The sequence below is a fragment of the Chenopodium album genome, chromosome 15 (assembly GCF_948465745.1).
Source record: "Chenopodium album chromosome 15, dcCheAlbu1.1, whole genome shotgun sequence".
Taxonomy (NCBI): Eukaryota; Viridiplantae; Streptophyta; class Magnoliopsida; order Caryophyllales; family Amaranthaceae; genus Chenopodium; species Chenopodium album.
Window position 1 is genome coordinate 50,490,246 of NC_137848.1, and position 72,089 is coordinate 50,562,334.

General features: G+C 33.4%; 4 protein-coding genes and 1 pseudogene across 7 annotated transcripts; 3 read left to right on the forward strand and 2 right to left on the reverse strand.

Moving 5' to 3' along the window:
- Positions 1-5,792: 5,792 nt before the first annotated feature.
- On the forward strand, positions 5,793-10,950 carry LOC145582496 (uncharacterized). 3 transcript variants are annotated; one of them, XM_081639485.1, is made up of 5 exons: positions 5,795-6,144; positions 9,692-9,921; positions 10,136-10,354; positions 10,448-10,493; positions 10,666-10,950. In XM_081639485.1, the coding sequence occupies exons 3-5, from the start codon at positions 10,184-10,186 to the stop codon at positions 10,713-10,715; spliced, it is 267 nt and encodes an 88-aa protein (XP_081495611.1). In that variant the 5' UTR covers positions 5,795-6,144; positions 9,692-9,921; positions 10,136-10,183; the 3' UTR covers positions 10,716-10,950. The 3 variants fall into 3 exon arrangements, with proteins under 3 accessions (XP_081495612.1, XP_081495611.1, XP_081495610.1); XM_081639486.1 differs by lacking the exon at positions 9,692-9,921 and having other exon boundaries at positions 5,793-6,144; positions 10,183-10,354; XM_081639484.1 differs by lacking the exon at positions 9,692-9,921 and having other exon boundaries at positions 5,871-6,144.
- Positions 10,951-15,138: 4,188 nt separating this feature from the next.
- On the forward strand, positions 15,139-20,006 carry LOC145582497 (putative SWI/SNF-related matrix-associated actin-dependent regulator of chromatin subfamily A member 3-like 1). Its single transcript, XM_081639487.1, has 4 exons — positions 15,139-16,743; positions 17,013-17,304; positions 18,798-19,316; positions 19,403-20,006. The coding sequence occupies exons 1-4, from the start codon at positions 15,256-15,258 to the stop codon at positions 19,675-19,677; spliced, it is 2,574 nt and encodes an 857-aa protein (XP_081495613.1). The 5' UTR covers positions 15,139-15,255; the 3' UTR covers positions 19,678-20,006.
- Positions 20,007-25,559: 5,553 nt separating this feature from the next.
- LOC145582498 (putative SWI/SNF-related matrix-associated actin-dependent regulator of chromatin subfamily A member 3-like 1) lies at positions 25,560-30,446 on the forward strand. The gene is made up of 4 exons (XM_081639488.1): positions 25,560-27,254; positions 27,728-28,019; positions 29,271-29,792; positions 29,876-30,446. Exons 1-4 carry the CDS (start codon positions 25,764-25,766, stop codon positions 30,148-30,150), a joined length of 2,580 nt encoding a protein of 859 aa, XP_081495614.1. The 5' UTR covers positions 25,560-25,763; the 3' UTR covers positions 30,151-30,446.
- Positions 30,447-30,765: 319 nt separating this feature from the next.
- LOC145581371 (uncharacterized) lies at positions 30,766-34,153 on the reverse strand. Its single transcript, XM_081638389.1, has 2 exons — positions 31,495-34,153; positions 30,766-31,160 (listed from the first exon to the last, which is right to left on the reverse strand). Exons 1-2 carry the CDS (start codon positions 34,151-34,153, stop codon positions 30,766-30,768), a joined length of 3,054 nt encoding a protein of 1,017 aa, XP_081494515.1.
- A 4,694-nt stretch (positions 34,154-38,847) lies between these two features.
- On the reverse strand, positions 38,848-49,849 carry LOC145583292 (nuclear poly(A) polymerase 1-like; annotated as a pseudogene). The gene is made up of 12 exons (XR_014100101.1): positions 49,036-49,849; positions 48,858-48,935; positions 48,631-48,738; positions 47,640-47,702; positions 47,386-47,547; positions 46,594-46,707; positions 46,356-46,418; positions 44,713-45,035; positions 42,359-42,523; positions 41,381-42,265; positions 39,564-39,631; positions 38,848-39,477 (listed from the first exon to the last, which is right to left on the reverse strand). The product of XR_014100101.1 is annotated as a nuclear poly(A) polymerase 1-like (transcript).
- Between the last annotated feature and the right edge of the window lie 22,240 nt (positions 49,850-72,089).

Genomic DNA, 72,089 nt, shown 5'->3' on the forward strand with positions numbered 1-72,089 from the left:
TTTTATGAGGTCTAAGGGACAGTGACTTTGGCTATCATTACTCAAGGAGTGGTATGATACTGCATATTCTCAATGTTATTGCTATGGATTTATACTGCTGGAATAAGCAAAACCAATGCTGAAGGGAACATCTTTTGTAATGGGTCTGTCTCAACTGAAACCATGTTTGACCATAAGACAGATACTTCGTGATTCTATCTTGATTCTCGACTTCCATGCTTGCGGGTTTGCTGTGTCTATTTTGTAACACCCCCAAATCTCCCTCTACAGAAATACTAGTATAATACGTATAATTATACCGTAGAGATAGACTTAGGCGTATTACCGCCGCGTGATTACGCAAGGCTACTCAACTTACTAACAAAACAATACTTTGCAGCGGAAACTTTAAAACTCTTCTTTATTAATAATAACTATGAATAGAAACCAATGTTATGAGTACTCAAAAATAGATACAAAGACCACGATTCCTAACTTAGTGAAACCAAATCCCGAGACTCCAATGCATCAATTTATTCACTCCACCTGAAATAACACTGCTTACCATTACGGTAAACAGGGCGAACCAAAACAAATAAGAAGTACGGGTTAACAAATATGCTAAGTACAGTAAGTGCAAGATAATTAAATTCAATTTATTTGCAAACATGCTTTTGAAATCAATTCCAATAATTAATCCAGTAATTCCAAACTCATGATTCAAAACCAATTCTCAATATTCAAATCCCAATAATCAATAAAACCAATTCCAATTATTTTAAAACCAATTTAACCAATTCCTCTCCCAAGTGTGCACACCCCTCAAGCTAGTCTCCTTATGTTACAAGGCTATTCTTGAGGAAAGACCCGGTCATACAAAGTCCAAGGCCTTATCAATAAACCAAATCCGCATAGTGGGATTACTAACATGCTTATAAAGCATAAATAATAAATTTAATTCAGTGATTAAATAAATCCTCTTTAAATCCAATAATTCCAACCTTTAATAATAATAATTCAAACTCCCTTTTTTTATAAATCCAACAAGCTTTCAAAACCAATCCTTTTTAAACATGAATAATAAATTAATTAATCAAAACATGTTATAAAAATCAATACTCCAATTTAATTATTAAAACCAATCTTTTAAACATACTTTTATTTCATAAACCATAATTCAAGTCAATTTAATTCAATCACCATAAAATCATTCAAACATGCTCATTCAAATCGATCACTTTCAAGGTATCTAGCCACCTAACGTACCTTGATCCTTGCTTAGCCAAAAACACTTCAAAAGAACTCTCAAGTAGCTTGATCAAAAACACCCTACAAATAAATATAACCTTAATTAATATAAGGTTAACAAATAATCACAACAATGAAATTAAAAACCCCCAACTATATGTACATGAACCTTTTAAATTAATTTTCATAAACATCATTAAAAATCTAATTTATATAATTAAAACTACTCATAATAATTTTTATAAATCCCCCATAATAATAATAATAATAATTGAATAAGAGAAGAGAAAGAGAAAAGATAAGAAACCAAGGAAAAGAGAAGAATTGGATTTTCGTTGGAAAGAATAGACAGAACTTGCAGAGGCTTTAACTCCTTCGATATAACTCCGAATTGGGTGATTCTTGAGCCTAACCTCAAGGATTTTTTGAGAGGAACAATCTTCTGTAAAACAGCAATACCCCAAAAACTGATCAGAAGTGCCCGAAAATTGGCTTCAAAGATAAACGGGATGATTTGTGTAAAAAGAGGAGAAGAAAAGAAGAGAATTGGTGTGAAGAATGTGAGAGGTATGGAGGGGTATTTATAGGCTAGCTCATGCAAGAATTATGGTAAGAGAATTCGGGAAGAATTATGGTAAGTAGGTTTAAGGGATTACTTGGAGAAGTGAGTAAAGATTTAAGGAAACTTTTGATATTAAAGAGATTGTGTATAATTGAATATGGAAGGTATGATTGTCATGAAAAATATTAAGGAAATTAGAATTACTTGGGGAATAATTAAGAAAAATAGATGGCAAGAAAATAAAATGATTGGATACTAAAAAGATGGAGAATTAGATTTAAGGAAAATAGGAGATTTTAAGGAGATAATTAAAAATACGAATTACCAAAATATTTTTTCCCAAAATCTACATGGGATGGACGAAATTTTTTGAGCTTTCCTAAGCTCATATTTTCGGCCCTCCTATTTAGTACTTTAGGAAATTATTTTGCTAGTTTTAAGGAATTAAAATAATTGTGTAAATAATATTTATTGTAATAAATAATTAAATAATAAAATACCAAATATTCACCAAATAATTTAACTAATAAAATTAGATTTTCTCTTAGGAAAATCCGAAATTTATTAGCCAAATAAATGGGATTTTCGGACTTATTAAAATAATAATAAAATATAGCTTTTGCCTTAATTAAAATATCCAAAATATATAATTAATCCGGTTTTTAAAATAGGATAAATAGATAATAAATCTTATCCAAAATAATAATTTGTTTTTAAAATACTTTTGGCGCCAAAATTGAAATATCTTTTTGGCTGCAAGATTTAAATAGTAAGTTAAATTACTAAAATACCCTTTTTAGAAAATAATAATTAATTAATTAATTTGGAAAATACGTATAGAAATACGGGGTATTACATGTTTTGGGTAATCTGCTTCATATAGTTGCTTATTAATCACTTGAGGGATAAGATGTAGAGTTAAGAAATCACGAATCAGATGCAATGGTAGCGCTAGGAAAAATATGGAACGTTTTACACCCATTGATGTTTCAGAGTTTACCATAGGTATATTCCTATTTATTCGATTAAGATATCTTATTGGCTTGGATTCTATATTTACTGTATGCAGCTCATAAACATAAAGAAGCCTCATGGAGTATTAATATATAATTTATGATACTATGACAGAGGTAAATCTATATTTAAATGCATGATAAAGACTATACCTTATCCACTTTATGGATTAAGAATCTACTGATAAAATGCTTCTGCATTTAGAAAGCTGGTTACTCAATCCTACTGACAGAGTTGTCCATCTTGGTATATAAGACTCATAATATTTGAGTCACAAAATTCGAGGCAGAGAATTTTTAGGGGTTTTTTTTGAGGGGGGGTCAGAAAGAAAATTGTTCAATGTTTACATATTTTACTCCAGTAAAGGTAAAAGTCTGCCTAGTAGTAATTAAAAATAAGAAATACATACTCTATATTATTATTACTTGAAAGACTGTGTAATTATTTCGTTACAACTCATTACTTAAGATTTACTTAATTAAACTCAAGTCTAATATATATAAGTCGAGCCTCGAGAGTAAATCATAAAAAAATAAAAAAAAAATTAACAACATTCCTATCTAATTCAAGGATATTGATAAAAATTGTACAATAATTGATTAATTACTTATTTTATTATACAGGGTATTTTAATACAAAAATTATTTATAATTAACATTAATCTAATTATAGTTCTTCTTCTTCTCGTTCAAGGTCATCGGCTAATTGAATTGACAAGGAACTGTTAGAACTTGAACAATCAGAAGTAGACGTTCCATCATCGTTGTCGTTTTGTGTATGAGTACGATTTTGCAAGCGATATTCGGCATCCAACCAATCCTTGAAACATACACACATTTCAAGTGTTTTAGGTTTTAGACTTGTTCTTCTATCATCTAATATTCTTCCTGACACACTAAAAGCTTGTTCGGAGGCAACGGAGGAGACTTGGATAGCGAAAATATCACGTGCCATTGTCGTCAAAATTGGATGTTTCATGCTTTGTGCTTTCCACCAATCAAGGAGGTCGAGGCCATACTTCTCTTCTTCGTCCATGCCTCTCATGAAGTCGTAACTTAAGTACATTTGCAACTCTGAAACATCGCTTTGTGTTCTCCAAGATGATGATGATTCACTACCTGAATACTTAGACATCATGTTAGTAGCTTGTGCAAATAAATCTTTGGCCCTTTTATTTACATTTTTGGTTGATTGAAAAGGAGCAAATCGAGAAACGGTTCCGTATTTAGATTCATAAATTTTATATAATGCAAAAAATTGATCGGTCACATTAGCTTTATAAGACTCAACATCATTATCAAATTGCATGTATTGAAAATAGATATCAATTAATAGAAATGTGCCATCATACTTTTGCCTTGGATCTAATATAGAAGCAAAAATATAAATCATAGGAAGATTGGTGTAATATTTACTCCATTTTTCCTCCATTGATGGAAGATATTCATTATAATTGTGTTGGGATCGATGTTCAGCGAAAAATTGGGCAAGTAAACATGCATTGCTAAGAAAAGATTGAGAGCAAGGATTATAAACAGAAGAAGCACAATGTGTCATACTATATAATAATTGTAAAAATTGCATGTATTTTTCACAATTAGACCAATCTTCTTCTAGTAAAGCAAATTGTGGAAACTTTTGATTAAAAAAAACTGTTAGTGGAACCTTGTACTCAATTGCCTTACTCAACATTTCATAGGTGGAGTTCCACCTGGTTAGACAATCAGTTTTGATTTTGATACCCTTTATCTTTTGCTGCCTAAGAAAAGCTTTCCATTCCTGAAATCTCATGTTAGAACTGTTAATAGAAATAATAGCATTTCTAATTTTGTGATAAAATGGACCAATTGCATTAGTTCCATCTTTCACACACAAATTAAAAACATGACAAATGCATCTAATATGAAGTGCGTCTCCATCTAATATGACATCGGATAATTGTTGTTTAACTAAATTTGCACTAAATATCATGGATGTTGCATTATCAAATGTCATAGACATGATTTTGGGCCTAAGATTATATGCATCGATAGCTTGCATTAAATGATGAGAAATATTAAGACCGGTGTGGGGGTATTCTAGCATTTTAAAATGGATAATGCGTTTTTGTAATAATCAATCATTATCCACCCAATGACAAGTCACACACAAATAATGGTATCCATAATTACTATCCCACGCATCTGCGGTCAAAGAAACTCTACAAGTAAGATTACTTAATTCTTCAACTAACCTCATTTTGTACTCTAAGAAAGTTTTCATGGCAGCTGAACGAACAGATTTTCTAGAGATTTTTTTGTGTTGGGGTTGTAGTGCTCTATTAATGTAATTGTTAAACGAATCATTTTCGGCGAAAAGAAAAGATTGTTTAGCATGTACTAACATTCTCCCAAGTTCATCCCTATCCTTCTCATAATTGTAAGTGAAGCCATGTTGATGGTATTGAGAAATTTTGGATTGAGTTGGGTCACTAGATGGTTCACCACATTTATTAACATGTCTACTTAAGTGCCCCGTCTCAGACTTGGTTTTGACTGAGAGAAATTTGGTATTACTAGAGGAGGAGGAAGGGTTTGAGTTTGATGTCATGATTAAAAATAGCACAATTAATTAAAACAAGAAATTAATAACAATAATAATAATACAAGTAATAATAACAATAATATGAAAAATAATAATAACAATAATAACAAATAATAACAATAACTGTAAGAATAAGAATAATAAATTTATATAAAGATGAGTTAGATCTTACAGTCAAGCTTCGATTGGTTTTCACAAAATAATTTCACGAACTTTTAATATCTTTTAAGAATTTCGATAATTGAGATTTGAGTGAATTAGAAAATAAAAGATTATAAGAGATTAGAGAACAAGACATTAAAATAATTGAGAATTGAGTTGATGAATTGTGAAAAAAAATGGACGATGAGTTGATGTATTTATAGAGAATTAGAGAAACACCGTTAAAATCAAAAGCTATCCGGTAGAAAGCAAAAGCTAGCCGTTAAATTAGAGCTGTTGACCTGTTGTAAAATATGGCTGTTACTCGTGCCGCCGTGCTGGGCTGTGGGTCGTGCTGGCGGGCCGATATTGCGTGCCGCCCGCGGGCTTATGCCGTTTTTTGGTTTACAGTACAGCCTACCCCCTCGTTCTTAGTGCCGGGCCGCCTGCGGCCCGGCCCGGCCCATACCCAGCTCTCTTATTCTCAACATATTACCCTGCAATGTTGCTCAGAAAATCCTTTAAAGAACAAAAACCTCCATTGAAGCGGGCAAGCGGCTACTCTGAATTCTCCGTTGAAGCGGATTGCGAGCTTTCTCTACTCCATTGAAGCGTAGGTAAGATGTTCTTCTTAATCACCTAATATCTGTTTCACAATCTAGTGTTAATTGTTCATTTTATTCAATTTATTAAGGTGGATTGATTATTGAACTATGTATTGGTATTTGGTAATGATTTAATTTTACTCGAAGAACTTTATTTTGATAATTGAGTCAAATTTGGCTGTTATTTTATTGCAAAACCCTTGAATGTTAGGACGAAACTATGTAAATTAAACTTTACTATGTTGAATTACTGCTTAATTTTAGTTTACTTTGTCGTATTTTTGTTGGTCTTAATTTTGCAATGTTGATTATTAATATTGGATAAACTGTTTTGAATTATTGTTGGTATAATTTGTATTGGAAAGTTAAAATTTGCGCTAAATTTGATGTATTGGGATGATGAAATAAGGAAATGGTGTATTTGTATACGGCCAATATCTTTAGTTGTTTAATTGTATTGGAAGTATGATTTCATCATTAATGAAGAACCAAAGATGCAGATTCAAGTGTATAATTTGGCCATTTAAATTAGGTTAACAACTCTATCTTTCAGCTATCAAGTCAGACTTTTGGCAATCCTATTGGATTAACCTAGGTTTCCATCTCTAAGTTCGGGTTAGGAAGGTTAGAGCAAGCATACTATGGTCATTTCCTTCCGAAATTTAATTGACCTCACAAGATAACCCCGAGGAAGGAAAAGTTTTATATTTAGACTGATATCATTAGGTTGGCAATGAGAATTAAACCCCTAATCTCGTGGTTGTAAGGTGGGAACTCTACCATTGAGGTCCTACTTGCTGATGAAGGCTTATTGGAGTTGGATGATATCTTCTTTAAGGTCTTTTGCATCACAATGAGCGAGTGGATGGTTTTTATTGACTAGGAATTGTGCTCCTTGTAGACTAGTATTGGTGGAATTGAGTAAAGGTTATGGTCAAAAGTAATGCAGTGACTTGTTTTTTTAGGATGGTCTAAATACCTTGAGTCCTTGATTCATTTAGATGTCTTCTCTGGCAATTCCCAAATAGAAACTATGTTGCTGATTGGCATCCCAAAAAAGATACAAGTATTATATTGCATGTTCTTTGAGCCGATGTAAGAGATTTATCGGCACATACTTTCTGACAATCCCAATCTAATTTCATTTTGGCATTGGGATCTATGCTTGGCAACACACTTGATAAGCTACAGATAGAAGAAATTGTTCCTATTTTGCTCAAATCATGTTTCGTTATAGTGTGAGATGAATCTGTTAAGCTGTCTTAGCTACTGCAGTTCATATGGTTTGGGATGTTAGAAATGATAATATTTTTAACAGTGGAAATGTTTTGTTGTCAAATTTCTGGATTTTTGAAGATTTTTAGTTTGTTGTCAACATTGGGTTTTTGAAAGTCCCCCCCCCCCCCCCCCCCCCCCCCGAATTTAAAAGGGTGTTTCTTTTGATTTAGAGTGATTTAAAACTGAGTTGGAGTTTTGAAGGATTTATGATTGTCCAACTTTTGGTTGGGAGAAATCGAGGTGATTATGAAAATAATATGGGTAGCAGAAAAGTGAAGTTTGAGCAAAAATGTTGCAAGCTTGACATCAGGGATACCTAGCTTTATTCCTACCATCCCAACCTCTAATTCTGTGTAAGGTTTCTCCTTTTTCATCTATCAGTTTTGTCACTTTTCCAGCCTTTTCTAAATTCTCTATAGCAATAGTTGTAGAACTTGTAGTTGTAGGTAACAGACCTTGTACTGTTTGTTGTTGAAAAGTTATAATTATGTACTATTGTAATGTATTCAACATGTTAGACTCTATGTTACTCGGCTTTTAAAGTTTTGAAGTGTCCATACACATGTTGGAGTGTATCATGGGTACTTAAATAAGATAGAGTCCAAGTTACATCGCTCAGGTTATATTTTTATGTGTTGAGTTTGTGTTGAAAGATCGTTGAAGAATATTCTTAGCAATTATCATAGAGGGTAGTGGGTAATCTGCTGCTTTTGAAGAATGGGGTACTTTGTGGGTTTGGGTTAAGCATAATTGTAAATTGGTTATGACTTGACGCTCAGCTGAGTGTTTTTTTCTAAAAAAAATCTGAAGATAGCTGAGTACTGATTAAGAAATATGTGGCTGTTTATTGAGTAGAGACCTAGAGATTCTTTCCGACCCAGATTTTTACTGTATTTCGTAGCCCTGGGAACTTTATATGAGTAAGGGCCAAGAAACATTCTCTGCCACTACTTAAATTTCTGTTTTACTGAGCTCTCAATGAACAAGAACATGGCTACTAGTTCTTGGGGGAAATAACTTGGCCTATCACTATCTAAAAAGTATCATGTTATTAGATTTATGAGTGGATATTGTGCAATACAGAAGTGAATAGTTTCCTAGAGGTTGTGGAATCATGAACTTAAATTCCTTTTTAAGTCATATTGGCCACAAGAAAAAAGAGTTCACTAATTACAGTCATGTATAAGACTATGAATAATCATTGTTCAAATTATTTGAGAATAGCCACATTTTGATTTATCAATTTCGGGACCATAGCTGGGTATACATCCTATATTTTCCTTTGACTTCTTTCTAAGCGTAATGAGTAATGATGATGCTGTTCTAGTACTTCTTTGTTTAGGGCAGCACACATTTTGTTGGCCTATAGTAACACGATTACAACTTAGTAAGTTTCTGAAACTTTATGAGATGTTTTTTTGGGTGTTACATGGATGGAGGGGAGTACTCAAGTCTCTAGGTTACCATGAGTATCCGTAAGATACTTGACACTCTGACATAAGTATGAACACTTGACACTTTTAAGAAATATCAGAGGCATACCCTGTTTCAACTTTTTATAGCTAAGCTCAGTTGAATCGGTTTTATGAGAGGAAAATGCCCAAAATGCCGGGGGCGTGTTATACATTGTCAGAGACTGTTATGTAAATGATAGACAACATCTCAAAATTATTGCTTGAAATGTGAGAGTTTCTGGTACTTGGGATGTATACAAGCATACAACAGAAATTATAGCTTATACTAACTCCTAAATAAAGTATAGCCCGGGTTTGGAAAAGAGTTATTTGCTGCTAGCCGGATATGAATGTGAGAGCTGCCTTGAACATCTGGTTTTATTGGCTTGTTTGACTTGCTGATTCCTTTTTAGGTGTTTTTCTTTAGATTTTTTTTACAGATAATAATTCCTCCAAAAACTCAGGGCTCTGTAAATTCTATAAGGTTTTTTTTTTTTTTTTTTTTTTTTTTTTTTTGGTGTGTGTGTGTTGTTTGTTGGGGTGGGGGGGGGGGTATCAGGTCAATTACTGTGTCTTGCAGTTCTCGAGTATGACTATTGGTGCTAACCCCAGGAAAAAAAAAAAGATGTCATCCCTCTCTAAGCTCAGGCCTCGGTATTTCAAAGTGCGGCAATAGTGCAACACTATGGTCTTTTAATTGATTGGTTTAGTGGTAGAATGATAGATAAAGCCACTAAAGTATTCCTAGTTAATTGATTGAATCAGTTATCTTTGCAATGTATAACTACTGGAAGTAGATGTTGATTCTTGTTTTAGTCCTCTTTCAGCACATTGAGCAAGTGATCATTTTTGTGGACTAGGATGTGTGCTCCCCGCAGTCAAGTACTGTGAAATGGGCTATAATGTGCCAGGTTAAGGAATATGGTGGCTTTGGTCTATTTAGCTTCAGTATTTGAAGTGAAGCTGCTTTTAGAAAAAACTTTTATTGGCTATCTTGCAAGAGAAAGACTGCGAATCAATTAAATCCATAGTTATTACATCAAGCATAATGAATTTAGTAATGCATCCTCCCGCATAAATTATAATGCATCTTGTTTCCAATATGTCTACCCGTCATAAAGTGTTCTATTGCAGTATTGCCTTTTTTTTTGTCTCATTTTTATTGCCAAATCTTCTATCATGTGTAGCGCTCTATGTCATCACTTTGAAAATTTTACGTACCGCTCTTCTGCTGAAATGAAATTGGTTCTCTTTTTTTCTTTACACTTCAGAAAATTGTCATTTGGTAACTGTTTCTGAGTGAAAGATATCCATTCAGGATGAAGCCAAGTACAAAAGCAAACTTACACGACGAAAGCATCAAATCTGATCAATCATCATCCTTGCCATCTCAACAGCCACCACCACCAGTTCATCAAAATGATGCAGATGAGGAGGATGAGAGTGTGAAGCAACTTGGAGATTGCTCATCTTTGTACTTGTCATTACAGGTACACAAGCATGGTACTAAATTATTACTATGTATAAGAAGATACAATTTTGTTTCTAATAATTTATTATGTATAATCTGTACATACGTGTAGGATTGTCTGATAAAAACCGATAGAAACTGGAAATCGTGCCAAAAGGGTATGCTTTCTTTTCAACACTGTGTTTCTATTCTTGGTTTATGTTACCATTTCTATCCTTTAAATTGATTAGATTAAAGTTTCTTTCAAAATCTTGTTGTCTAAAAGTAGAAATTTCAAACTTTGCTCAAGTTCTTGTTAATTTTGTTCTTGCACGTTTTGCACTTGTGTAGAGGTTCAAGCTCTTAAGGCATGCAGCGAAAGGAAGAAGCAAGAGAAGTGACAAATGTTGTTGCACTAGAGGAGATCATATATTGAAGTAGCAATGCTCATTTGTTGCTCTTTAAGAACCTCAAGTTTGTCAAGCAACTGATTACAAGCAAGATTTTAGAGCACGAAGGTTCAAACGTAGTTTGCCTTTCCCATTGTTTCGATGCTAATGGATGAATGATTTTTCTCCTCTTGCAATTTGAGCACAATGTGAAGTTGGCATGCTTGCAATGCTTTATTTGATTGAACTTGAGAGTGTTACTCACTCAGTTAGGTGGATAACAACAATGGTTGGTTAAAATTACTGTGTTGCATTAGAGGAAATAAATTTAAATTAATGTTCTTGGTTATTCATATTTAAGGTGTTGACTGGACAACATTGGTTTTTCTTTTGGGCCAAGAGCAGCTCGAAGAACAATGATGTAAATAGGATAGGATCTTGAATGATTCATCTATCCTCGGGGTTATTAATTATAAAAAGTGAATGATACGTGTTCATTTTTTGAAGGGCTTATGCCACATCTGAGCTTTGATCACTTGGTCAATCATGTATTCATGCATGACTTGTAAGCTACGGAGTATTAATTTTTTTTAAAAAAATAACAATGATCACTCAACTTGTAAAAGGATCCAAACTAGATATCAACCAACCTAAAATCAAATTAGGCCTTTATAAAACCAGCTAGAGAATTATTTGAAAAAAAAAAAACCATTGTAACAATGTTTGATGTAGATGAGGTACAATTAAAGGTATTATGGAACAAACTTAAAGGAACAGACTTAAAAGGTAAATGGGGAAAACATAAAAGGACAAATAGACTTGTACAGAGCAACATAAAAAAATTCGGGTCCTTTCCTTCCATAAAATTGTCCAAGTTTTGTGAAAAACCAGTGCAAGCCGTGAAACTAATACGGGATGGAGAGAGTATTAGGACTGAGCAAAACTACTCGAAAAATCGAAAACCCGAAAAACCGATCCGTAACCATTGCGAAAATTAGGGTACCCGATCTGATAACCATAACGGTTCGGGTGCTCGTTCCGATAATTTGTTATTGGGTATGGTTATTGGGTATCATTTTAAAATTAACGGTTACCCGATCCGATCCTATAAGCATTTTTTTGCTTTTTTTTGCCCTACTTAAATCTATTTTTTTAAAATCCGAACTCTTACTTTACTTTATAATCACTTTATAATGTCAATGATTAGTAATATTATTAATAATTTGGTCAAGATCATATGATATTGTTGTTAATTAGTGGTAAATTATATTATAATAACTAAATAATTAAGTTTAAATATCATTATTGGATATCTTATTGGGTACTCGATAATCGATCAGAAAACTCGGGTACCCGAACTTATCGGTTCGGGTTATGGATATCACTTTTAGTGCTTTTGGTTATTGGGTACCCAAACCGTTAGTACTTACGATACGGATACCCATCCCATGCTCACCCCTAGAGAGTATTGTGAGTTTGTGACTACTTTCTAGTTTTCTTTCGTAGAAGTTGTGATATACACCCGGGTGTATAGTGCACTCAAGGGTATTCTTTGCCCATTTCGATAATTATGACTCATTTGTGTTTATTATCAAATGAGTAAAGAAATATCTTTAGATGTACCGTACACCCAAGTGTATACAACAACCTCTCTAGTTTGGATAGGTGAAAGTTGGATTTATTAGACATAGGCTGGAAAATACTGCTCCAATTTGGGTCTTCAGTCTCTCTCCTCTCCATTCCCTTTCCTTTCAAGCAAACCTCCTTTTGCCTACTTTTTCTTCCACAAATCGCAAATCTTGACTAATTTCTCGCTCTTCAGCTTTATAATTCTTAAGGTATGTCTGCTCAACAATTTTAATTTACCGTTAAAATGCTTATTTTCATGTTTTTATCTTCAAATTATTTCGTTTTGAATTGGAACTTCAAACTTCCATTTTTGTAATCTATATGAGTTCGTAATCATTCTTCCTTTCATCTCATATACCTGTGAATTCTTGTATGATTTGATTTGATTGATTGATTGAAGAATTGCTATACAAAACCCTAAATTAAAACCCTAGTTAGGTCTTGAATTCAATCACGAATTCAAATATTTAGTATGCAAATTTCAATTTTTTTAATTAAATCCCTAGTAGTGCTAGTGCAGAACTCGAATATTTATGTTGTATTTATGATAAGCTTTGTTATTTCTTTGGATTTTGAACAAAATTTTGACAATCAGGAAACAAATAAATTGAATTGCAGTAATTTGGTGCTGATTTCCCCATTTCCTCATTATTGATGAAACCATGAAGTTCGAATCGAGTCCGAATTTGTTTTATTATATATCCGATTTCTTGATACTCAGAAAAATTCCTGTTTATATGTTTGATATACTGTATTCCAGGGGTCTATTTATAATTGTAGATGTCGTACGACTTTTTTAAACGATGATTTCCTCCCTCTACATTGAAATAGAAACTCGTTATTCAATGGAAGAAGCTCAGTTTTTTCCACATTTGTCTGTCTCAGTAATTAGTGAAGCAATACTGAAGAAATTGCATAGATGGATTCGGAGGCTGCACGAACTGCACGAGACTCTCTGGAACTGGCATTTCAGATGTCGAACATACTTGAAACGGGATTAGATCGTCACTCTCTTTCTGTCTTGATTGCACTATGTGATCTTGGCTTGAACCCTGAGGCGCTTGCTGCAGTTGTCAAGGAGCTTAGAAGAGAGCCCCCGCCTTCTTCGACCATTCCATCTGATGCACCTGCTCATTCCTGAACATTTTTTCCTCTGCCATGTTATTTATATTCGCCTCTTCTTTTCGTTTCTTTTGTAGAGTTTTTAGTATTACATTGTTTTGGAGAATGCTGCTGATGTAACAGCTTCAATGTATGCCTGAATTAGCAAGTAGCCCTGGTACCTTTGTGTTATACTGGTATAAATTTGTTGTTTGTTGATTTCTCTTGGTCTTAGTTCTAGTTAAATTTATCTTACTATTTACATTTCGTAGAATATTTTGCATTTACAGTCTTGTAGAACTTCACCGAGGGGAAACTTAGTCGACTCATGAAAGCTGCTGAAGAATAGCAGAAAGCGAACAGCGTTACTGCTGACTGCTGCGAATTGTTTTTAACTTTTCAAAATATGCTTGATCTACGTGAAATGTGTTTTCCTGCATACACGATTTGATTTTATCTAGTTTAAAAGGACTGAAACATACAAGTCATTCAGACAGTTTTATGTTTGAAAACCTTGGATGAGACCAGTGAAGCAACTGTCCAACAAAAGAGAACTGAATCCTAAATGAGATACAGTTGACTACACCTAAAAGCTTGGCAGAATTAGATTTTGTCAAGACATCTTAATACTTCATATTAATTACTCGATGTGTTAATCATCACATTCCAACCATTCAAAGCCTTCAAACATCAAACCACTCTCACAGTTTCATCTCTCAAATGTTAAATCTTCGTTAGATCAAATGCAATAAAAGTAACTTACACCTAGAACATGTAAGTTGAAGTCGAGTTGTTTTAAGGTTAGTTTGTTTTTATTTGTGGAGAGGTAGATGTAGAGGAATAATGGGATTTGATTCAAATTTTTTGGTTCTACCTAAAAGTTTAACCAATTAAGATAGTTGACATTTGCATGATGTTAGTCAATTGACATAATACTTAACATGTAGAAAACCTTCTATCTAGCAATCAAATCATACACTGATACACACATCCTTACTGAAATCATTTCTATATAGATTTTTAATTTGATCTATTTAGAAATACATGTAATTTTTCTATTAAGATATATTTTGAAGAATGATTAGGAAAAAGAGATGTGCGGGAAGCTTTAGGAATGATGAGTCAGATGACCTTTACAAACCCTAGAGGTCATTCTTTTATCGCCATGGTGCACTAAATTTATCTTTTCTTTTACAGATATCAACTCGTTATGCGCTTTCTCAATCCTTAAACCCCAAGCTAAAATGTTTACTATGTTGATCTTGACATAGTGATTATTCAATTCATCTATTGATCAATAGGTTGAGCCCATTGACGTTCGATATCTAACATTTAGAATGAAAGAGATCATTGTTCAACCCATTATCCTTATTAGAGCACCTAAGTCCAAAGTGAAGGTCTAGTCACTGATGCCACTGATTGTTGATTTGTCATTGGGAGTTCGGTATTTCAAAGTTCAAACCTCCTAAATAAGTCAACTTTTATGAGTCACTATAAGCTTATGATTTTATCGCAATTTCTCTTTTCTTTTGACTTAAAACTCACCAATAAAGTGATCAATGACAAGGCGGTAAGCTTACGGATTACGGAGTACGTGTATTATTTTAAAATTTGTGACATAACCCGCTCAACTCCACCTTTTCTGGCTTTTCAAACTTATCGTTCCTCTGAATTCTAAATCAAACATTTGAAGTTGCCCCAGAAAAAGGCTTCGATTATCTCAAACCCCCATTACTCTCTAAATTCAACAAGATTTCAAAACACCAAAAACCCTAAATTCTCCTCCTTCTTCATTCATCAATTTTTCACAATTTTAAACAAAATGACATCCTCCTACAATCTTGAAGACGAAGCAAACGATTATGAGGAAACCCAATTCACAGACCCCCAACTTACTCTCTCCTCTTCTTCCGAAACTTACATGGTGGGTTTCGTCATCGTCAAAATCGTCGGCATGCAGCACTACACCGCAAGAATAAGCGGCCGACAATTGGTGGGTTTAGTCCGAGATGACTTGAATGTGCACGACGAAAACGCCATTAGAGTGCTCAACACTCGTGGGGCTCAAGTGGGTTACATTGAACGAGTTGCTGCGAAAGTTCTAGCGCCATTAATGGATACCCAATTGATTATTGTTGAAGGTATTGTTCCTAATACTCCTAATTCAGGTTCTAGGTTTAAAATTCCTGTTCAACTTCATATATTTGCTAGAATTGAGGCTTTCCCAGTTGTTCAATCTGCGGTTTTGGGAGGTGGGTTGCAGTTAATTGCTGGAAATAGTGCTAGTTTCGCGCTATCGGATGCTGAGGTTGTGAAGAAGAAGAGTAGTAAGGATGTTAAGAGTGTTGATGAGATTTTTAAGTTGGTGGATGAAAATGTGGGTAGGAAAGAGGGTTTGGTTGTGAAATTGGAGCCTCCAAAAGATGTTATTTTGCCTGAGTTGTTTGATCACCAGAAAGAAGGGCTTGGGTGGTTGGTTGGGAGGGAGAATTCTGAGGAATTGCCCCCATTTTGGGAGGAGAGAGACGGGGTTTTTGTTAATGTGTTGACAAATTATCAGACGAACACGAGGCCTGAGCCGATTAGGGGTGGGATTTTCGCCGATGATATGGGATTGGGGAAGACCTTAACTTTACTTTCTTTGATTGCTTATGATAAAAAATGTTGTGGTAGTGCAGATATAACTAGTGAGAATTGTGGTGATGGGGATAATATAGATGATTCTGGTGGTAGGAAGTCGAAGGGAGGTAGAAAGGGCAAAAGGGATAGTGTTAATACTGCTAGGAAGAAGAGGAAAGTTGATTCAAGTGATGGGGTGAATGAGAACTTGGTATCATCAAATACAACATTAGTTGTGTGTTCGGTTTCTGTATTTTCGGTTTGGATGGAACAACTGACTGATCACACTTATCTTAACTCGTTGAAATACTATGAGTACCATGGCAAGGATAGGACACGTGATGTGGAGGTGCTTAAGAAGTATGATGTAGTGCTCACCTCATATAATACTTTGTCTGCTGAGGAGAGCCAATCTGAGTCACCGATGAACAAGATGGACTGGAGGCGTATTATCTTAGATGAGGGACATATGATTAAGAATACCAATGCAAAGCTGAGTCGTGCAGTGACAGCTTTAAATAGTAAGAGAAGATGGGTGGTGACAGGAACACCCATACAGAACAGCTCCTATGATCTGTTTTCTCTTATGGCCTTCTTGAAATTTGAACCCTTCTCTAACAAATATTACTGGAATAGAGTTGTGCAACGGCCATTAATTCAGGGAGATAAAAAAGGTCTTGAGCGTCTTCAGGTACATCCTTTCTCTTGTGTTTTTTTAGCTTGTGGGAAATTAGTTATGCTTTAGGATAATGAAATACTCATTCTACATAGAAGTAATATTTATGAGATTATTCAGCATCATTTGACTCTGTCATTGTTTGTCACTGAGTTTGTCTGCCCCATCACTGATAACTCCATTCCTTCATGCAAAAGAATCTAAAGTACAGTCTACAATCCAATGAATAGCAATGATGTACTGTTCGTTATTCTTAACCTTGTTTTCTAAACATCTCATTGTAGGTCTTAATGGCAACTATCTCATTGAGAAGAACAAAAGAGCAAAATTTGATCCAGTTACCATCAAAATCAATAGATACTTGTTATGTTGAACTTATGCATGAGGAACGTAAACTATATGACCGCATGGAAGAAGAAGCCAAACAGATTGTGAAGAATTATATCAATGATGGTAGTGTAACACGTAACTACTCCACCGTCCTCAGCATTATTTTGAGACTTTGCCAAATTTGTACTGATGTCGCATTGTGCCCACATGATATTAAATCCTTGCTCCCTCCAGACAATGTTCAAGGTTGGCACTCTTCTTATGTGTTTGCATGTCTGTTCTACTGATGCATCTATCTGTTGATGAGAATGTTGGTTATTCTTCAATTTACATGTTTTGACTTTGTTAGATTACATATCTGTTTAAAGCACAGAGCTTTTAAGCATTAATTTTTTATTCTAAATCAGGAAATCATGGCTAGATTGCTATTAGTGGATGTTTTCTTAAATATGTACTTTTCCATACATGCTTTATATGCTTATTGATAATTATGAAATATACCAAGGGCTGTTTACCTAAATTGGTATTTGTTTCTCAACTCCATTCTAACAGCACACCAACTGGGTGGTTTTTGTTGTTGCCTCTTGTTGTTTCACCTTCCTTAGACAATAGACTTATTTAAGTAAACTCCTTGTTAAGTTATTCTGAATTTAATGTCCATTTCTAGTGATTATGCCTCCATTTAGTAGCTATTTGCAAGGAATCAGTATTTGAGGGAGGGGCACATTAGTCATAGCCTATTAGTAGTGTCTTGAGGAATAAGTTAGAGTTAGTTATGAGACTTTTTCTATAAATAGACCTCATTAGGAGGAGTAAGGATCATCCAGAAAATTATTGTTGAGCTTGGCTTAGTTTTGGGAGAGCTCCTTTCCTCTCGAATGAAAGGTGTATTGATTGATCTTTGCTAAACATCAATACAATTTATCCTTCTTCTTCCTCTAAATCCTTTTGTTATACTCTGAGTTTACTTCCAGGCTAGTTAATTCCTAGCACTATTCTGCTCCATTTAGAACTGATTATCTACTATGCTCTGTGAAAAGTATTTGTGTATTATTATTGTTTGAAGCTAAAAAAGGTTGCCACGTAAAAAAGGCTCCATTTAGTTGTATTACAGTATTAGCTATGAATGTCCAGTGGGGGAAATCAAGATATGCAAACCTTTTTTCCTTATTTGATGAACAATATTGATTATTGTCGGCCGTCAGAAAGGTTTTATATGTTAATTTACTTGTCTTCTAGTCACGTATCGTAGATGTTGATAAGGGAATTTAGCGCCTTTTCCTCACAATTTTTTTTCTCTCTTATGTATCATGAAACTTACCTTTTACTAATTGTGGACGTTCTTGTTCTACATAGATTTGCTTTAACTTTTTAGGACTTTCAAATTTTAATCTCTCTTCTATGTACAGCTACGGGTATTTCCGGTTTTTGAAGCCATATGCTTTTTTAATTTTTATTTTAGGCAAGCTGTTTTGAAGTCTACCATTATTTTACTAGTTTGCACTGTTGTGGCTTTGTAAGAGCCTGCGTGAAACTTTTGTTTTTTCCCTCCTGAACATCACATTTTTGGTCAATTAACTTCACATGAAGAAGGAAACAGTCTTGTAGAAAGGATTGAACTAACAAAGGTATCTAAAGCACTATTGATGCTGTTTCCTTTAACTACATGTTGCTACTATAATAAAATGCCTAGCATCTATCTAGATACCATTCATCTCCTTGTTATAACTACCCTGCAGATGTGTCTAATAATCCTGAACTGTTGGAGAAGTTGGTGTCATTGCTGCAAGATGCTGAAGACTTTGACTGTCCAATTTGCATCTCTGCACCAACGGATGTTATAATAACAAGTTGTGCACACATATTCTGCCGTGCCTGCATTGTTAAAACTCTTAAGCTTACCAAAACCAACTGTCCTATGTGTCGCTATCCCTTGTCAGAGTCCGAGCTTTACTCAGCCCCACCCCCAGCAGAGTTGTCAGATGACAACAATACATCCTCTTCACCTAAACCATCTTCAAAAGTGTCTACTTTACTAAAACTTCTCTCAGAAAACAGAGTTAAATCTGTTGTGTTCTCACAATTCCGCAAGATGTTATTGTTACTTGAAGAACCACTGAAAGCGGCTGGGATTAAGACGCTGCGGTTGGACGGCTCAATGAGCGCAAAAGAGAGAGGTCTAGTGATACAGGAATTTAGTGTTAGTGAAATTGATTCTCCGACTGTTTTGCTTGCCAGTCTCAAAGCCTCTGGTACAGGTATGAGTATGAACCTTTTTTTTTTTCCTAGTCAGAATTTTTGTTTATCTAGAAGAATGAAATGATAAAGAGTTACATAACTACAGGTATAAATCTTACATCTGCTTCAGTGGTGTACTTATTGGAGCCATGGTGGAACCCAGCAACCGAGGAACAAGCAATGGACCGTGTTCATAGAATTGGCCAGAGAAAAGATGTGAAGATTTTGAGGATCATTGCTCGAAACACAATCGAAGAGAGAGTGTTAGAATTGCAAAAGAAAAAGAAGGAGCTGGCTAAGGGAGCTTTTGGAAGGAAAGGGAAGGATAAGAAAGAAACTACTGTAGGAGATCTTTGTAGGCTTATCTCTCTCTCAGCTTAATCTGCTTTTCATAAAAGCATGGTTACACTTAAATGATATCTAGTCCTAAAATTGGCTCTATGGTGTATATTTTTGGGGGCAATTTCGTGCAGATTTGTTGTATAAATATCTTAGTTTTTGCCTTTTGATTTGGAATGCAAGTAAAGGGTCTCACACAGTGTTCCAGCAGCCTTGTTTTGAACTTGAACATATTAAGAATTTAAGAGGGATAAGGATGTATGTATCAAGATTTATAAACCGGATATCCTTGTAAGGCTGTAAAGCCTTCAAACTTTGAAGGCACTTTATAATCTTTTACAGTATTCTCTGCAGAGTTTTTTTTTTTTACTTAAAGCTTAAGCAACTATTGCTGGCTATAGTAGCTAGGTCATGAGCTTTCTGTACCATGTCCCGTTGAACCTTATGAATACAGCACCAATCAAAACCTTGCTCAACTGTCGAATTGGATTCGCCGTCCAACGAAGACAAATATCACTCACTTATGTATCTCTCACTAGTAGAATCATAGACGCAGAGTCTGTGTATATAGTTACTACTGGCAATGACTTTGTTGCAGCCCAATGTAGACCTTGTAGGCAGGCGTTCATCTCCTCATGTAGAGCCAATTGAGCCAAACCACTGCTAGCTCCCCCCAGCAGTTGCCCTTGATTTTCGGAACACCACTCTGCAGAGTTAAGGACAACAATATGGGTCATAGAATTTATAAGATAGACTTTTAGACTTGCTGCAAAATTTCTGTACATAAAAGTTAGAGTACAATGTATCCCTATCTTATAAAAGTCCCTCCTTACCTTATAAAAACTCTATCCCTACGCATTTCCAAATCCACCGAAAAAAATAAATTTTTGGGCCAGGCTAACTTTGATCACCTCTAACCCTAAAAAATGTGTATAAAAATATGTACAAAAATATGTATTTACATTTTTACCCTTATTAATATGTTTAACCTCATTAATATATTAAATGTTTTTTTTATTAAACATATCATCAATTAATTTAAAGTTTTTTTTTTTAAAAACAAAAAACTTGTAATGCTAGACCCTATTCTGTTCACCTTATTTCCACGGTTATTAAGTTCAGATAAGAGTTAACAAGTTCAGATAAGTTTAGATAAGTTGTGATAAAGGTTAATCAGGGCTACCCAATTTAATTTATAACTAAAATAAGTTTTAATAAGGGTTAATACGTTTAGATAAGTTCAGATAAGATTGGATAAGTTCAGATAACTTCAAATAAGTAAAAATCAGATGAGTAGAACACATCCTATTATTATTATTATTATTATTATTATTATTATTATTAGTGAAAAATGTTGCACGGTTTTACAATAATTAAAATTTGTTTATTAGAAACTATAAGAAACGAATCCTTTTTCTAAAACGGGTAGTGCTCACATTTTATCAAGCATTAGGAAGGGCAGAGTTTAAATCGGTAGGGCCTTCTTCCAGCCAAACCACATCTCTACAAAGTTCTTACTAATGTGAGCTAATTTATGAGCAGCTCTATTTCCTTTTTTTACCAATATGAGAGAAAATAATGAAAGAACAAGCCTTAGCAAGATGAAGGATGTCGTACAAAACGAATCATTAGAAGTAAATAAAACATTAAAAAAAAAGTACATATAATACACTGTACTTAGGGGATAGTTATGGGAATTACTTTAGTATATAAGTATAGCTTATTATTAAAAAAGAAAAAAATTATATGCACGAAGAGACAGTTTATTCATTTGCGGATGCTCTTCTTATTTACAATCTTGTCGTTATTTAACTGTAACTATTTTTAAGTTTTATTATATTTTGAAATGTACATTGTTTGATAGCACATAAACAACGTTATGAAATTGTGGATGGGGTTGATTCATATTAAATAGTGATATTTGAGCAGATGTTATCAATAATTATAAAGAACTTATAAATTTTAAAATCAAGGAGAATCAATTATAGGAAAAAAAAAAAAGGTGATTTAATTATGGGAGAGAAAATGAAGGAATTTGAGAGGAAAAATAGTGGTTATTGCTTTAGTATTAGATATAGAAGTTAGATAGTCGTACAACATTAAAGAACTTTTAGCTGCAACATTTCACATATTATTACTCCATATGACCTTATCTTACAAAAAATTTATCCGATGAAAATCACGCTAAAAAATTATACTAAGTAATATTATTTTATTTTTTTTTTTGAAACCATACTAAGTAATATTATAACATGCAAATCAATTAAGAAAACTAACAATTGTCTCTTAAGATATAAATAGACCATAACTAGTATAGTCCCCGTGCGATGCACGGTTTAAAAATCAAAATTTAAATTTCATAAAAACAAAACAAAAACAATTCAATTAGTAAAAATAGACATATTTACATTAACAAATGGATTATTAAAATTCTATTCACCAATCACCACAATAATGGTCAATACATTTTTTACCGAATGTGAAAATTATTTTATGTCATTTGCATTGCTTTTATTTTATTCCTTTCATTTTTTATATTGTTATTTTATTGATTAAAAATGAATAAATTATGCATTATACAAGCTAAGGAAAGTCGTTTCCTGTTACTCGTAGTCTGTAGAGGGATTCAAAACTAAAATTTTATCGTCATATTAATCGGTTCAATAGTTATACAATATAATATCTATTTTACCCATTATAATCACCAAATCTATAGATATAATTTTATCATTATGCACTTTACAAGCTAAGTACCCTTATATCTTATCTACCTCTACATATTTTGTCTAAGCATTGTGCTAAAAAAATCACATAACAATTGCACAACCAAAAACTGAGTGAATATACAACACAAATATGTATGTATAGATCGATATTGATAAATAATTAATGAATTAGTAAATATATATATATATATATATATATATATATATATATATATATATATATATATATATATATATATGCGACATGTTGTACCGTGCGGCAAGGGTTACTTAGTTTCTCGTTCCGGTGTTACTTGAGTTTCTTGGTCAGGGGTTACTCGAGTTTTCGGGGTTACTTGATTTTCTCAGTCAGGGGTTACTCGAGTCACAATTTTTTGAATGCGGCCTGACCGAGAAACTCGAGTAACCCCTGACTGAGTAACCCTAAACTGAGTGAACCCCTTGAGTAACCCTTGTCCGAATCCCTCAAGTAACCCCTAACCAAGTAACTCAAGTAACCTCTAACTGAGTAACTCAAGTAACCCCTGACTGAAAAACTCAAGTAACCCCTGACCGAGTAACTCATACCCCCTGACTTAAAAACTCAAGTAACCCCCTAACAAAAAAACTCGGTTACCCCTGTCGCATGGTGAGTCCCGCTGCACCAAAAAGTTGTTGTAGATCAATATTGAAAAATAACATTTGAATAAAAGATATTATTACTTGTAAGATTTATATGAATGAAAGACATAATTCATCATCTACTAATCAATCATGTTGGTAATGTATTTTTTTTTATGACCTGTATTCTTATAAGTATGAATGAATAAAAAATTATAGCATATAGGTATGTATAAATTATATAAAATTAAAATATGATGAAAATTCAATGATTATAAAAATGAGAATAATCTTCATATATTAGATAATATTTAATTATTTATTATAAAATTGTATGGAATATTTAATAGTTATCAAGTATGCATAAATATTTGGAATTCAGTTTCAATATTTAGAATCAATCAAATTCAATAAAATTTATTTTTAAATCTATATAATTTATATATTAAAAGCTAACCAAAAATATTATGTAATATATTATGACAAATTTTACATATTATATTATAGATATAAGATAAGCGAGTCATAAAATAACACTTGTTAGCTCTCATTGATCCACTTGTCACAAATTTTGGCATAAATTTTTCTTATTTAATACTTCTTATATAGTACTATAAATATAAGATTAGTTAGTCAATGACATTTGTTAGTTCCACTAAGGTGTTACGGAGTAAAATCTAACCTGACCAACCCGATCCGAAACCAACCCGAATAATATTCGATTTAGATTTCAACTCTCATGTACACATTAATTTAGGAAGACTCTGGTTTAAAATTAGACCAGACCAGACCCGACCTCACCGAACTCGACTCAAACACTCAAAATTGACACCTCTAAGCTCCACATTGATTCGCAGATCATAATTTTTTGGCACAATTTTTGCTAACAATTAACTTTTCTTCTTTGCAAAATGATTAATAAGTAATTAGCATTTATTTATCATATACTCTCAAAATATCTAGAGTCATATATCTAACCGATCATTATTTAGCTCATAATGTTGGAAGCAAAAAAAAAAATCTCTCAATTCCTTAAATAGTCGTTTAATGCAACTATAGTAAAGAATCAAGAAGAATATCATACATTAATAATACTCCGAAATATGAATAGATGATCTGCATTAAGTCATATAAAAAATACAAATATATAAATAGAGTAATATTTTTATTTTCAATTATTTACCATAATTGAATTTAGTTACTTTATCTTTTGTGCTTCATATTTTTTTTTTTATTGTTTTACTATATTAAGAGAAGTGAATCAAAAACAGACATTATAGATATGATATGAAGGAATGTAAATCAATTAAATAATATTTAATAATAACTTTGGAATAATACTATCAAACTTTTGAGGATTTTTAAAGAATAATCATCATAAAAGATTTTGGTGGCCTTCCATCGCTTCTATAGAGCCACACATCATATAACTAAACTTTTAGCCATGTCATGAGGCAGCGACACTTGGCGTTCCAACTTTTCGCCGAGTGTCGTGTCACGTTAGATAGTTTAAGATAGACTTCATAAGATAAAAAAGTTAGTTTAGAATTCTTTTTTGATAGAATTTTGGATAAAATTGTTAGTTTAGAATTTTATTTTCGATAAAATACCAATATTTTAGATGTATTATAATTTTATTCAAAAAAATTATTAGATTATAATTCTAAAAAATTATCATATACATTTATTCTTTTATATAATAATATATTTTGGAGTAAAGGAAGTAGTTCAAAGCGTAAAACATCCATTTATAATATAGGCTAATCGGTTAAAATGATATACTTCACAACCTAATAGAATTTTATTACTATGTAGACCTGTCAATTAGGGTCGGGTCATAAGTCATCCCAGATTGGGTCAGTTTAGGTTACGAGTCAAGAAATGATCAACTCTTGCCCAAAGTTTAGGGTTTGGGTTAATCCAACGAGCTTTGAACATTTATTTAATTTATTTCTAATTTTTATTTTTTTTAATGTATTAAATCGAACACTTTCACCAACATTATTATTAGTCATTACATGTCTACTAGATAGCAAATTGTCACAAAACTACATCAATTCCTAACTAATTTTATATAATGATATATTTTATAATTTGATATATAGATTAAAAATTTATCTTAAAATTTAATAAACAACCCGGACATCGCACGGTGCACAAAACTAGTTGACAGATAAACCAAATATGAGTAACGGAGTAATAAGTACTCCCTCCGTTTTTTTTATTTGCATCACTTTGGATTGCACAAAGTTTTAGGAGAGTAATATAATATTGTGAGTTGGTGAATAAATTATTATAATAAAAGTAAGATGGGGACCATGAAAGAGAAAGTATGTGAGAGAGGATATATATTTTTATTATTTTAGTGGGGACCATGGAAGAGAGAGAAATGATAAAATAAGTTGAATAGAGTTTAAAGTAAGAGAGAGAAGTGATAAAATATAGTATAAAGTTATCAAAATAGAAGTAATGCATTTAAAAAAACAAATTAAAAAGAAAAGTGATACAAATAAAAAAAAAAAGGGAGGGAGTACTAAGGCTAACACCTAAACCAAAAATTGAAAAATATAAACACACTCCAATAAAACTAATCCGCAAGAGGTGTTACATAACCCGCTCAACTCCACCTTTTCTGGCTTTTCAAACTTATCGTCCTTCAGAATTCTGAAACAAACATTTGAATTTGCCACTTTAAAAGCTTCAATTATCTCAAACCCCCATTACTCTCTAAATTCAACAAGATTTCAAGAACCCTAATTCTCCTTCTTCTTCATTCATCAGTTTCTCAAAATTTCAAACAAAATGACAACTTCCTACAATCCTGAAGACGAAGCAAACGATTATGAAAAAACCCAATTCACAGACCCCCAACTTTCTCTCTCCTCTTCTTCCGAAACTTACATGGTGGGTTTTGTCATCGTTAAAATCGTCGGCGTGCAGTACTACACCGGTAGAATAAGCGGCCGAGAAATGGTGGGTTTAGTCCGAGAACCCTTGAATGTGTACGATGAAAACGCCATTAAAGTGCTCAACACTCGTGGGGCTCAAGTGGGTCACATTGAACGAGTTGCTGCGAAAGTTCTAGCGCCATTAATGGATACCCAATTGATTATTGTTGAAGGTCTTGTCCCTAATACTCCTAATTCAGGTTCTAGGTTTAAAATTCCTGTTCAACTTCATATATTTGCTAGAATTGAGGCTTTCCCAGATGTTCAATCTGCGATTTTAGGAGGTGGGTTGCAGTTAATTGCAGGGAATAGTGCTAGTTTCGCGCTATCGGATTCTGAGGTTGTGAAGGAGAAGAGGAATAGCAAAGATGTTAAGAGTGTTGATGAGATTTTTAAGTTGGTGGATGAAAATGTGGGTAGGAAAGAGGGTTTGGTTGTGAAATTGGAGCCTCCAAAAGATGTTATTTTGCCTGAGTTGTTTGATCACCAGAAAGAAGGGCTTGGGTGGTTGGTTGGGAGGGAGAATTCTGAGGAATTGCCCCCATTTTGGGAGGAGAGAGACGGGGTTTTTGTTAATGTGTTGACAAATTATCAGACGAACACGAGGCCTGAGCCGATTAGGGGTGGGATTTTCGCCGATGATATGGGATTGGGGAAGACCTTAACTTTACTTTCTTTGATTGCTTATGATAAAAAATGTTGTGGTAGTGCAGATATAACTAGTGAGAATTGTGGTGATGGGGATAATATAGATGATTCTGGTGGTAGGAAGTCGAAGGGAGGTAGAAAGGGCAAAAGGGATAGTGTTAATACTGCTAGGAAGAAGAGGAAAGTTGATTCAAGTGATGGGGTGAATGAGAACTTGGTATCATCAAATACAACATTAGTTGTGTGTTCGGTTTCTGTATTTTCGGTTTGGATAGAACAGCTGAGTGATCACACTCGTCTTAACTCGTTGAAATACTATGAGTACCATGGCAAGGACAGGACACGTGATGTGGAGGTGCTTAAGAAGTATGATGTAGTGCTCACCTCATATAATACTTTGTCGGTTGAGGAGAGTCAATCTGAGTCACCGATGAACAAGATGGACTGGAGGCGTATTATCTTAGATGAGGGACATATGATTAAGAATGCCAATGCAAAGCTAAGTCGTGCAGTGACAGCTTTAAATAGTAAGAGAAGATGGGTTGTGACAGGAACACCCATACAGAACAGCTCTTATGATCTGTTTTCTCTTATGGCTTTCTTGAAATTTGAACCCTTCTCTAATAAAGGCTACTGGAATAGACTTGTGCAACGGCCATTAATTCAGGGAGATCAAAAAGGTCTTGAGCGTCTTCAGGTACATCTTTTCTCTTTTCTTTTTTAGCATGTGGGAAATTAATTATGCTTTAGGAAAATGAAACAGTTGTTCTACATAGAAGTAATATATTTGAGATAATTCATCGTCACTTGACTCTGTCATTGTTTGTCCCTTAGGGCCTGTTCACATTTACTTAATTTCAGTTGAGTTCAGTTCAGTTGAGCTCCAATCAGTTCAGTTCGGTTCAGCTCTTAATTTCCCTCTCTCATAAAATATTCATTTCAGCTCAGTTAAGTTAAGTTCAGTTCAGCTCCAATCAGTTCAGTTCAGTTCAGCTCCAATCAGTTCAGCTCAGTTCAGTAAATGTGAACTGACCCTTAATGTGTCTGCCCCATCACTGATTACTCCATTCCTTCATGCTAAGGACTTTAAAGTACAGTCTACAGTGCAATGAATAGCAATGATATATTGTTCGTTATTCTTAACCTTGATATCTAAACATTTCATTGTAGGTCTTAATGGCAACTGTGGCATTGAGAAGAACAAAAGAGCAGAATTTGATCCAGTTACCATCAAAATCAATAGATACTTGTTATGTTGAACTTTTGCATGAGGAACGTAGACTATATGATCGCATGGAAGAAGAAGCCAAACAGATCGTGAAGAATTATATCAATGATGGTAGTGTAACACGTAACTATTCCACTGTCCTCAGCATTATATTGAGACTTCGCCAAATCTGTACTGATGTTGCATTGTGCCCACATGATATTAAATCCTTGCTCCCTCCAGACAATGTTCAAGGTTTGCTCTCCTTAATTTATTTGCATGTCTGTTTTACATGTTTTACATCTTATCCTGCACAGACATGCTTTTCTGTCAACTCAGTTGTCAATTTATCTCCAATTTTAAACAGTCTTCTACTGATGCATCTGTGTGTTGCTGAGAATGTTGATTACTCTGCAATATACATGTTTTGACTCTGTTTTAGATTACATATCTGTTCAAAGTGCAGAGCTTTCAAGCATTAATATAATCTATATCAGGAAAACTTGGCTAGATTGGTTTTAGTCGATGTTATCTACAATATGTACTTTTCCATACAGGCTTTATATGTTTATTGATAATTATGTAAAGTGCCAACTGGATGGTTTTTGTTGTTGCCTTTTGTTGTTTCTCCTTCCTTAGACAATTGACTTAATTTATGCAACTCCTTTTTTTTTTAGTTATTTTTAATTTAATGTCCATTTCCAGTGATTATGTCTCCGTAGCTATTCTGCTCCATCTAGAAGTGATTATCTATTCTGCTCTGTGAAAAGTATTATTATTGTTTGAAGCTAAAAAAGGTCGCCATGGAAGATTCTCTTGGGTCAGTTGAAAGTGAAGACATAGATTTAGTTGTAATACAGTATTAGCTATGAATGTCCAGTGGTGGAAATCAAGATATGCAAGCTTTTTTTCTTCATTTTATGAACAATATTGGTTACTGTCAGTCATTAGAAAGGTTTTATATGTTCTTTTACTTGTCTTCTAGTCACTTACCCATCGTAGATGTTGATAAGGGATTTTAGAGCCTTTTCCTCTTAATTTTCGTCTTACTCTCTTACGTGTCATGAAACTTTTTAAATTTTTACTAATTTTTAATTGGTGTTCTTGTTCTACATAGATTAGATTTAACTTTGTAGAGTTTTAGGACTTTCAAGGTTTAATCTGTCTTATATGTAAAGCTACGGGAATTTCTGGTTATTCAAGCTGAATGCTTTTTTTATTTTACTTCTAGGCAAGCTGTTTAGAAACCTACCTTCATTTTACTTGTTTGCACTGTTGTGGCTTTTTAAGAGCCTGTGTGATACCTTTTTTTTTCCTGAACATTACATTTTTAGTTGATCAAATTCACATGAAGAAAACAGTCTTGTAGAAGGATTGAGCTAATTAAGGTATCTAAGACTTAAGGCACTATTGATGCTGTTTCCTTTAATTACATGTTGCTATTGTAATATAATGCCTAGCATCTATCTGGATACCATTCACCTCCTTTTTGTTACTATCCTGCAGATGTGTCTAATAATCCTCAACTATTGGAGAAGTTGGTGTCATTGCTGCAAGATGCTGAAGACTTTGACTGTCCAATTTGCATCTCTCCACCAACGGATGTTATAATAACAAGTTGTGCCCACATATTCTGCCGTGCCTGCATTGTTAAAACACTCAAGCTTACCAAAGCCAACTGTCCTATGTGCCGCCATCCCTTGTCAGAGTCCAAGCTTTACTCAGCCCCACCCCCAGCAGAGTTGTCAGATGACAACAATACATCCTCTTCGCCTAAAGCATCTTCAAAAGTGTCTACTTTACTGAAACTTCTCTCAGAAAACAGAGGAGTTAAATCTGTTGTGTTCTCACAATTCCGCAAGATGTTATTGTTACTTGAAGAACCACTGAAAGCGGCTGGGATTAAGACGCTGCGGTTGGATGGCTCAATGAGCGCAAAAGAGAGAGGTCTAGTGATACAGGAATTTAGTGTTAGTGAAATTGATTCTCCTACTGTTTTACTTGCCAGTCTTAAAGCCTCTGGTACAGGTATGAGTATGAACTTTTTTTTTTCCTAGTCAGAATTTTTTTCTATCTAGAATAATGAAATTATTAGAGTTACATAACTACAGGTATAAATCTTACATCTGCTTCAGTAGTGTACTTATTGGAGCCATGGTGGAACCCAGCAACCGAGGAACAAGCAATGGACCGTGTTCATAGAATTGGCCAGAGAAAAGATGTGAAGATTGTGAGGATCATCGCTCGAAACACAATCGAAGAGAGAGTGTTAGAATTGCAAAAGAAAAAGAAGGAGCTGGCTAAGGGGGCTTTTGGAAGGAAAGAGAAGGATAAGAAAGAAACTACTGTAGGAGATCTTTGTAGGCTTATTTCTCTCTCAGCTTGATCTGCTTTTCATAAAAACACGGTTACACTTAAATTATATCCAGTCCTAGGATTGGCTATGTATATTTTTGGGGTCAATTTTGTGCAGACTAGCTGTATAAATATCATTAGTTTTTGCCTTTTGATTTGGAATGCAATTAAAGGGTCGTACAAAGAAAGTGTTCCAGCAGTCCTGTTTTGTATTTGAACACATTAAGAGGGGTAAAGATGTATGTATCAAGATTTATTAACTGGGTATCCCTGTAACGCCTTCAAACTTTGAAGGCACTTTATAATGTATGAAAATTTCGCTTTATAATCTTATACATTATTTTCTGCAGAATCAAGGGCAATAAGATGAATCATGGAATTTATACGACAGCCTTTAAAACATACGCTGCAAAATTTCTGTAAATAAAAGTTGCTATTTTACTGATATGTAAACTTATTACTGATAATGTTTTCTAGTTAAGAGTAGCAACAGTAAGCACTGTTGTAAGGAGTATTTTAACTCTTCTCTGCTCAAGATCATCAATCTTCAGCTGTGAATCAAAGGATTCTGAGGCAGTTTATTGAGCTGTAATCAGGTCCATTAGCAGATACGTATGCCTAAAATGTTTAACAGGGTGCATAGCACCTAGATTTTGAGGAGCTTATTTCTAACAGCTGTAAGATTGTTCAGAGCCTCCCTCGTACTAATGCGCCCATCAGGGTGAGAGACAGTACATGCTAATCCAACCTCAAAAATTTTCGCCACACAATACTCTAAATGTTCTTGTACTACTGCTTGTGATTTTTTGTAGCTACGATCAGCAGCAGCAGCAGCAAGTTCTGGCAGCTGTTGATGCAACTCAGGATCAAGCACGAGTTGCATCATTTGAGTAGGAAAGCATGCTTGAACCCATCCAACTAGACCTTGTTCTCCTGTAAAACTCTCGTTGCTTGGGCTTTTCGCAGTAAATAGCTCCAACAATGTCACCCCAAAGCTGTATGTATCTCCAGCTGTTGATGGTTTGGCTCCTAACCCATACTCTGCATTGCTCATAATTTAATCAAATGTATTCATCAATCAATATCATATAATTTCACTAAAAAAGCAGAGGATGAAATATTAATGTCATATGATCATTTTTTTTTTCTAAGGCTCTACGCATAAAATATATTCTCCGTATCAACGTTAAGTTAGAATATTCAATCATAGAATGTAACTATTTTAGAATTGTGACGGTTATCTCTGTACATGCTAAAAAATAAATTTGTGACTATTAATTCTGAACGTGGGATTTTTAAAATGAGATTTTTTTTTTTTTTTTTTAATGTATACAATAGAAATGTAAATAAAGTTTGGCATTTACAGATTACTAACCTGGGGGCATATACCCAATAGAGCCCTTCATAACATGGCTTGAACTGATGGAATGTTGACCACCAATTTGCTCCATCAACAACCTTGCCAACCCGAAGTCTCCTATTTTCGCGGTCATATCTTCATCGAGAAGGATGTTGCTAGGCTTTATATCACAATGCACCACAGGGACTTCACTGTCATGATGTAGATAATCTAGTGCACTAGCAATATCAATAGTCACATTCAATCTTTCCAAAAAACCTAAACCATCTCCATTTGCTTTCTTTCTTTTACCCTTAATCCAAACTTCTAAGCTTCCATTGCTAAGGAATTCATAAACAAGAGCAAGAAATTCTTTGTTTTTGAAATCCAAACTTGAGCAAGAGGTTATAAGCTTAACAAGATTTCGATGCCTAACATTTCTTAGAGCTTCACACTCTGCAAGAAAGCTCTTCCAAGAAGCTGCGATTCTCATGTCAAGAACCTTAATTGCAACAGGTATGTTATCTTGTAGACACCCTTTGTACACTGATCCAAAACTCCCACTTCCTATCAAATTCGCCTCACTAAAACCTCCGGTAGCTTGGCGAAGCTCATCATATTTAACCATGTAATGTCCTTCCTGCATCTTCGAGTCTGATATTCTGCTACTTGGCTTGGCTTTTCTCTTCCTTATTGCGAAATACAAACCAGCTATGAAAAATAACACCAAGACTGCCACAATTGCAACAACAATACCAACTTTGCGTAACTTTCTTTTGTGATGATGAGAACCTCCACATTCGGAATGCAAGGAAAGTCTCGGGTTGCCTTGTAAGTAGACTCTAGAGAGATTTCCGAAGATCCCACCACAAGGAATTTCTCCTTCAAGATTGTTATAGGACAAATTTAAGGATTGAGTAGAGAGTTGGAGGTTGGAAGGAATGGAGCTAGATAGTTGATTATGAGAAAGATCCAAGGTTTGAAGGGCTTTTAAGCTTCCAAAAGAATTTGGTATAGGACCAGAGAAGAAATTCCTAGCCAAACTCAATGTCTCCAAACTCTTGCAATTCGAGATGGAGCTAGAAATGTTTCCAGACAATCGATTACTCGAAAGATCAAGGCTAATGACTATGGTTAGTTGCCCTATATCATCTGGTAAATGCCCATCGAAATGATTGTGAGACATATTCAAGGTGTTACTCAAAGATGGGAGGTTAAAAATCTCTCTAGGAATGGTTCCATTAAGCATGTTGGTTGATAAATCCATGTAGGTGAGACTACTAAAACCCCCAAAAGTACTAGGAACTTGACCTACCAAATTATTACTAGATAAATCGAGTTTAGTTAGCTTAATGAGACTACCAAAGGAGTCAGGAATAGCCTCAGAAATATGATTATGAGACAAATCCAAGACTTGCAAGTCTTGTAAGTGGCTAATTTCGCTAGGAATTGGACCGGTTATCTCATTGTAGCTTATGTTTAACAAGGTTAAGCCAGTAAGCTTTGCGATTGTGCTTGGTATGGTACTGTGAATTTGATTTCCCCCCATGTATAACTTGGAGAGAACCTTGGACAGATTTCCTATAGATTCCGGGATGGCTCCTTTCAAAAGGTTTCCATCGAAGGCTAGGAAGTTAAGTTCGGTACTATTTGCTAACAAAGTTATAAAGTCAAGACCATTATTATCACCTGAGTTTTCTATGTAGTTGTAGCCAATGTTGTACATCTTGAGGTGAGGTAGGTTCCCTAAACCCGGCGGTATGGTTCCTGTGAGACGATTGTGAGCCATTCGAATCTCTTTGATGTTTGTAAGATTGTGCAACGAGCCAGGAATTCTTCCGGTGAACTTGTTGATGCAAAAATTAAAATCGAGTAAATTTGGTAACGTTTCTCCTATGTTGTAAGGAAGTTCACCCCAAAGATCGTTCGATGCCAAGGCAAAGAACTCTAGTGATGACATGTTGTACATAGGCGAGGGGACCGTGCCAGTGAGGTTGTTTATGCTGAGGTCGAGATGCTTGAGGTTTCGAAGATAGCTTAACTCCATTGGAATGGTGCCACTAATAGTATTAGTACCCAAATCCAAATTAGTCATCGAGGTGACATTCCCTAGTGATGGAGGTATCGAACCAAAAAATGAGTTGCTTGCTAAGTTCAAGACTTGGAGCTTTGGAAGAAGACTCACTTCATTTGGGATCCTCCCCGAAATCTTGTTCATCGTCAAGTCCAATACCTTGAGCTCGCGTAACCTACTTATGTTCGATGGGATTGAACCCTCTAACTTGTTGGAACTCAAGTTGAGAACTTTCAATTGAAGTAGATTACATACTTCCTTTGGAATTGTGTTGGTGAGTTGATTGTTTTGAAGTTGAAGAGATTGGAGAAATGAAAGGTTACCTATGTGAGGGCTTATTTGTCCAATAAGTTGTAAGCTTGACAAGTTTAGGCCAATGACTCTATCACCAAACTTGTTACAAACAACTCTTGTCCAATTGCAAGGGGACGATTTTCGGTCCCATGAAGATAAAGGGTTATTGGAAGGATTATCTAGGCTTAATTGGGATCGGAATGAGATTAAGGCATCCTTGTCTGAGTCGAGATTCGACTCTACGAGAAGGATTAAGGGATGATCAAATGTTAAAAAGGAGAAGGCTAGTAAGCTAACAAGGTAAGAAAATGCAAATAATGAGGGCATTTTTTTTGGCTAGTTTTGCAACTTGTAGTATCTTACTTTGCATATAAACAAGAGTTAGATGCATGTGTACTTATAGAAACCTTTGGGGTTTAGGTGGTCAAGTGATATGTCCCACCTAGCTGGTCCAACGTAAGTAAGGGGTTAGGGATGATAAATTTCTTTGTGGATCATACTTACTCCCTAGTTTTCGAGTAATTGATTAGTCTCCAATGGCAGCTACAAGATACGTCATGCCGTGTACTCGTAATGTGTGTTTGGGTAGAGTAATATGAAGGGAGATAGAGATATCAATGAGACAATACACTCGAAAATAAGAATGGTCATATGTGTTTAGAGTAAAGATACAGATATCTATGAGGTAATACACTCGCAAATAAGAATGCTCATATGTTTGGGGAGAGTAATATGAAGGGAGATAGACATATCGATGAGGCAATACACTCGTAAAAAAGAATGGTCATATGTGTTTAGGTAGAGTATAGATAGAGATATCAATGAGGTAATACACTCGTAAATAATTAAGAATGGTCATATGTATTTGGACAGAGTAATGTGAAGGGAAATAGACATATCGATGAGGCAATACACATACACTCGTATATAAGAATGGTCGTCATAGCTCGTTCACCAAATAAACCAACGAGGTTTAACACGCTTGAATTGATTAATAAACAAGCCTAACTAGAACAATTGTAGACTAGTGAAAAACTTGGTTGTGTTCTTTTATTCTTTTATTAACTCTTCCGTGTTTGTCTAATGCTAGGAAAACAAATCAAAGTCGATGAAAATAAATATGAAAGATCAAAGATAGTTGCTCACATAATTGCATAAAGTATCTATGTTTACCTTTCCTCACTTTCCCAAATATCGTATATTGTATATACGTATGTTTGAGGTCATGTTTAATTCCAGAGCTTTTACTATGTAGCTGGTCACACCACCATGTGGCCAGTTAACACTCGAGTAAAACTTGATCGAGTAATCTCAAGAGTAACCCCTATTCGAGTAATCCCTAACTGGACCCCTCAAATAACCCTGACTTAGTAACCCCTCAAATAACCTCTGACCGAGTAGTCCCTAACTGAACCCCTCAAGTAACCCTTGATCGAGTAACTCCCGACCGAACCCCTCAAGCAACCCCTAACCGAACCCCACGAGTAACCTCTGATCGAGCCCCTCAATTAATTACTTACTGAGTAACTCGAGTAACCTAGACTAGGGGTGTTCATAAATTGGTCCGGACCGAAAAATGGACCGGACCGAATTTGGAAATTTATTTTCTGGAATTCGGTCCGGTCTTCGGGTTTGGAGATTGGAAATTTATTTTCTGGTCTTCGGTCCGGTCCGGTCCGATTCAAAACCCTATAAAAACCGGTCTTGGACCGAACCGATTTTTTGATTAAAAATATACCTGAAACCTTAAATAATGGTTAACATTATCTTTAGTAAGCTTAGAAAACTTTAATGTTATGAGCTTTTTAGTACTAAACACACAAAAAAAGGCTTTAAATTATAGTTTTCCCTTTACTTTTTTTCGAGTTTTCCATAAAATTATTAAAAATTTCGAATTCTTTTAAAAAAAATTCTTAAATCGGTCCAAAGTGGTCCAGTTCGGGTTTTGAATCGATTCTTTCGGTCCGGTCCGGCTTCGGTCCCAGCTTAATCGGTCCGGTCTTCAGTTCTTAAAATTCTAATTTTCGGTCTGGTCTGGTCCGGTCTTAGACCGATGAAAAGCCCTAACCTCGACCATACGGTGCGGCCAGCCACGTATAAAAATTTGTGATTGATTCACCTTATTTTTACTTGTATCAAATCAGATTAGATCAAAAAAAAAAAAAAGGTAATTGTGTGACGTACTTTTATTGTTTTAGTGTATTTTTCTATCGTTGAATATCTTTAAATTTGTAATTAAAAAATTACGAAAATTATATAATACTATAATAAAATATACCTTATTACGAATCTAACATGATTATGATATATTTTTTCTTTATAAAATATCGTACATGAAAAGGTCAAATTTTGATCAAATCAAACATTCAGATCAGATTCAAATCAAATCAAATCAAATCAGACCATATTTATTCAAATTAAGTCAAATAAGCAAAACATAAGGTGACTTAATAAGCTCATCATCATATCCCGTCATTCATTAAAATTTGATTTTGACTGTTTTTAAAGGCTAACTTACCAAAAGCTCTTTCAAATTGATCTATAAATTATAACAAGGACAATGAAAAGAATTTTTACGTAATCTGAAATGTGCATATTTATCTAATTTATATTTCCTCCGTTTCTAATTGTTTGCTCCACTTTTCTTTTTAAGGTGTCCTCAAAATATTGCCTCATACTACTTTTGCCATGTTTTCCCACTTGCACTCTCTCTATCTCTCTCCTTATTGATATTTGTGTCAACCCATGTACACTATTTTTTACCCAAAGCCTTAATAAAGTGGATTTATAGTTTGGGGCAAACAATTGGAGACAGATGGAGTAGATCATCAAAGACCCCCAAAATATCTTAAGGTTTACACAAATTCTTATAAGTGGACAGCTATTATAGGGGTTATTTCGTTAGTGTAATAGAGGTTACTTGGTCAGTGTTAAAGAGTTACTTCGTCAATGTTATAGGGTTGTTCGGCTAGTGTTATAGAGGTTATTCGGTCATTACTACGTGAGTTACTTGATTAGTGTTATAAGATTATTTTGTTGTTTTATAAGCTTTGTAAAGTTTAATATTATAAAAGTTTAGTAAATTAAAAGATTTTAAACAAAGAAGATATATTGGCGGGAGTACATGATTTGTTCAACTCCACAAGGTCTTGATGATAATCACATGTAATCAAAGAAAGATAATCATGGATGTGGACTACTTTGTCAGGATATACTATTTTCAACATACCAAGGTCAACTTAATAATTTTCATACATAATTGCTAAAACATAAATTATCTTTATTTATTTTTCACTGGCTTAAATCTGTTGTTGATATTAAGTTTTAACGTGTGTAAAACCGCTAATAATTAATAAATAAAACTTTCAAAAATCCTTGTGGCATTTGAGGCTTGAGTGATGGTCCAAACAGAAATGATTTAATTTAAATAGTTGTTCCTGTCAAAAAAAAAAAAAAAAAAAAAAAAAAAATAAATAGTCTATTGGTTTTCGATTAATCATCTTTTAATACTGATATTAGTGGTTTTCATTTTTTTTTTAAAAAGTGACGAATTTATTGTTAAAAGTTTTTTCCAATGCTCTATATTTGACAATGAAATACAAATGGAGGTATTTAGTTCTGGTAGGATAAGAGTTGAAAATGAGACTCCTAAAAGTCTGTCTTAAAACAATAGAGCTGTTTAAAGGTCTATCTCTCTAAAAGAAGATCCAATTTACCAAGTCTAACATAATGTTCGAACTTCCAAACTTTCAACATAAACGCAAACAACTCTCTGGTCCTTTTAGTTGGTTCCTTTTGGGTTTTTTTTTTCTTTTGTTCTGGTTCTCTGTGCTTGTCTTGTTTAGGTTTTCTTACTTGGGTTGTATTTTTGTTTGTTATATGAGATCTTTGTAAAAAAAAAAAAAAAAGAAAAGAAAAAACTCAGGTATGAGAGCAGAAGAAAATGGGCATTTCATTTAGGGTACAAAGTGTTAATTGTAAAATAACACAAATTTTTATATGTGGCTAGCCACACTGTGTGGCCGAGGTTACTCAACTTACTTGGTCAGGGGTTATTTGAGGGATTCAGTCAGGGGTTTATCGATTAAGGGTTACTCGAGGGGTTCAGCCATAGGTTACTCGAGGAGTTACATGGTCAGAGATTACTTGGTTAGGAGTAAGGGCCTGTTCACATTTACTGAACTAAACTGATTGGAGCTGAGCTGAACTAAACTGAATAAAGCTGAAATGAATATTTTATGAGGGAACGAAATTAGGAGCTGAAATGAACTGAAATTAAGCTAAAGTGAACATACCTCCATTAACCCCGGCCATATGGTGTGGCCAGCCACATAAAAAAATAAAAATATCCCCCTTCCTCAGTTTTTATCTTGATTTATTTTTATTTATCACACTTATCAATACAAAAATTTAGATATTGGTACAGTAGGATTTTCTTAATACAATTCAAATAAAATTCCACATGATTGTTTTTTCTTATGTATATCAAATATACATGTTTAAATTGAAAATTTCATCATACACCAGGGTGTCTAATGAACATGGTAAACCCAATCATAATACAAAGGTTATTAAAAAACGCGGAAAGAACACTGCATACAAATTAAAGTACATGAGCAAAAAAAAAAAACAAAACGATTGATTAATTTATATAAAGAAACCATGGTAAATTTTGAATTTCAAAGTGATTCAATAATACAATAAAGTTGATTTATCATTCCAATATAATCTCTTAATGATGTAATTGATTAATTCATTGTTGAGAGAAAAGGTATTTTTTAAATTTTTTACTTGTTTTCATGTTATTTTCCGAGGTTGAAGATCATATTCTTCGTATTATGATAAATGTTCTTTTTATCAATTTTTGAATAAATATTCTTTTTTTTTATTGGAATGGAATATGTTCTTTAAATCTGATCAATTGTATGTAGATTAAAAATGTTATAAAAGTCAAAATAAATCAAGTAGAAAATAAAAAGGAAGTACTCCAAGTACAGCAAAGAAAATTTCAAAATGAGGATATATAAAAATAAAAATGAGTACAGGCATAACATGGATAGGTAATACTCTTCAAATATAAAAGGGTGACAAAATTAACCTCCCAACATTTAATAATCTGCATCATATATTGTTAACCTCCGAAATCAAACATCTACTAGCATAAGCCATAACTTAAAATTTAATCCGTAAAAATCGATATTAGACTTCATGCAGTATGTCTACAAAATGCCGCCTTCGGGGTTCCCTCAGATGTTCTTCAAGTCTCAAAATTGCCTCCAGTTGTTGAGCTTGCACTACACATTTTCTGATTAGTTTCATGACAAGCAACGAAGATAGGCAAGAGTCGAGCAGATTAAAAAAGTGCCTCTTAAATCCTTATAAACTGATCTCGGTGGATGTTGATAGTGCATACTACTATGCACCTCCTATGGCTCTACTATCTCATGGATGACAAGGCACGGTTATTATATTCAAGATTTATTGACATTTTATACAAAGTAAACCCTTCATACAGATCGTATATTTCTGATAAAGGGATATTATGGCCACAGGAAAGCTTCCAAGATTTAAACCACCCGGAAGCACTAGCCTAAAGCTCGCTACTTCATGAGCCATGACTTGTAGCTTTACCCAAGGACGTAAAGCTGAGCCTGCCAAAGAAAAAGCATTGGACTTTGGTGATTGAAATTAACTCCACAAAGAGAACGTCAAAATAATAATATACTGCGAGAATTACCTAATAAGCGGCTTTTTTGGTACAGGAGCGGTTATTTGAACAGGTCCTGGCATTGTAAGTTCGGCAGGCTGCACAAATAGAACAAGCAAAGATGATCAAACCACATGCAGTTAGCATCTAATTACCCAAAAAAAAGCAGGTACAAACCCTCCAATCAACAGGTAAATAACAATTACAGCATTTTAGACAACATTCACAATAATATCAAAAGCAAGAGGGGAGAGAAGGATAAAAAAATACGCTCTTAAATCGATGACGCAAAAGATGTGAAATAGGGTAAAGAGTGGTTTTCATTTCCAAAAAACTTCCAAGTTCAAAACTTTTCCATTTGATAAAATGGAAAATGTACGCCCTTTATTCTTCCCTCCCCTTCTAACCCAACCAAATTATTGCCCAGCTAAGGGGATATACCTATTACAAAAATGTGAGGACATGCGGAGGGTTGACAAAAGATTTCCCTATTACAATCGGATTGCATCAAGGGTCTGCATTAAGCCCTTTTCTTTTTGCAACGGTTCTAGACGAATTAACTAGACCAATTCAAGATGAGGTTCCATGGTGTATGCTGTTCGCAGATGATATCGTTTTGGTGGATGAGACTAAGGATGGGGTTAATGTCAAGTTGGAGCAATGGAGGCAAAGGTTGGAATCTAGAGGGTTTAAGCTAAGTCGGAGTAAGACTGAATATTTGGTATGTCGTTTTGGCACTCAGAGGGGGACAAGCAATGAAGTGGTGAGTTTGGATGGAAAGGATTTGACCATGAGTGAATGTTTTAAGTACCTAGGGTCGATCATCCAGAAGAATGGTGACATTGATCAAGACGTGACCCACAGGATTAAGTCAGGGTGGCTTAAATGGAGAGCGGCCACGGGAGTGCTATGCGACCGCAGCATTCCCTTAAAGTTGAAGGGAAAATTCTACAGGACTGCCATAAGACCAGTGTTGCTCTATGGTACAGAATGTTGGGCTTCTAAGAAAGAGCATATTAAAAAGATGGAGGTTACGGAAATGCGCATGTTAAGGTGGATGTGTGGAAACACTTTAAGAGATAGAATCAGAAATGAGGTTATTCGCAAGAAAGTAGGTGTGGCGGGCATTGTAGATAAATTAAGGGAAAATCGTCTGCGTTGGTTTGGACATGTAAGACGGAGACCCGAGGGTGCACCGGTGCGAAGAGTGGAAGAGTGGGACCATGGAGGGATTAAACGAGGAAGAGGGAGACCAAAGATGACTTGGTTGGAAGGAGTGAGGAAGGATATGAAGTGCATGGATTTACGTGAGGATGAAGTTTTGGATCGTAAGGGATGGAGGAGAAAGATTTATGTTGATGACTACACGGAATAATCAAATTTGGTTCATGTTAGCCGACCCCACTTTTGGGATTAAGGCTTTGATTGATTGATTGATTGATAAGGGGATATACCTATCAACTCCTTCCCCTACCGTCCAAATCCCCTCAACCAAACATACAGCACAAGCTGGCAGAGATATTTTTATAATGATTTCGGAATTGAAGGTGAAAAAAAAACCCATTCTCCGCCTAAAAAAATAATTAGGACAATACTTTTTGGAGATCCCAGATTCTGGAGATAGCTAAATATCTCCACTGGGTAAATTAGCCACCTGCAACCTCTAAACTCTAATATACAACAACATAATACTCTTACTAGTGCTTGGATCCCACTACCTATCAAAATACGAAGTACATTGCTATTAATGTCATCATTTTTAGGGCCTCAGGAACATTTATGACATGTTAATCATTGATAATTCAAGTGAAAGTAAAAGAGAGAATGATCCAGGAATAGGAAACGACCTCAAGCTCTTCCAAACTCCCATTAGCAAATGAACTGGAGTGAGCAGCAGTTGCACCAGGTATTCCAATTTCCACTGCTTGCATAACAGACGAGGTCTCCCGTGACAACTTAGCAGCTTCTCCAGAATATTCAACTTGATGAGCATTTTCTACATCTGGCTCTAGCTCATCAAGCTCAGGTAGATCTTGCTGAGCACCGTATGGACCTGACATCATCTTTTCAATAGCCACCTTCTCTGCCTCATTGGAGTTGGATGACGCAGCAGGAACTGATGCAGTACTGAGAGGCGGACTTTGTTGGACAGATCTATCAAGTTCACCATTATTTGCAGGATGTAACATTTCTGTATCTGTTCTCTCAGTATTCACCTCACTAGATCCATCCATTTCTAGATGATTCACTTTTACTAAAGAAGTTGCAGTGCTGATAGGACTACCTGCATGACCTCCTTCACTTATAGAAGGCAAAGAAGCTGAAAGTCTGGGCAATCCCACACCAGACACGGCGGTATCATCATTCTCCTTTTTTCTCCTCTTCCCATCACCTAGCTTATCTAAACCAGACTTCATCTCAAGAGATCGCTTACTTTCTCTAGAGGATCTTGTAGGACGGATACCCCCAGGAAATACAAAAGCTGGTATATTTCTTCGCGTTACATAGCTAACCCGGATTTCCATTCCAGGTTTCCACATGGTATACATATTAACAGTTTGCTTAAATTCATCAACGGTCATCCTTATATCAAACTTTTCGCATTCACCAGCTGGAACCTCTTTTTTACGCTGCAAACCCATGAAATAAGAGCTATGAAAAGGTTTGGATTCATCTGTGAATTCACCTGGGTGAGGATGGCACTGAAGCATATTGTACGTGTGCCTCTCAATCTGGATTGGCATAAACAAATTTCAGAAATGGATTCCACAACGGATACATGTATAAAATTCCAATCATGTTATTGTAAATAGCTTCTATTTTACCTTTAGCGTAAGTGTACGAAGACGAGACTCAACCCAACCTTTCCATTTCTGATAGTCATCAGCATTTTCAGCGTTGATGTCTATCTGCAGATAGTGTTTATACGCATCGAAGAAAGGATATGGCTTAAAAAGTGAGTCCCAGTCACCCTTGTTAGATTCCATAGCCTGAAAGTGCATACAATCACCAATCAGAACTACAGAAGGAAGAATACAGAAAAGAACAAAAAAAAAACACACACACACACATAAAGCCCAGCATATCATCAGAATTGCAGTGTAGCCACAACTCAATGGTACAGCTTGGCAGACCAGGACAGCTGAGATATCCTCATGTTTGAAGACAACAGTCACTATTGACAAACCTATAAGCAGCTTTTCTATAACTAAATATCTCATAATACTCTGTATGTAACACTAACATCACAACATAAGCTACAATATTGATTGATTGATCAAAACAGGAAGGTAATAAACTGAGCCTCCTATAAAAGGGCGAGACCAAACACAACCCTTCTCTCAATGAGTAGGGAAAGACAATTAGAAGCTAAGAGGAAAAGAAATGCATAGTAGAGTAAGGATATATCACACAAGAGAAAAGAAATGACATAGGAGACACAGACGCTCAATCTCCACTGAATAGATTACAAGCATTGAAACAAAATTAAACAGGATCCAGTGTCATCTACATTCATGGCCAGATTGGCCTCTAATATAGACCCTAGACTGCCCTTGGAGACATAAAAAAAATTAGATGTAATATTACCCATATTCATCTGCATCCACAAGAGATCCCCAAGGTATGACTCTAAACTAATGCCAATCCAATTAAGACAGACCTAAAAAACAGTAAGACAGTTCTTTTTTAAGATTTCCAGCTGACCCCTTAGGTTTTGTCAGGGGTGAAAGCTTCAACCGCTAGAGAGGTTTCTAGGTAACAATAGAGTACTAGAATGCAGGAAACTAAACAGCTCAATAATTAAAGAAAGTACTCCAATATTTTTCCAAAACTTTCCAACAATACTGTCTGAAAGAAACAAGCCATGAGCTACTCAAAATCAGAAAATCCATTCCGCCATAATCGACTCAAGTCAAGCTAAAGTCGTGCGCTATCTACAACTTCAGTTCAAGTCCACACGTGGCAAATCAATAAGACATACGTTGAATTAAATAAATAAATCTTAAATAAAAAAATAAAAAAAAAATAAAAAAAAAATAAAAAAAAATAAAAAAAATAAAAAAAAAAGAGTAGTTTGAAGGCTAAAAGTAGTGAAACCATACTGGAACTGATATACAACATATAAGCATATCCCAACAGCATAAAAATCAAAGTCTTAGGGCCTGTTCACATTTACTTAATTTCAGCCCCAGCCCCAGCCCCAGCCCCAGCCCCAGAGCCCCAGCCCAGCCCAGCCCAGCCCAGATCCAATCAGTTCAGCTCAATTCAGTAAATGTGAACAGGCCCTTAATCCCTCCCATAATAATGATTCCAGTGAGCATTTTCATGGAAATCTAAATAATCAAATGGTAAGGAAAGCTTAGCAGTAACTTTTTACATCATATTTGATAATCTTTTTTGATAAAATTAATGTTAAAGCGTCTATGTAGCCAAAGACAATATCATCTGACACCCCCACAAACTTAAATACGAAGTTCATCTTAAAATAAAATTTGAAGACACGCTTTAGATCTTGTGTTAAATACAGTCGATATTCTCAACAAACATAAGATGGCCAACATACAACTCACAGAAACCTCCGAGTATCAACCAGCTTTTTTTTGCAATTCCTAAGGAACTCCCACAAGTGTAAGAGCCTAAAATGTTAAAGCATGACAACTTTGGGTCCAATAATTCCAGGAGCCAATGCCACCCAATACACGATTTCCCTCTTTAATCTTCATAGATTTTCCAAATACAACGGCACAAGAGGCTTCTGAGAGAGACTTGTAAGAATTGATAGTGACAGTCAAATAGTCAATATGGTGTGCAAAGTTATATGTCCAGCAGGCATGAGAGATAACCAGAACTAAAAGGCAATGACAACATCCACACCCATGCTCTAGTATTAAAGATCTAGACTTCTACATAAACAGACAGTATAACTTGTACTAATAAAGATCTGAAATGGACCAAAATATGTAGGAAACATATAACATAGAGGCAGATCCTTCCTGTGGAGAGCAACACTACACACAACACTACCCTTCCCTCCTCTCTCTGTGTTCATTGCACAAGGGCAAGAGATATAAAATAGAGGGGGGGAGGGGGAACAAAGGTAAATGAGACATCATACTAGCGAGAGGGATCCTCATACACATAAAGAAAACATGGCATCAACATATTCAAGAAAAAATACCTCGCAAATATCATATCCCCTCTGGAACTCTTCTGTCATAATCCGCAGAGTACTGGATGAGACATTATAACTAGAATTCATGCATGGATATGCAGGAGTTATTATAGGCATCAAATGGTATCTATCCTTGGGATTCCTCCTTGGATCCCAAACTTGCAGACCAAGAGATCCCTCTTCAATATCACAGAGCATGACAGGATTGGGCCACCTCCATTGAGTATAAACCCTAAAGAAGCGAGAGACTAACATATTGGGCAATGCGTTGGAATACAACTACGAGCGACTAGTAGTGCCCAATTAATACCGCCAAGAAACCCAGCCACCTAACCATGAAATGAAAGAAAGTATTAAGATCCAAATATTCCACACAAAACAAAACAAACACAAAAAAAAAAACAAAAAAAAAAAAAAAAAAAGGTGAAAAAAAAATGGAAAATTTGACAAGAATAATCCTAACTTTGCTCCATCCGCCTAAAATAATCCCAACTTTGGATTATTTTTTAATAATCCCAACTTTATACTTCATCCGCTCAAAACAGTCCCGAGTGACCGGTGACCTATTAAACAGGTAAAAGATTTCTTTTTTTGGGTTAATATACACGTGTCACCACGAAATTAGTCAAAAAAAAAAAAAAAAAATTAAAAACTAAAAAAACCACCCATCTCTCCACACCGCCCAATGCCATCCCCTCCGGCCGACGCCGGACCCAGCTACCACGGTCGGCGCCGCCCCTACCCCTATCCCGTCGTCCGCCCTTTCCCTATCATACCCAAGCTGCCTGACATCTTCAAGCCTTTTAGTACGAATATGCTTCCTCAATTTTAGAGTAAACCCAGATGGTGTATTACTCTTAACCCTACAAAAATCCAATTGGGCAAAAAAAAATTGTCAATAAAACTGGGGCAAAACCCTCATAAAACCTCGAACTTAATCACGAGCAGTGTTCGTATTACCGGACATATTCAATTGTATACAACCTAACACCACTTTCAATCAACAACAAAACCTTCTCACTCTCCTTAGATTATGTGATTCCACTATTATTCATCAACAACATGGAAGTCTGCAATTGAAAAATACAAGCAGATTCTTGATAAAACTAACATATTGAAGAATAGTTAATTGAAATTGATTTAGGAATGAAGAAAGATAACTAAAGAGAGATGTCGTAGACATTGGAACATCGCATACCAATCAAGTTTCGAAGGCATTTCACTTCGGCGGCCACATCGGCCGTGTTCATACGTACCTTCACCATTTTTCTCTCTCCTGTGCTAGTGAGTGGTGGTCAGGGATTGGGCTCGGCAGTGGCGGTGGCTGATGAGTTGAAGGCTGGTTTTTTATTTTATTTTATTTTATTTCTTTTTCTTTTTTCCTTTTTATTTTTATTTTTTTTAACCTATCATAGGAAGACACGTGTCCGATATCTTGTAATAGCAAGTTGGATGACCGGTTGGAATTGTTTTGGGCGGATAGAGTATAAAGTTGGGATTATTAAAAAATAATCGAAAGTTGGGATTATTTTGAGCGGATGGAGCAAAGTTGGGATTATTCTTGTGAATTTTTCCAAAAAAAATTTATTAGAGCCTCTATCAAGACAGTTTCTTTATTTACATAAAAGGAGGCAATAACTCATTCTTACATTTGAATAGACACCACGACGTTTTGCCCAAAATCGCATGCATCTAAGTGTAGTACGGAAATTCTGCAACAAGCGGTAAAAATTCAGAAAATATACCTACTTTAAAGACCAAAAAATTGCACGGGTTACTCAACTTCAAACCGTCACAATAATATTTGGCTCCTTCAACCATCATGAGCACCCACTTTTGTAATGATAACTTAGACACTGTAAATCAGACTTTAAAAGCAATACAGACCTGTATATTTGGCACCAAGCGCAAAATTTGATCTGTAACTCTACAACCATTAAGACTGCGAACAGTCTGCTCGTCAGCATTTTGCAAAATTGAATCTTGGGAAACATCCAAATCCTACATTATAAGATATAGAGCAAAATAGCACATAAGCAACATATGAGACACGCATATTCTTCAATATTAAAAAGGCAAGTTCCTGATTCTCTCCCCATCAGCACACAGCACACAGCACTCACGCAAAACATGATCAAGATAACTCAACCAGATATAAACCTGCCAGATCTGACTGCTAAAATCATCCTCAAAATGACAGATAGAAGTTAAATACACGTTGGGGAGAGGTATTAGAAACTTTTTAAGGGTAAACTGTCCTTCACTACCTCCTGTGAGACCCTCGCAAAAACAATGGAGAACTTCAACTCCAGAAACTAATCTAAGGAAGTGAAGCAAATGGGCATGAACTTTTTAAGGGCAAAATCATAGTTACACGAGATATACAAAATTCATCAAAACATTGGGGCCAATACATATATGATTACAGATAAAGACATACTAGCCAACCTAAGCAAGTAAGCAATAAGACAAGTTAAGTAGCTAACATGCATTTTCCTAGTAGATACATCAAGATAATATGTATCAGAATTTCGGTTTCTCTGTGCCTCAATGGGAACCAAGCGCATAGAGTGTAAAATGATCATGATAGATGTCACATTTTTATTCAACATGAACACAAAATCAAAAAAGAAACCAAAGTTTGTAACTATAGCATGCAAATGTGGGGATTATACTCACTTCAGGAACCACCCAAAGCGACAATTTTGCATAAAGAAGATCTATGGACACCCCATTGAACTTAAATCTCATCACCGGGACAAAAGCATCAGGCACAGGGTGCAACTCTGTAACCTCTGGCATCTCAGAAAGCATCCTGTGGAGTTCTCCAAAGAAATCTTCCTATATCCAGTAAAATATAACAAGTAAAGGGGGCACTGAAGTAGGAAAAAAAAATGGGAAAGGTATAGAAGCAGACAAAAGTTATATCTTACCTCTCGCGTAGCGTGTCTAGGGCCAACACACAGGGTATCTATATCAGCTCCAGGACTATGCACCTAGTTACAATGACGAAAAAAAAAAATGAAATTTCAGCAAAGTTGGCACTATTACAGCAAGTGCTTGGAAAAAAGAAAGGTAAATTGGTAAGTGATTTCCAAGAAACACAAGTTACTAAACACTAGTGTGAAAAAGATCATAAAGTATAGTTTCTTTGGACATTTCCAGGTCACTATTTTCAGCTTCAGCCAACCTGGAGCCTCGACAAGGTGGAATTGTTGGAAATTGGGAGAATGAGATATAGAATATTACTCATAACAAGCAAAAATTAAAAATTTCTTTAAACATGTGTTTTCCTATTTTAAACACAATTTCAGTCTCTTCCCTAAGGTTATGAATCACCAAATATCCATCCACCATAAAGAACCAGCCTAGTATTTCTTCTACAACCAACATCTGTACACTCGGTACATGCTTAGAAACACAGACATGGGGCCATATGTGGATGGCAACTTGAGCGCTTTGCAGTTAAACTTTTGAGACTCCAAAGAAGAAGCACACAGCACAACTCACCTGACTTAAGAGCTCAACCAACACCTAGAAGCTTAAACTAAAGAATAAGAACATACAATGAATAAGCTAGGAGCTAGTTATAATACCCTTAAAACGCTTGCAATTCTAGTGATAAGTAGGCTTTTCCAGTACAAATTGATCATTGTTAAGGTCTCCTAATTCAGTTGGATGGCAAATCTATTATGGAGTATAACAGAAGCCAGGCATAATTTGATTTTTCCTAGTGAAGGAATTGCTATATAATGGAGGGTCATCATGCTTAGGCAAGGGCTAAACACAGGCCCGTACAACAAAATAAAATTCTCTAATGTAAGCAAAGATGAATTATTCACAAGTGAAATTAAGAATCCTTATTAAGAAGGGAGTGGGGGGAAGAGCAATAGCAGCAGCAGCAACATAAAAAAGGTTCCATACCCCAAGTCGATACGACCCAAACGTGAAAATCTTTGCATTTGCTTCTTGCACCAATTGTTCATTCAAACCCTTGGCTCGGCTAATTGTTTTCACCCAGTGCTTCACAATCTATGCAAAAGCCAACAAAGAATAACCCAAAACGTTTTTGAATATCACAAGCTCAAATCAGCATAACAATTCACTAAAACAAGAAAACCAAATAAAATACACACAAAACGCAGCTTAACCTGGTCTAATCTTCCAAGCACTTCTTCCCTTCTCACAGCCTCCTCCTGCTGCTCATACAAACCCACATTTTCCAAGTACTGTAAAACCGAGATTCTCACTTCAGTATGGCTTCAAACAATGCACAATAGATGATCAACAAAAGCAACCAATTCTACTATAAGAAAACTGTAAATTAACCTTTTCAAGTTCGTGGGTCTTGTTCACATCATATTCCGTTGGTCCACCAAACGATATTGGCTCAGTTATGCCCAATCGTTGCACATTATATTGATTGTTCACGCCCAAATTAGCCATTAATTCAAAGCTCAGAGGATAATACCCTTCGTCCTGTTTTTCACTAACAAGTATCCTTTTCCTGTTCTTTTTTTTTTTTTTTTTTTTTTTTTTGGCTACAATTTTATTACCATCAACAAAATTGATTTCTTTTTTCCACCAATTATTTCCAGAATTCTTTTTTGCTTTCCGGTTTTTTTTTTCTTTTATTTTATTTCCCAAAAAAATAAAATTTTGCACATCAATTTAATCAACAACTCAGGAAATTTAAAAAATTACGGAAAAAAAAAACTACGAAATAAAGAAGAACGAAGAACGAGAAATCTGTTAATGTGTAGTATAGGGATACAAGATACAATCAACCGAATAAATCAAAGAAATTAAAACTACAACAAAATTGAAGCATGAATTGGGGGAAAATTAAACGATAATCTAATACAACAGAGAAACCCTAATTTCATCAAATTGACAAAATTAAACAACCAAAATTAGGGGAAAATCGAAAGCTTATCACACAGATCAACGAGCGGATTATAAATCGACAAAATCTTCCGCTCCTTGCTGCTTTGAACTTGGATTAGATTTCCGCCATAGCAACCCAGAAATTGAGAATCGTGCTCTCCTTGAATTTTGATAGGAGAGAAGAGAGAGAAAGAGTAGAGATATTTGTAGAAAGTTTGGGAGAGAAAAGGTGGCTAGTTTAACTGATGCTGCTCCCCTTTAGTGCAAATAAAATCCCTCCAATCGGCCAATCACATTATTCCCTTCGTCCTTAATTAAATAATGTATTCTCGACTTCTCGTGTTGTCTTTGGAGTAGTTGTCGTGTTAACGCTTATAAGTGTACAGTTGTCACTTTTACGCTTGTAATGCGCATTTTTTTTAAGGAATTTTTTTTTTTTTTTTTTGAAGGGTTAAATCATGTGGGTATTATCCCTATTAGTTTATCTCTTTGCAATTATGTGAGTCGAATTTAAAAACTCTTACCACAAATTATCACTAATTTATTAGAAATTAGATTAGGTCTCGTACCATGCACGATAATTTCACTATTATTCTATATTCTACATTATATTTGTAAATAAATAAAAATAAAATTTTTTATAAAAAAATTGTAGACAACGTATAACCATAATATATATTTTCTTTTTCTTATAAAGGTATACAATGAAATGAAACATGGATTATAATGAAAAAGTGAGTGTTGTAAAAATAATATGATATCGTTTTTTCTTCTTATTAACTAAATATAATTAAGCATTTTAAAAGTGTATATTAAGCACTATGGGTAGGAATAATAATTGCAGTTTATATTTTGATCCTAGATTGAATGTTGTGTGTAAATCACTCCATCCATGTATCTAGTCACAATTAATTGCATTGTATGTCTCCTGTGATCTTGATAGTTTTTTCCTAAAGTATTTTATGTAAATTAATATATTTTGACCAAAACATCTCATTTTATATATATGTCATTCATATTTACCGATATTGATTAATTATAAGTAAAATTTTATCGATAATTATTGATAAAAATATTCATAGTTTTCTTTACAAAAAATATTCTACATTCTTATTTCATTAAATAATTTTATTTTTTCCCTTTCATCATATTTAAACAAATGAAATAATATGCATTCTGTATAATACTTATACAAAGTAAAATATATATAATAATATTCTATACAATAAAAAAAATATGTGAATATTTTTTTTTTTGGAAGTGAATTACAATTATATGATTTGGGGAATATATTTTTTTTGGGAGGTGAATCACAATTATATAATTTAGTGAGTATTTTTATACATATTTTATAGTAAGTAATTGATGTTTGCAAAAAAAAAAAAAAAAAAAAAAAAAAAAAAAAAGTTTTGAAGGGAAAAAAACAAAACCAAAAAATGACACGTGTCATTCTTGATGTCTGTTTTAGTATTATGTTATTGATTGATTATTGATTATATAGTCATGTAGGATCTTGTTGGATTCGTTTCAATGTCTACTTTTAAAATATCATAATGTTAAAATTTTTACATTTTAAGATGTGTCTTAGAAACATTAAAAATCATATAAGGCAAACAAATAGAGACAAAGAAGTAATTTTTTTTGGCATAGAGAGAACTATAAAGGCACAATGAGCAAATGATATTTGATACATAGGAGAACTACATAGGAGTACTAGGTTTTTGGTACCACCTTCTTGTACTTTAACCATCATAGTTTATATTACAAGCACATTTAAATTATATTGTTCATCCAAATGCACATTGCTAATTGTAACACTTGTGAAATAACATATTTTTTTTTTATCTTTCTTTAGATGTGTGGAATTTCTTTTTACAAAAACTGCACAAATTTTCAAAGGGTTACCTCCATTATTTTTGCAAATTATAAGATCGGAGGTTATTTTTACAGAGAGGTATATGAATTCAAGAGAGAAAATTATCATTCAAGAATTTTATGAGAAAAATCAAGTTTATAAGTCTAATGTATAAAAAAAATGTAAATTAGGGGTAGGATATCAGCTAATAAATGAGGGGTAGCTTTGTCATTTCAACTAATAAATGAAGGGTAGTAATGTCATTTCACTTGATAAATGAAGCATAGCTTTGTCATTTCATCTAATTTTTTTTTCTTTAATTAAAGGTGGTTGATTTACAATAATGGTAAATTAGCCTGATTAACGAGTTGCTTCTTAGAGTTATAGTGGCTTATGAATTTTATTCGTAACAATTTTGATCATCGACTACTTTGCTTTATAAAGATATTGTGTAGAGATGAAATTGACTCATATGTTGCCGAAAGAAAAGATATTTCTCTATCTATACTAGTTATTATTGCTTAATTTTTTCATTTTCTGTATTTTTGAAGTTGAAGATGATGTTCATTTGATTAAGAAGCATGTTAAATTAAAATTATAATATTTTATATAGTTTTGAAAAACAAATATCTTGGTAAAAAATAAGTTTGTTGCGTACCCCATTCACACAAATAATAATTTGCAAAGAGACTTTCCTTCCACTTTCCGAGAAAACACAAGTTTATCGTCTCAATAAACAAATTTATGGCAAGTATGTAATGTTTTTACTTGAGAATTGTGCTTTTAGAATTAAAATAATCAATTCTTGTACTTTTGTATGGCTTCTCTTATCATTTGGAGTTAACCATACCATTTATATTTTTGTTTTTTCTTAGGGTTTACGTATAAATCGACGATGAAACCGTCAGAAATGGTGGTCATGTCAATGGAAATGAAGAAAATGAAGGTGCCTGCATTGGTGTTGGAAATAATGGTATCGAAAGAAGAGGAACTGATGAATGGTGATGTCAGGATTAAAGGAAGGATGAAGTAGAAGGCATAATGACAAAAATATCCTTCAGTGAGTGATTAAGGGATAGCTCAAGTGATTAAAGCTTCTCTCCCGATTCTAGAACATCATGGGATCAATTCTCGTCACCTACCCTTGTGGCTCTCTAAACACCAAAATCAAAAAAATACACCGTAAAAAAAAAAAAAAAAAAAAAAAAAAAAAGTCTTCACTTTTTATTGAAAATGACCAATTTTTACCTTTATATTGAAAATGACCAATTATAATGAATGGTGATGTTTCGATGCGAATTAAGATGTTTTGTTGTGATTTATTTACGAAAATACCACTAAATAAACGATTTTTGTTTATCACGAATATCAACGTGGGCTGCCTATTATAATCCCTTTTTACAACAAACTCCAATGAACAAAATGTTAACCCTTCCAAGTTCTAAGTTCCAAGATCCAACAAAAACTCTCCTATAATTTCTGCGGCGGATGAAATGATCCAACTTGAAGCTTTGTCATCCCCGGAGAAATCTTCTTTACTAAACTCAATGGACCTGCGCTTGCGACGCCATTATTAAATTAGGGTTTCGCCTTTCCACTTTCTCACCCCTAATTGGAGGAGATGAAGAAAAACAAGCTCCGTGACATCACTTCTCAGCAGGTTGCCGAGGGGTATGTTGCTGATTGTTATTCCTCTGTTTTCTTTTTTTGTTGGAAATTTGTGATTTTCACATAGCTTACTCCATTTCATTCACCCTTTTTAAACTTTGATCGCACTTAAAAAGACGACTGAGTAATTATGTAGGATATTCATGGAATTGCATCTTCTACCCTATTATTTCTCATTTTAACAATGCTCTGTATTTTGTGTTTATCTCTCTAACTAATTTGCGTTGGAGGTAGTACATATTGATTTGTATTTTTTTTAAAAAATATTAACTTTATAAACAAATGTTGGTTAGCATAAACCTTTAGCTAAAAGATTAAAAGTTTTATTTTTGAGTTACTTATCATGTTTCACTAGAGGTGATCATTGACGGACCGGGCTATCCTTGATCAAGTCTATGTTTCACCTAGTATGGATTTTTCTTCCAACAATGTAATTTGTGAAGCTAAATGCTTAATACTGTCCATTCTTATCATGTTTTTCTTGCGCTATTTGGGATGCTTACATAGTTACATTTAGTTATTGGATACTGCTTATTTATCTTGTGTCGAAGTTTGTCACGTGTATTAAGCATGAATCGCATGAGTGTGTGTCCAAGTGTCAAGCTTCTTTTTATCTAAAATGGGCGAAAACGGAGAGTAAGAGAAAATGAGTGAAAAAGTGTACAAAATTACATATGACGGGTTAGAGGGGTAAGAGCAAGGTAGTAAAAGAGGTTTGACAATAATCGAATTAAGTGAAACTTTTATTAATATTTTGAAACAGATAAAAACAGATAGTGTTAAGAACACCTAGAAGCAGAGGCAGTGATGTGTAATTTAATTTATAGGGCCTTTGGCTATTTTTGTGCCAACTCCATGCATCATGCCTGCACCTAGCTACTTTCGCAAATCCTATCCCCATGCACTACCCACGGCTTATGGATTCGCACCGGACAGTGCTTAATAATTTATCCGTGACTGACTGCCCGAACTGCTTTGGTAATCAGATCGACCACTCAGCCAGCTTGCTGGCAGCTCGGGGCATCTCAGTATACCGCTACCATCTTTCTGCTGGATTTATGTGTATGTTTGTTGCATAACAAGACGCTGCATTGGTTTCCTGCATTCTTGTGGATGATGCTCACGAAGAAGCATTAAATTTGATCTGCTCTGTTCAATGCCTAAAGAAGTTACTTCCTCTAAAGCCTGACCTGAGCTTATTATAATGTCTGCAACCGTCTAAGAGGTATGCGAGATTTATGGCCACTTCACTTTACTTGTTTAGCTGTCTGTTCATAATATTATTCAACTACGTCCTTTATGTTGCATTGCTTCCTGAATTTTGCTCTTCTATGTTTCAACTTGTTGGCATTTACTTTTCTTTCTAGTTTTACTCATCTGCTTCTTTCATTTATCAGATTTGTATGGCGATAATACAGAGCTCTCTGAAATTCCTTGCTAAAGTAATTAAAATAGCCTGTTCAAAAATCAGAAACTTCAATTGCTATCAGAACATATTTAATGAAGAGTGAATATTAAATTGCTAGGCATCACATTGTCATGTACTTGATAATGTAATATATTACATCTGTACACTTCTTCATATTAATTTGATTTTTTTTTAAAATGCAAACAAGAATTACCTTAGTCATAAACTTCAGATTTGTCATGTTGTATAAAAGGCCTAAAATCCGAAACTTAATCTTTTCTTGAGTTGATTTTCAACTTTCCAACTTGAACCAATGGAATTTAAAAATGTTGTTTTTTTAGACAAGTTCAAATTGAATATACTATTTTATATTTTTTAAAACGGAAATATACACAAGAAGTTAGGTCAGTCGTCTCTAAAAAAAATATCTAACGTATTCCGATGCTCTATTGCCTTCTATATAGATATGTCTGGACTTGACTAAAGAGAAGAGACAAAGGAGGGCTTCCTAATTTCTTCCGAGATAAAATATATATTAACATATATAACCAATATAATTGTACTCCTATAGCAAAAAAACGACATAATTATAATTTCTAATCAACAATAGAATTATACTCATCATATGACAACACCACATAATTATAATTATAAAAATGTTAAAATATACCAGTTAAGTATCATTTATTTTTATAGAATATTGTTGATAATATCATTGATCATTAAATTCTTAAATGCAAATTAAAATTGTAAAATAAATCATCTTTGTAAATTTCCCTAAAAAAACCATTTGTTATCATATAACCCCAAATACCCTATACATTAGCAAATGGCTGGTCTCATTAATTGTCAAAATTCCGTTTATATACGAATAAATTGATTAATTAAAGTTTTTCAATTTATATGATTTTCGAACTTTTTATATTACAATCGAAATTAATGAGCTTTTACCTCTATTGAAGAGTATGTATTAGTTTATTTGCTAACACCTCAACATTTTTAATGCTTTTTGGCATTTATGATTATAAAATAGCATGTTGATGAAATGATGTGGCAAATTAGGTTACATATAACAAAAGAAAATAAAAAATTGGATACTTTTTAAAAATCTTATACATATTTTAATTAGAGCTTTAAAGAATACGAACCATGTCCAAAAAAAGGAAGACTCTTCAAAAATAGTAACCCTGGACATCAACCGAGACACGTACTAGTATATGAATATAGGAGAGTATAAGTACCCTACAATAATAGGGGTGAGTATTACAAATACCAACTCTCACTATTAGGAAGAAACTAGAAAAGGAGTAGTACAAAAGGATTATTGGATTTGTAGTAGAGAATGTAGATAGTATATCAATCAATCATAGCCTTAATCCCATAGTTGGGTAAATAGGTAGGAAGACTTGTGTATTGGTATAGCTTCTTGTGTGTATATATTTTGATTGTATGTCTACTACCAATATTTATAGTTGTAGATGGAGGTCGGAATGACTAGAATATTCTAGAATGCCCTTCATCATTGTTGTATCCATAATCACGAACCATATCTTTTAGTTGCTTCTAATGTCAAGAATTCTGTGGATTATTATAGTGGCTTGCATTATACAAGCTAGTAGTAAAATCAAGAGAAATGAAGAGCAATACTGACCATGCTACACGTATCGAGAAACATTTAGAACACATATATACTCCACCAAAACAATGGGCCTATAAAATCTGGGCCACACCCAACATTCAAAGTAAGAAATTATGGGTAGCAAGACAAATATTTTGAAGTTATAGTAAAGAAAATGGCCGCAACAACACCAACTATGACAAAGGTGCGCGTAGCAGCACAACCTTTCGAGGGTGCACTCAACATCACAAACTATGCACTTGGGTGCACATAACAACATAAATGACATTTGCAAAATTTAGATTTCTTATGAAAGTGAAATCTTAAATATATTTTAATGCTTTTTTGTTTAAATATATATTTGTTTAATTCCATTCTACTTAATTTTTAATCTCACGTAATTAAGTAATAACCATTAAATTGAATTATTTCAAAAAGTTGTCGCCATTATTTTCTATTGTTTGTTTCTTCAATTACTTTTTTTTTACATCTCATGTGATGATTGACTTAGTTTCTCCTCCGTTATCATTAATTTTTTCCCTTTAATTATTCTCTCCCAACCTCCACAATTTAAATAATGTACATCAAAAACAAGAAAATCAATTTTTTTTTTTTTTTTTTTGAATAGACAAGAAAATCAATTTGGCATATTCTAAAATTATTTTTTTAATTAAGTATTTAGAATCATTTTGTGGGGTTTGGTATTAGAAAGTTACCTATGTATCCTGAAATCTTATAAAATAAAGGTATTCAAATGATTATTTTTTTAATTTATCAATTTAGTATTTAACTAAGTGGAAAAGGAAAGGAAACTAAGTCAATCATGTAAGATCGATATTAGAAAAAGTAATTGGAGAAGCGAACAAAGGAAAATAATAGCACAAATTTTTTTTGAAGGAATCCGCTTAATAAAATGGTGGAGGTTAAGAAATGCTTAAATGAAAAAATAAAATAGAAGGTAATTTAGTCACGCATGATGGAAAATCATATAAGTTAAAATAATGTTCATTAGTGTTATTTATGCTAATATGTGCACCCAATTACATAGTTTGTGTTGTAGACCGCACCCTTAAAAGGTTGTGCTGCTACACGCACCTTTATCATAGTTGGTGTTGTTGCGGCCAATTTATTGAGTGCAGACCTAAGAGTTTATATATGGTCAGATAGACTCCACGAAATGGCATAGGAAGTTCTAAGGGCAGAAGATAATTTCTTCATCTGCTAACCTGCCTTTTTCAATATGTCGAATGCTTGTCAAAATTGTTGATTTTGAGCATGTGAGACTTCCTTTCTTTCTTTAAAGCATTGGTAGTTTATATTATCTAACGATTTTCTGGACATCATATATGCTGGCTATGTTCTCATTCTCCAAAGGGCAAAGTTTGTGGGACTTACTTTCAAAGTAATTTTACCAAGTGGACTTGACAATCAAGTCGCTTTCTAGACAGTGTATGATAAGAGATCTTGGACATGATAGCAGAGTAGAATTTTTATCTAGTAAGATGTCTGAAAGTATATCAGCCTTTCTTGTGAAGCTCAGCATCATAGTCTACAAAAATACATTATTTCATCTTTAGAGGTATTGCTCTGCAGTCTCCATGATGCATATATGGTTGAAACTGTCATTGCCTTGGGAGCCGAGTACTTAGTTTTCATGCTGAGTATAATGTAGTTTTGAGCTTTCTACTCTGGCATCGAACTTACTCATTATTGTTATTTTGTCCATAATGTATCTGCTGGAAGATAATATCCTTGTAATATGTTTCTAGATACTTTGTTTTCGGGAACTGAATGCACTAAAGATAGAATGGCAATGGATCTTACTGAGTGAATGTATCAGCAACAGCTAAGAAGTTGTAGCCGAGTTGAGAAGACCTCTGGAAGAACTGACGAAAGGGAGGATTGTGGAACCTTCAACAAGAAATGGGAATCTACTTGTATTTTTTCAGGCAATGTCTTAATGTGAGAATGATTAGGCCTTTTGCTATGATCGTTGTGGCAGACCAGCAGTTTATTTAGCGCCTTCTCAACCGCCATATTAATAAGCACTTGAAGATCCATCTGCGTGGAGCTGGACTGCCTCATGACCTACTCGATGAGCTGAAAGAGAAGGTGCCTGATACCGACTTCATCACTCTATATACACACCATCATGTCATTTCCATTTGTGGTATTTTTGCACTAGGATTACATGAAGGCAGTATTTACATTAATCGTAAGATTCGTAACCATTATAGCCTTTGAACTTCTCTTAGGTACCATTGTTTAGATTGACCTCCATTGTTTGTGTTAAACGTTTTGCTAAACCTGTCACTAGTTATTGGTTTCTATGTCAACAAATTAAAAAAATGGTTTGAAACTTATTATTATTATTATTATCAATTTTTTTTTTTTTAGCAGATACAGGTAAGGTTGTTCATGTATTTGTCTTGATTCATGGTGAAAACCTCAAATTAACTTGGAGAAGCATTGAAGACATATATAGGACAATCAATTAGTCAATTGTGTCTCTCAAATTAGCAGTTGATGATTAAATTATATAAACCCCTTAATTTGGCCAGAGCATAGATTTTTTGCTTTTTGAATAGTGAGAAAGTGTAAATGCAAATCCCGTAATGTGGTTTTTTTTTTTTTTTTTTTTTTCAAAAAAGTTACAATGACAAGTGATGTAGACAAGATTTGATTTCAAGTCTTGATTAGTATCACCCCTCAACAAACTAATCTAGTTGATGACATAACTTACCATATAAAATGTTTTCCTAACCTCTTTCACTAACTTTTGTTTTTTATGTCCAAAGAGAGGGGGGGGGGGGGGGAGGGGAGAAAGAAATCAACATTTTTTTTTTTTTTTTTTTTGAAATCTCTTATAAATATATGTAATGAACAATAGGCTTAAAGAATGGTTTTGAAACCATGAGAAAGTGAGCTTGCAAATTAGCTAGCCCATTAGGATTGGTTTGGTAATTTGAAGTAGTACTTTGAATTAATTTGGTCTTTTGAATCTGATACGGTTTACTTTGGCCCAAAAGCATCTAATTAGCATGTCCAAATTAACCTTAATTTGACTTATCAACTGGCGGATGAGAAGTATTGTTATAATGATTGCAAAAGTCATACATATCTATCGACCTTAACTAATACTTATGATCTTAAAAACATTGGAAAACCTCACAAACAACCAAATTAATTTGCTCCTTACTAATATTAACTTAACTTGGACACCTATCACACTCAATGCCACAAGAAAATTGACAATAATACAGCTTGACCCACAAAATGAAAAGAAAAACCCAAAAAAAATGAAGAGAAAAGGAAAGGGAAAGTGGCAAAATTAAAAATAATTAAATAAAAAAAAATAAAAGGAGTGATGACAGAAGAGAATACAAGTGGATAGAATTAAATTAGGATTAGGATTGACTATTCAGGTTGCTGGAATCGCACCAAACTATTTTATCAACCATTCAACATTACCTTATTATTTCTATTTTACCATGTGCTTAGTGGATACATTATCTTGATTGCTTTCTTAATTAACACTAAATCTTTAGAAAGTTTCTTTAGATATTTTTTCTAATTTTTTAACTAATGTTTCTTATTTTTGGATAAAACCTGTATTATTGTATTTGGTATGGCTTATTTAAGGTTAAAGGGTAATTATATTTAGGCCTATTTAGCAAATTTAACCAACAAAGTTATTTTAAAATAAATACTTCGTCTATGCTTTAAAAATTCTGACGTCTTGAGTTTTATGTTACTCCGTAATTGTTAACGTACATCATTAATATATTTAAATATGTTTTCGAAAAAAATTATAAAAAGTTGATTTTTAATTTTTATGTAAAAGTTTATATCAAGATGTGATTCAATAATATTATTTGACCAAATTATATTTTTTGTAACAAATATAGAATACACTGTATTTTATATTACGAGTACAAAAAACAATCAAAAGAGTTTGTGTAAATAATATAAATTTTAAATATCGGTATAGCATATACCATGATGATGTTGAGGGAAAGGAAAAAGAGAAAGGTAATATGTATCTATTAGAGTGATTTCCTCAATCTTATAAGCTTTATTACTTATAACTTTCTTGCAAAATACCTTTTGATCTTAGCTTTTCATCTCAACTAGCTAAATTACTATCTTGCTTTTAAGATTTCTAAATATATACTCTATAGTGCACGTACTTTTACATTATGTTTGGGTAGCTATCACAAACAAAACTTAAAGAGAGGGAAAGGAAATGAATTGAAGGGGAGGGTGGGGGGTGGAAGGGGTGAACACTTGTATTTTCCTTCATACGGAGTAACTTTTATAGTGTCTTTTACACCGTATTTTTTTTATCACGTGTGCTAACGCACAAGTTTAATTATTAATATCTCTAATTATCTTATCTTTTTATATAAAGTATAGTCGTTAAATAGAAGTTTGTAAATAGTATTGAAAGTCAAAATATATCAACTAAAAAAAATTGGAAGAGCCGAGATATTCGACAATTTTGTTTGTAGTGAATGAAAGAAATAACTTATGTTTTTTTTTTCACCATCTTTAAAATACAGCTTACATATAACTTATACACTACGTATGCATGCGTATAAATAATTAAAAAGAATAAAAGATGGATATCGTCTACGTACTCTTCTTGTCTTACTACACGTACGGACAATTCCAAGTGTTTAATTTTGTTAGTAGGATAGCTCTAAACTTTTCAACAAGATGGAAAAACTTGTTGAGTTGTTGGTCATTGAAGCATGTAGCTTGATGTGCTATCTATACAAAACAGTTGCTTTTGCTTGAATCTATGTAAAGAACGAAGAAAAAAAATGAATTGATAAGTAATTTATATGTGGGATGATACAAATTACATTTGTTTTACGCTTGTGGGTTAATATTGGAGAATTTTGTAGCTAAAAATGTGTGGCTAAAAGGCTAAAACTGTTGATCGGTAAATTATGTGATAAGTCATAAGTGGTCTTAGAGTATAAATTAATGGTGGGATTTTAACATTTTACATTAGTTTAACATTTTGGTTGAACTGACCCTTTAATAAGGTTTCAAAAATTAGCATGATAAGAAAGTTGCATATTAAAATTTTATCCACACTTCTTTTCAAGTGATAAAAAATTAATGATATGTATGAAGGAGGCCATGCAAAATCCATATCACAAGTCCAAAGTAACTCTCATGTGAAGTGGGAGGGAGGGGGTGATAAACTGATAACTATAAAACCAATATTGAAATTATACTTTTGATGAGTTGAACCTTTAACGTCACTTAACCATTAGAGATATCCTAAATTAGTTGTGCACACATATATTGTCATAAATTAGAATCAATAGAAAGAAAAAATTATTTCAAGCACATTTGGACTTTGTTAAAAAATCATTTCAAGCACATTTGGACTTTGTTTAATTTATAACATGCTCCGTATAAACTTCGTAAGAGAAATAGTACTAGTATTTATTATTGTATTGATATACACACTAAACTTTATAAATATAATTCCTACAAACAACCAAGTGAACCACTCCATTAGTGATGTGATTGGACTTTTGAAGATGGACAATCACAAGTAATCATTCGCAAACACCTAGCTACAGATTAGACCTTAATCGCCTACTAATTAATTCTAATTGAGACTTTTAGCAATGACTCTTAACTCTTAAGATAATGTCATGTGACGTCTAGTTAAAATATAAGGTCTTAACCTAGTGACAAAAATTAAGCGCTTACTGTATGAACAGTAGTTTATATATATGTTCGAATTCTTTGTTTTTCATTTATTTATAATCTATATTACGTGTATCTTTAAATCATTTTAACCAAAAATAAAATAAAAATTAATGTGTGGCCTATATATAAGTTTAATTAATTTCTCTTTAATTTTGGTGTTTCTCCTTCTCAATCTGTGCAGTCACAATCAGATATGGACGGTAATTACCATGTTTAACTCATTTCGGCTTTGAGCATTCTCACGGAGTCACATCAACATATTTATTGCGGAGTATAATTTTCGACTTTATCTAAGGAATTCTAAACCATGTACCAACTAAACGTACCAAGAATATTTAAGACATTTCATATCTACCTAAAAAACTTACTCATCATGTCCTTCTATATCTTATACTCCGCACGCCGTGGTAGTAAGAATATGTTCTTTTCAGCTAGTTCAGTTCAACTCATTTTCTAATTTCCTTCTCTCATAAACAATTTAGTTCAATAAATCAGAACATGCCCTAAGTAACTATGATTAGTTAGAAATAATAGATCAAGAATTTATGAATACCCCATAAGCCAAGGTGTGCAACCCGAGTCGAATCCAGATGGAGTTGGAGCTAAACTCTGGTGCAACAAGTGGGGCAAACTCAATCAAATTAACTAGAGGAAGTATGTTCGCTTCAATATTATATAAATAAAATAAGACTTATTTCATGCAATATGATTTTTGATAAAGATAAGTTCAAGATAAGTAAGTTCCAACAAAATAAGTTTATTTTTTCGTTCAAAAAAAAAAAAAACAGTTTATTTTATACAATGACAAATAAAAAATAAATAAATAAAATTAATTCAACAATCTCATATAAGTTCAATAAAATAAGTTGAACAAAACAGAATGACTAAAAAAATGTATCCTATTTAGGGCTTGTTCACATTTACTGAACTGAAATGAATATTTTATGAGAGAAGAAAATTATGAACTAAACTGATTGGAGCTGAATTGAACTGAACTGAAATTAAGCTGAATTGAACAAGCCCCTAGACATGTCAATTTTCGACCCAACCCGTTTTTGTGGGTCTGGAACAAATTTTTTGACCAGTAACCCGATTTAACTCGAACCCGTTTGACCCGCAAATTTGTGGGTCAAGCCCGACCCGAACCCAACCTGTCGACCCGATTTTATGGGTTTTCTTATTAAAAAAATACATATTTTTGAAAATTAATAATAGTTTATTGATTGAGTTTGATCGTTTGTCTACCATTGGGCATTCATTTCATCTCTTTCTCATTTATCTATCTTATATAAATCTTGCTCAACTCCACACCAATCACCTATTACACAAATTATTGACCCACGCTAATTGAATCTGCATAACCCACATCATTAGAGGTGAAAGTTCGGTTTGCGGTTTGGATTATAGCCAAAACCGAATCCAATCCGAATTAATTCGGTTTCGGAAATCCCAATCCCAATCCCAATCCCAATCCAAATCGAATTAAGATTTAATCCAATCCAAACCAAACCGAATTAATTCGGTTTTTCAAATTAGAATCCAATCCAAACCAAAACTTGTTCCTTTCTTTTGCAACATTCAAACCCGAAACCCGAACTTCACCCAAAAAAATCCCATGATCACTCAACCTTTTCTTGTTAAGGCCCCGTTCACTTCACCTTATTTTTGTTGAAATGAAATTATTTTTATTGAACTGAAATTATTTTTACTGAACTTAAATTATTTTTACTGAATTGAAATTAATTTTATTGACATGAAATTATTTTTGCTGAAATGAAATTATTTTTACTAATTTTTTATTATATTTCTTCTTTAAGTTTACCGATTTTTACTGAATTGAAATTATTTATACTGAACTGAAATTAATTTTACTGAACTGAAATTATTTTTATTGAATATTATTTTTTTAAGGTGAAGTGAACAGGGCCTAACTACATTCTTTAAGAGAGAGTAAGACATTGAAAAAGTAGAATTGAGGATTAGAGTTTTTTTTTTAATTTATATATGAAAGGGGAAAGTGGTTAGATACTTTGAAAAAGAAAAGGAAAATTTGTTAAAAATAATCCCAACTTTCACGTATTCGCTTTAAATAATCCCAACTTTGGATTATTATTAAATAATCCCAACTTTGGGGTGTATTCGCTCAAAACAGGCCCAAACCGGTTACTAAGTTATTATAATAGGTTAAGGTAACACGTGTCACCATGTGATTGGTTATAAATTAAAAAAAACTTACAAATTTTTTTTTTTAAAAAAAAAATAAGAACTTTTTTAAAAATATGTAACCTAGCCACCACCCACGAACTACCTTCCCCACAACAGCAGCTGCGACGGCCGGAACCCCCTTCACCACCCACGCGCCGGCAAGAACCCCGTCTTTCACGCCGGTAGCTCCCTTTCCCCCAAAACCACCACTTTTGTAGCCTAAAACCCCCCGAAATCCCACCCACCCGACCACCCAAAATCCCTAAAACACCTCCCCCACCGCATAAAAACCGCCAGCCGCCCCTCCACCACTTTCTAAACCCTAGAGCTAGGGTTTCGATGGAGGGGGAAAGGTGCAGCTTGGATTTTTATGCAGTGGGGGATGATATTTTAAGGAGTTCAGGTGAGGGCCGCGGGATTGGTTGTTTGAGGGAAAGGGGCGTCGGTTAGGACGGTGTCGGTGTGGGCCAGCGTGGTCGCATGGGAGAGGGGGTCTGGCAGCAGCAGGCTGAGGCTAGGGACTTGGGCTAGGCAGATGGCAGGCCCGACGATGGTGTTTGTCGTGGGTTGGGGGCTTGGGGTTGGGTTTTTTGTTTTTAATTTTTTTAATATATTTTCAACAATTAACACGATGACACGTGTCAATTAACTTACAAAAAAAAATTACCTGCTTAACAAGTTACTAGTCACATGGGTCTGTTTTGAGCGAATACACCCCAAAGTTGGGATTATTTGAAGCGAATACGTGAAATCCAAAGTTGGGATTATTTGAAACGAATATGTGAAAGTTGGGATTATTTTTAACAAATTTTCCATAAAAATTGGACTTAAAGTAATGGGTTGAAATTCGGTTTTTAATTCGGTTTTTGATTTTTTTAAACTCCAAACCGAATCCAATCCGTAATCCATATATTTTAATTTTTCCAAACCGATCCAATCTAAATTCAAAAAATTCAAAACCAAATTACTAATTCATTTTGGTTTTCGGTTCAGTTTTAATTCGAATTACTTTCACCCCTACACATCACTGTCATGCCACCGATTAATAGATCTGTTGATATTATGTCAAAAGATATATTATACTGAACATATATAATAATGTTGACCTCCTCCTTAAATGTTTGGATGTTTAAAAGTTTTATTTATTATTTTATTATCATTTTTTATTAGTTTGGAATTGATGTGCTTTGGTGAAATGGTGACGATTTAAATTATGTAGCATGTAATGGCTAATTAAAAATAATATGGTGAAAATGTTTGATTAAAAATTGAAAAAAAAAAAAAAAAAAGTAAGCTTGAAAAATTTTAAATTACTAAAAATTAGTCAAAAGAAAAAAAAAATTAATAAAATTGTTCTAAACCCGTTGGGTTGACCCGAACCTGAAACTTTGGGATAGGGTTGAGCCGGTTGAGCATTTCTTGACCTGTTACTTGAAGTGACTCGACCGAAATGACCCGTGACCCGGATTGACCCGAACCCGACCCAATTGACAGGTCTAATTCTATTAGATCTCATATGAAGTACTTAGTGCTAAGAGCATATTTTGACTTCATGTTTAGGCCCTGATTTTTTCACCGAATTTCTAGTAATTCAACTAAATAAAAAAAAAAAAGCAAATTAAGGTATGTGTTCGATTCCCCTAATTTTCACTTATCTAAACTTATCTGAACTTATTTAAACTTATTTGAACTTAACTTAATTTATCAAATTTTATTAAAACTTAATTATTTAGTTGTAATTTTAATTTAGGTTACCCTTATCAAAATTTATTTTTTCTGAACTGAACTAATTATTTTTCCTTGAACAAAACTTATTTGAACTTATAAAACCTGAAATAAGTGAAAATAAAGTGAATGAAAAGGACCCTAAGTTCAAATAAAGGTTTCCCTCAAAAAAAAAAAAAAGTTTACGACAGCAATCCAATTAAGTTTAAGGTTAATCTTTAAATTACCACCCAAAAATGTATCTATTTTCAAAATAACCACCCGTTAACAGTTTTATTTTATTTTACTACCCCTTAAATTCAAAAACTACTTAGATTATCACCCATTTCAAATTTTCGGTGGATTTCTCTTATGTGGGCCTCACCCAACGACTCATAATGGTGACAGGAAGAAAATGATTAGTAGTAGTGGCAATTCAGACAGCAATCTCTTGGTTTTTTTCAGTTGTTTTCATTTGGTTTTAGGTTGTCTTGTACTCAATAAACTAGTTTAAGGGAGAAGTGGAGTGAAGATAGGGCTGATTGTAATGCTTAGACATAGCCGTTACTAGCCGTTTGGTGGGTCCACATAACACAAATCGACCGAAATTTTGAAATGGGTGGTAATCTGAGTAATTTTTTTAATTTAAGCCGTGGTAAAATAAAATAAAAAATTAAACGGATGGTTATTTTAAAAATTGATATTGGGTGATAATTTAAAAAATTTCCTAAATTTAATTTACAAGTAATAAAATAAGTTTACGACAGCAATCCAAGTTTAATTTACAAATAATAAAATAAGTTTTAAAAAATTCATGATTCAAATCGATTGAGTGAGTGAGATAGATTAAGATAACATTTTTTTTTTTTTTTTTTTTTTGTGAAAGCAGATTAAGATAACTTTATATAATTGAAAATTGGGTAAATATAATACTCTTTTTTCCTCCATTTTTAATTACTCTGTTTTCGTAATTAATTAGTAATACAAAATTTGGTAAATAGTTAGGTTGCGGTGGTCTACTTTGAGCTTCTGACCATACTAAGCTACATCTTTATTCTAATATACTCCAGTACTTTGTAAGGTTTGACCCGTTTCACTGACTAATTATATGGTCAACCCCCCCCCCCCCCCCCCCCCCCCGCCCCCCCTTTCTTGAAGACATGGTCAACCCATTTATATTCAATTACCAATTTATGAAATCACACTTGAATAGTAATGATACAATAAATTAACATATCTTTTGGAAAAAAAAAAGTAATAAAATTGAAATAATACAAAATCTTTGTTTTGATAATTGGAAGGCATGATTCCGAAACCTATTAATAAGAGGAAGCCCCCAACTAATCTTCAAGATAAACAAAAATCGTTTATTTTGTGGCATTTATAAATAATAAATCAACAAAATATCTCAGATATCATAATATTTTCGTAAATAAAATCAATATTTGTGTGACCCGCATTTAATAAAAGTTAATGATTTATTTACAAAACTGTTATTAATACATTATTAAATACTATACTTCGTATCAAAATAATTCAAGTAAGTTTTCAGTTGTTTCACCATGAGTGAGTTTTGTTCACATAAAATTAAAAAAAAAAAAAAAAAAAAAAAAAAAAAGGCTAATCATCTTAATAGGATTTATCACATTCAACTAAATGTATATAAAAGTAAAGTTTAATTAAGATAAGTATAGGTGAGTATAGAACAATAAGATAAATTTGCAAAACCAATTGAATTATCCGTCTAAGAAGAATATTACGAAGTTAATCCATGAAGATAAATTTGCAAAACCAATTTAATTATAACGATGTTAGCTAATGAATCTAAAAACCCATGAAATTATAAAATAATGATCTCTTGTGAGTTAGTTAACCCATAGGATAGAGTACCTAGTAATTGAGTGAAGTAAACGACTTTACCAAAAACAGATAATTTTTATCCATTCCAATTACTTGTACTTTTTTTTCACCCCATTAAAAAGAAAAGGTCCAAAACTTAATTTCTTTTTTCCAAAAAAAAAAAAAAAAAAAAAAAGTTGAGGTTTTTGACCTTTCTCAAATTAAACTCCCATGTGTCGGAAAACTGAGTAAACGTCGTTTTTCATGTTATTACTAGCGTGGCACCGTCACATCTAACGTCATCCAAATAAAAGGTACACGTGGCAGTAACCCAAGAGGTCCCCATAATCCAAATTCATTGTCTTAGCGTTTCCTGTTAACTGATTTTGGCATTTTCGTCATTCGTCATCAAGCCGCCGAGTCCTCTTGCCCGTAGAATTGTTTGGACAACAAATCACTTCTTCGTTTTCTTTTACGTGTAACACAGTCTTAACAAAAACATAATTGTGTAAAATTATTCTAAATCAAAGAATAACAAAGCATTAGCCTGTTAGATATTATTACTACCGTTTCAAATTAGATGACACGTTTTATTTATCACATTAATCATAATTGTCTATGCATAAATCCGTAAATATCTCTAATAATCATTAGGTAAAAATTATAAATAAAAAAAATTATATTAATATTTTGGAATTACACATTAATACAGTATAAAACTACAAAAAGCTAGTCAAAATGTGTCATCTTCTAATTTGAAATGGATAAGTATTTTTTTACATATTTTTATTATTAATTTATTCATTACCATTTTATCAAATTTCTTTTTAAAAATATAACGACGTTTTTTTAGTTTTTACAAGCAAAAGAAAATGGAGAAAATAAAGTGATATGTAAGATTAACTTAATAATATAAAAAATTTAACCCAATAAAAACAAATTAAATTATAATTTTAAAACAAATTTAATGTATAAAAGGTAACCATGCATATTACTATTAACAAAACTTATCTCTCAAAATACATCTAAAAAAAAATTATCCGTAAGATCATCTCTGCATTTTGTTCGCCTGTAAAAAAAAGTTTAATGGTAGTCAGAGCCAATCAAATTAAATCATGTCTAATAAGTAAAGTTCAAATGCACCCTTAATATACGGTTAATATTAAAATAAAGGGTAATGCTATACATGTACTCACAGTATAAGTATTAAAAACACTCTTGAAAATTGTATAAAATTAGGAATTCATGAAAAAAACATGCGCAGATCAGTGTAATTAGTGTGTTTTTGTCAAGATTTTCTAAATTTAAACAATTTTCAACAGTGTTTTTAATGCTTATATATAATCCAAAGGGCTATGTATAACATTTTCCAAAAAGGTTTCAAAAAATAAAATAAGCATTAAAGTTATTATCTGTTATAGTATAAATGTATAATTATTGTACACTAAGGCCTTGTTTAGTTCGCCTTATATTTGCTTATCTGATCTGGTCTGATATGAACTTATATTTTTTGATCTGATCTGATCTGAACTTATTTTTTCTAATATGATCTGACCTGATCTGAACTTATTTTTTTCTGATCTGAACTTATTTTAATTGTTTCAGTATTCTACTTTTCATTTTAATCAATATTGATGTTTTATTATTATTATTATTATTATTATTATTAATATTATTATTATTATTATTATCTAGTAGATTCTGGATATCCGAACACCGTGGGATATTTGAGTCCAATGAAAGATAAAGATATTAGAATCCATATGCCCGAATCACCTCAAGGCATACTTGAACATTTTAATTATCTTCACTCCGAACAACGATCAAGAGATGTTTTGGAAAATTAAAATCTCGATGGAAAATACTGACAATGATGCCAAATATGGACACTAAAAATCAATTGGCGATTATGGTTGCTGCATTCACACTTCACAATTTTATTCGATTACATGAGTTGGATATACCCATTGATAATGGTATAGAAATGGAACCAAGAGCAGATTATGATTTATTTAACGAAAATCGTAAGGCTGTAATGAACGAAGTACAACTTAATATAGCGAAGGAAATTCGGAACTTCTTGTAATGAAAATTATATTTGTAAACGTTTATGATTTGGAGCTTATAATGAAATTTTAATTATTATCGTTTATTGTTTGTGCTATTTTTTATAATAATAATAATGATAATAGTATTAGTAATAGTAATAGTTATAGTAGTAATAATAATAGTAATAGTAATAATTATAATAATAATAATAACAATAATAATGATAATAACGCTAGTAATAATAATAATAATAATAACAACAGTAGTAGTAGTAGTAGTAATAATAATAGTAGTAATAATAATAATAATAACAATAATAATAATAATAATAATTATTATTATTATTTTAATAATAGTAACAACAACAACAACAACAACAACAACAACAACAACAATAAGTAAAAATAAGGTGAACTAAACAAGGCCTAAGTACATCTATCAATAAGAGCCTTTTCAGTTTAATTCAGTTCAGTTCAGTTTAGCTCTAATCAGTTCAGTTCAGTTCAGCTCTTAATTTCCTTCTCTCTTAAATAATTCATTTCAACTCTATTCAGTTCAGTTCAGCTCCTAATTTTTTACTCTCATAAACAATTAATTTCAGCTCTATACAGTTTAGTTCAGTTCAATTCAGCTCCAATCAGTTCAATTTAGTTTAATTGAGCTCAGTTCAATAAATCAGAACTGGCCCTAAGTTTTTTGTCATTTTTCCAAAAAGTCCAACTATTTCTTTTTAGTAGATGCATAATTAATAAGTGCAACATCACAACGTTCGCAATGGTTATTTATATCTCTCTCCATCACTCATTACAGGATTTCATACTTTCCCCTCTCTTAAAATATACTACCTTCGTTTTTTTTTTAGTTGACACGTTTTGAGTTTAGCACTATTCACACACCTCCCTTTGACCGTGTTTTGTGCTTTATACGCAATTAAAAATATAGTCATGTACTCATGTGGGATCTTGCTAGATTCGTCACGTTATATACTTTCAAAATATCAACTTTTCATAATTTTTGCTTATCGATGATTAAAGATATTAATGATTGAATTAGTGCATTGGCAAACGTGACTAAAAAAAGTGTCAACTAAAAAGAAACGGAGGAAGTATACTTTTCTTATATGTATTTAAAAATGAAAAACAAAAAGGATTAACATATAAAAAAGACAAAGTGAAACCAATGCAATAAATATATACAAAATACAAGCTAGTATTATAAGGACTAAAGGCAAAATTATTATTATAGGAGATCCCACGCATGGTGGGATCCGGGATCCCACGATTAATTGGATAAATTAAATAAAATCAAAATCATATCAAATGAATAACGAACTAAATGTGTAACATTAACTTTTTGATTCGTTGTGTAATTCACTCTAACTTTCAATAAATGTGCCTAATTTGTCAATTTCAAATTAGCTAAGAAAGATGCGAATGTATATGACATAATGTACGTTAAACCTAGATTTAATATATGAAATAATGTACGTTAAACCTAGATTTAATTCCAACCATGAACAACAGAGAGAGAGAGAGAGAGAGAGAGAGAGAGAGAATCCTCATCAGGGAAAAAAAAATTAACTTTAAGAAACCGACAATCCTCATCGGGGAAAAAAAATTAACTAGGAATCCTCATCGGAGAAAAAAAAAAAAACTTTTAAGAAACCGACAAAAGGTATCACACACTCTGATAACAAAAAGTGTATTATAGTCTATATGTACACGTTTTTGATTTGGATTTCACTATATTCTAATAATTAATTAATTGTAGTATATGGTTAACTAAATTAAGTAATTAAATGGTTGTATTTCAAAAATAAAAATGCTTTAGTTAGTATCTCCAACCTCATTATCGTCTAAATTGATTAAGACATAAATATTACAGTTGCAACTTAACTATATTTATAAAAAGTAGATATAATGGCGATATAATGAGAGATGCATGAATTGACATATTGAGTAAGTAATTGTAGTCAGGATTTAATAAAGGAATTAATCTTGCTACTTTACCCTCCAACCTCGCTCTGTACTATATATACTTATATAGTCTATATGTTGATTATTAGCATACATACACGTGTGATAATTATAGCTTGACTAGATTCATATTTAAACTATCGAGTAATTAATTAGGTAATTGTATTAATTAGGGTTCCAAAAATCGAAGTATTATTACTACTATAGTTATATGGTTAACCATAAAAATGAATTAATTATATAATAATATGGTTAACTAATTGAGCAATTAAGTAGTTATATATCCAAATTTGACTACTTCAATTACCCTAGCATCATTGTAGTCAAAGTTGATTAAAATGCTAACCGAGCTTTACAAAAGCTATATATGGAATTGATGTATTGAGTGATAAGTAATTGTAATTAGGGTTAAATGAGCTACTAATCTAGCTATTAACC

Coding starts and splice junctions, on each gene's coding strand:
- LOC145582496 (XM_081639486.1), top strand. CDS start 10,184: ATGAAGCCAAGTACAAAAGCAAACTTACACGACGAAAGCATCAAATCT. Junction 10,355..10,447: donor CTTTGTACTTGTCATTACAG/GTACACAAGCAT, acceptor ACATACGTGTAG/GATTGTCTGATAAAAACCGA. Junction 10,494..10,665: donor CTGGAAATCGTGCCAAAAGG/GTATGCTTTCTT, acceptor GCACTTGTGTAG/AGGTTCAAGCTCTTAAGGCA.
- LOC145582497 (XM_081639487.1), top strand. CDS start 15,256: ATGACATCCTCCTACAATCTTGAAGACGAAGCAAACGATTATGAGGAA. Junction 17,305..18,797: donor CCCTCCAGACAATGTTCAAG/GTTGGCACTCTT, acceptor ACTACCCTGCAG/ATGTGTCTAATAATCCTGAA. Junction 19,317..19,402: donor TCTCAAAGCCTCTGGTACAG/GTATGAGTATGA, acceptor ACATAACTACAG/GTATAAATCTTACATCTGCT.
- LOC145582498 (XM_081639488.1), top strand. CDS start 25,764: ATGACAACTTCCTACAATCCTGAAGACGAAGCAAACGATTATGAAAAA. Junction 27,255..27,727: donor AAGGTCTTGAGCGTCTTCAG/GTACATCTTTTC, acceptor ATTTCATTGTAG/GTCTTAATGGCAACTGTGGC. Junction 28,020..29,270: donor CCCTCCAGACAATGTTCAAG/GTTTGCTCTCCT, acceptor ACTATCCTGCAG/ATGTGTCTAATAATCCTCAA.
- LOC145581371 (XM_081638389.1), bottom strand. CDS start 34,153: ATGCCCTCATTATTTGCATTTTCTTACCTTGTTAGCTTACTAGCCTTC. Junction 31,161..31,494: donor TATTGGGTATATGCCCCCAG/GTTAGTAATCTG, acceptor TGAGCAATGCAG/AGTATGGGTTAGGAGCCAAA.